Raw genomic sequence first — 72,089 nt, 5'->3', positions numbered from 1 at the left:
AAGTAATCTACTGTCCTGTGCAGTTTTGTGGGATTGGCAGGTTTCTGAGTTTACTGGCTTTGTGGGAAAGGAGAAGTGTGGGGACACTGGGGAACACACACAACACACACGCACGCACGCACGCACGCACACACACGTGTTTGTCTGCATTGTATGTGCGAGTGAGTGAGTACGTGTGAGTGAGCCTGCACATGTGGTTTCAACTGCATCTGTGTCCGCTTTTTGTCAAGTTCCAGCAACAGCTGCTTGTGTGCATATACAAATAAAAAACTACTTATGATTATATTTTCGGTCTCAGTCCAGTTTTTATCGGTTCAGCCTAGAATAGAAGAGACTAGAATCTCTGCTCGTTTCTGGGTACAGCGGTGAGACCAAGAGGTTGCATCATAGCGTTTGTAAGAGCTGCACATACTGAGCCGTATGTGTAATTATGGTTTCATTAAAACTGAAGCAGGAAAGAGGCTTACCTTTATTAGTCACTGAAAAGGCTCTGAAATAAATGAGGAACAAGGCACAGGGGATTACTGTAAATGGTGACGATTCGAGGCGATGACACTCCAATGGCAAATCCAGGAGCAGGGAAGTGTAAACAGGCATGTCTTCTTGTTATGCGTGCTCTTACAAATACACATGCACACACACGGATACACATACATACACACACACACACACACACACACACACACACACACACACACACACACATACATTGACATGTTCACATGGCTACACATATGAGCACCAGTACACACACTGTGTTGCACACACATTAATGATGTGAGACATGTTTGGAGTATTATTCATCTTTCATGAAGATCAAATCGGCTTATTTCACTGAGAAATGTCAATGATTAGAGGCACCTCCCCCCTCCAACAGCATCTCCACAGGCTTTATTTTAATGTCAAAACATATAAACCTCAGTCACGCAAACACAGACACACACACACACACACACACACACACACTCTCACGCACATGCATACACACATATGCACGTCTGATAACAAAACACATGGTACATGTTTGATGATCCAACAAAAATTATAATGCCATAATTGTGATGACCCCCAAGGCACTTTATATCGTGTGTCATCCATTCATTTCAAGCACATACCACATAAAGAGGGCAAATGGCTGGGCTCTGTGGCGAACACCACCTGATTGTTTTGCGTTATTTTTGCATTTCCTGTGTGTGAGAGCTTGTGTTAACAATGGGGGAGTAATGCATGGCTCCAACCACACTGCAGCTCGAGTGCAGATCTTACAGGAAGTGTCCCCAAGAGGTGGACTGTCATTTCCTGTGCCGAGCCTTGTGGAGTCAAGCTAACTGGGGAGTGTGAGAGAAGGGTGGGGTACGAGGGGATTTGACCTGAACCCCACCTAATCACACACACACATACACACACACACACACTCTCACACGGCGATTCCCTGAGATTGCGATGGGTTTGGGGGAATCTGGACCCCCCCCCGGAGGGGACATTCAACGATCATTTAAAACCCAGAGCGGCAGCGTCCACATGAGTGGCCGTGTGAAGACCGCGGAAGTGACAGCCGAGTGTCCCGGCGCTCTGATTTATTTATGCTCCTGGCCGCGGGCCCCTCACAGCTGTGCGTTGTCTTTATCGATTCCCGTGAAGGTCCGGTCTTTGACATGTCCGGCGGCGGGGTACCACCCAGGTTCTGCCCCCGTGGCCCGGGCCCCAGCTGCCCACAGCTGCTGCAACTCTGCATATGCCAGGCGCTCGTGGGCTGGGTCAAACCAGGAAGCTCTCCTCGCCTCTTTCGTGCCGCAGGCCTGCTGGGATGGCAGGACGCAGCTAGGAGACCGACTTACCTGCTGCGGGAATTTCAATTATATCACAAAAAAAAAAAAAAACACAGAAGTTTAATGCATACCGTTTAGAACAATTTAGAGACTCTTACGCACCTTTTTACTTCTTAGGCCCTTAAGCTTTTAATGCAATCTAAGTATTTTATTTTGCATTTTCATTTTCAATTTGACGCAAAAAAAGTGCTTCCATACCTCTTTCCATACCGAGGTGCCTTTCAAATGAGCTTCCTATAAGCATTTAATTTTCATATTTTACATTGTCTTTTGTATGAGGAGCCATTAAAGGTCGCAACAAGTGTAAACTGGTACTGTACAAACGAAGATGGCTGAGGTATAAAAAGTGGAAGTGATTATGTTGCTTTTAAATTTAGGGAGCCGGCAAGTGGGCATAGATTTAGATGGAGGTGTAGAAGCTAAGTGCTCCCCACTTTGCGTTGAATTACAGATAAAGGCTGGGGTTTGATCTTGCGGCTCCGATATCCAGTTCAATCAAGATTAAGGTCACGCGCGTGAAAAATTCATGTGGTTCTCCTCCAGGAGTGCATTTGTGAATTGACTTTATGAATTATTAGTTTTCTTACACAAGCAGATATCCCTTACTCAGGACAGGACTGCAACAGCTGTGCTGCTCAGAGGATGTGAACGTACAGCCTTTTGGTTCTCAGCTCTGCATTGAGGCCTTGGTTCAGTCCCTTCCCTGCAGTGCTTAACAGTCACTTAGAGGAATATTACTGCGGCTTCATTCGGCAGCGCTGTTCTGGGATGGGGGCGGAGCCTGGCTTTGGAACACCACGAGCTGGGACATGACCGGGCTCCTGCCTCGTTTCATCACAGTTCAGAACACGGGAATCGCAAGCCGCGCCGTTTCGTAATCCTGTCCGGACACAACTGAAACCGAATGTGGCACGTCAGGGAGAACATGGGCGAGGTCAACAAAGTGATGAAAGACCCCGTGTGTACTGGTGTGTGTGTGTGGGTGTTTCTGTGTGTGTATGTACACATGTGTGTGTATTTATGATTGTGTGATTGTGTGTGTGTGTGCCTCAGTATCTTAAACTTAAATTGACAAAAGTATTTTCGTGTTCTTAGAATAGCATTTGCAGCTCCCAAGCGGTGCCAAAAGTTAGAGTATTTGTTCGAACCCAAGTCTGAGTCTGAGTTGCGGCATTCACCTTCATTGACTGGGAGTCCGTAGTAGCCTACTTACGCTGGGGTACAATGGATTTTCATGGCCAGGGTTCACTTGTGTCAACACTGGTGCCCACTAGCGTCTCATGATGTGCTTGTAAGTCACTCAGATGACATCAGTGAAGGTGCGCAGATCAGTGTTTGGATCACTGTGGTGCATTGTGGGACATGTAGTGAGAAAAATGGCTGTAGGCCACATATAAGCACAATGGAGGATTGCGTTCACTCAATACATGAGCATGACAGTTTTGTGGGGAACCTCAGTATAGTATAATGGCAAAAGTAAAGGAATAAAAAGGGCAAAGTACTGTAATTGCTTTTGTATACTGTAGCGACGGGTCATACTCTTCCTCTTGGATTGACATGACCATGCAATAACCTGATTGGTCCTGCTTTACGGGCTCCAATCCTGTGTGACCCATTCTCCAATATCTCAGTCTCCACAGATATCCACAGGCAGGATGGAGATCCACCACTGAATGGGTGGAGGCCTGTTCCAGAATCTACGAATCCAGCCTTGGTCCGGTGTGGAGAGACATGTTCCAATGATTCCTTCTCACAGCCATAAGGAAAACGGCAGCATGAGCTGGTCCAGCATGCCCGGATATGTTCAGACTGCAGCTAAAAGTGGCCCAGTTCTGATTTTTTCCCTATTATCTGACCCGGTTTGGGATTGATAATTTCAGAATAGTATGAACAGGAAAAAACAAGTCGTATCGTTTCAGAATCGAATATGTAGAAATAAATTGGATATGCAGCCATGCTACCTGCATGTGACCTGTGTAAGCAGGCTTAAATTCAGAATTCGGCATGCTTAGTGGGCCCCAAGTGATTTTTATGTCACTCTACATGTGGCAGTTTACCCTTGTTGTTATAATTCTGACTAGACAGACATGGCATTTTTTGTTGTTTATATACACATGGGGGATATTTCAGGACGGAGGTCTGTTCATACCAATATCATATATGATCCACTTCCAAAAATGAACAAAAAAAATCAAATTTGAGCAACACTTCAGAACTGAGTGTTAAAGCCTGAAGTTCCAACATTACTAGATACTAGATCCAACAGCACTAGATAATCTCAATAAGGATTCATATGCTGCACATGACATCAAAAGAACAGTAAAAGTCTGAATATTTCAAATTCATTCACACAAACACACCTCATCATGCTCCTCCCCGCTGACATGCCTCCCTGTGTTGCACCAGACCATGAAGGCAGCAGTTAAGGGTGTGCCAAGCCTAGATTGCAGATTAAATATATCTGAACTGTGGTCAAATGTCAAAAACGCCTTTGAAAATGTAACCTCCTTTTTTTATTTTTCATCTTCTATAGAGCCACTACTGGCTCTTTAATCCATGTTTGCTTGTGTGTGTGTGTGTGTGTGTGTGTGCGCAGGCTTAGCGCAGTGTAGAACCAACACATGCTTCAGTCTCCTCGGCAGTGATGCATGCTGGCATGTGTCACACAGAGAGCTAATCTGTCATTAAATCAATAAATACCCAGGTGCTGTAACTCAGCTGTGGCCTCCGTTGTCCTCAAGACAGGTCCTGCATGGTTCAGAGTCACACCCTGTCAGTTAAAGCAACACATTTTGAGTGACCTGCATGTCACAGCCTTTATCAGTTGTCAGCATTCAGTGAAAGATCTGCCGTTTCTGTGTTTCGGAGAAAGAAGCTGTTTATCAGGTTTGAAGGGTCGGCCTCTGACTTTTCACCTGCCTGTTAGGTGCAGCAGAGTGCAAGGCATGCTGGGACTTCCTGTGGAGCTTGGCCAGCTTCCAGGTCAGGAGAGGGTAGGGAATGACGCAGTGGGATGGTTTGTTTTCAGAGAATTGTATAGCCACAGGTCCTCTGAAGAAGCATGATTAACCCATTCATGACTGCAGCACAAACCCTGAGAAGGATGCAAGCCCTGAGAAGATCTTCAAAAAGCCAATCTCTGCTTCGCATTTCAAGCACAGAGTACGCTTGACTTCAGCATTCTGTTCCCACATGACATAACAAAACAGAGAATCAAAGACACTGAAACGGTTCTCTTGGCTTTGACAGAGTGTTGTCTAATTTTACAGCTGATAACCGAATTAATTTTCTGGAAGAACTTGCATGATTCACACACACGCTCACGCACGCAATAAAACAAAATAAATAAAAAAGCTTGAGCCTTTTCATACAGCGGGCTGTCGAGCAGCAATTACGTGATATGCGGTAATTGCAGTCTTCCATACGGGCTCTTCAGACACACATCAAAGGGATCCAAACACATCCACTGTTGTAATTAGCATGATCAGTGGAGCTAAGAAAAGCTCACCGGCCCTTATTTCGCTGCCATTGTTCTCTCTCTCGTTCCCATCAAAGCTGGCAGCAGAGAGGGACAGCTGTGGGGCTCGATCCAGCCTGTGAGAGAGCGTGCCGATATCAATCAAACTCCGTGACACGGTCGGGCTGAGAGAATCCAAACATTTCACACTTCCTAATCACCCAAAGGGCCTGAAACAGACAGCCACAGGCTGGAGGCCGGATCACAGATTCACATCTTGGGCTACATGTTGTGATTTTTATCTTATACAGACAGTAGTGGATGCACATGTTTATATTGTTTATACTCATTATGATTAACTAGTTATGCTCATATCTGGAGGTGGACCTAACCAGGGTGTTTGACCTAGTTTTAGTTTTGCACATTATACATTTATACAGCTGGATATTTCCTGAAACAATTCAGGTTCCTGCCTTACATATGGGAACAAAAACAGTGCCCTGCTTAGGATTGTCTTGCCACATTCTGGTGACAAATTCCAGTTCCAAAACCAACATTCAATATCACAATGACATTTGAGGCCAAGGTAAGGGAGTTGCACTTATAGTCCAACATCCTTAACCTTTCAGAAATATAGACACAGACAGTATGCAGGGCTCTTAATCTGGTGTCTTTAATAAAAACGACTGTACAGATTACATTTAATACGTAATATATGAAATGAAAGTAAATTAAGTTACCCTGGAAACGTCAAGCAAACATCAGACCTCATTCAAGCAGATAGAATTAGAGTTGTTCATACTTTAGCATCATCTATAGCCAACGGAAACCAATAGGTTGTGATTTATTATGCACCTGATGGGAACAACTGCATGTAGGATTGAGATGAAACAGCCCTTCTTCTGTGAAATAACAGTGATCTGATAGGAAAGAAGATGACAGTGAGGACTACGCATATTGGTGGTGGTGGAGTGTGTGTGTGTGTGTGTGTGTGTGTGTGTAAGACGCAGTGTCAGTTGAGTGTCTGTGACTGCAGACACCCCGTGCACACGCAGCCTTCAGAGCGGAGTCACCACGGCAACTGGAGCAAAGCTGTCAGCGCAGGGAGAGGTTCAGGCCAAGACAGCGTAACACTCAAACAGTGCGCGCAAGGCTCGACACAGCACAGCACCTGCAGGGACTCGGCGCTGCAGCCCGACACTGTGGGCAGTGTGGCACAGCAGCACCGAGCGCCAAACGCATCAACGCACGTTCTAACACAGGGCAGGAACTCTGGCGTCGGCACAGCGGAGCACAGCGCACCACAACTCAGCACAGCATTAAACAGCTCTGCTGACACCTAGAGGTGGGAGTGTTCTCCACCCCAGCACTCCGGAGCAGTGCACTGCCCTCCCCATGGCCACATGCACAGTGAGGGTGCGGCCGGGCCTCCGCTGCCTTTCTGGAATAAACCGAAGAGCCAGACTGTACAATTGGAAGGCCAGTTGAATGTTTCCGGAGTCTCTGTCGAGGAATGCTAGGACTGTCCTCTCAATAACAGTCTTTTCTCCCCGGTCTCTGGAGCACTCAGACACCAGAGCCAGCGATGCAAATGGAGACTGGCAGATGTGAGGCAGATGTCCGTGTGTGTGTGCGTGTGTGTGTGTGTGCGTGTGTGTGTGTGTGCGTGTGTGTGTGTGTGTGTGTGTGTGTGTGTGTGTGCATGCACGGGTGGAACACACTTGTGCCAGTCTAAAAGAAGCTCCGTGTCCCAGATGACTGTGGCTGAATTCCACTGAAGGCTTAAATCATCACAGATGTATGGATGGAGACAGATTAACATATGTGAACAAACCAGCTGTGACAGCCAAGCCTTCTCCCGTGTGCAAATCTCGCCTTCATCCTTTCACATGGCAGAGATATTCATCCTCTCCCATCAGTTCTGCTCTGCTTATAATTACAAGTGCATCCTGACACTTCATGGGATCCTCATGCGTTTTGTGTGTGTGTGTGTGTGTGTGTGTGTGTGTGTGTGTGTGTGTTTAAGTATGCCTGTATGTATGTGTACACACAGTTTGCCTAAGACTGCCATCCCTGCTCTCACTGCGACAGAGATGTTCCAAATCTCACAGGGCTACAAAACAACAACAATCAAGCACAATGTCTATAAAAAGAAGAACGTCCCCTTGCTGTGAACACCAGGCGTGCAGGGTGTCTCTAGAAACCCCTAGTTAATGACCTAGTTAATATTGGAGGTGGTGGGTGGGGGTGCATTTTTACTTTGACACCTGCGCCAAAGGAACCCATGTGTTTTAGTCGGGATAAAAGCACCCAAAGAGAGGAGGGTGATCAAATGTTGGGGGTCCATGAGGAGCCCTCTCTTTGGGAGACTTCAGTTCACCAGGTGAGGTAAAAGGGACTGGGAGAGAGAGAGAGAGAGAGAGAGAGAGAGAGAGAGACTCTTATCATCCATCATCTGGATAAACAAGCACATTGTGCACCACTGGGTGTATCACTTTAATTGTATTTTTGGATCACATTTCTTGAATGCATTATTCTGGGTTCCAGTGCAATATTGGCAATGCGAATGTATGGGGATCGCTTTAAACAAAAATCAATTCAGAATCGACAAGTGTGAGTTAATTAAAGTCTGGAATGATGTGCTGTGATGCTTTTCAGAATATCGTCTGTCTGCGTGCGAATAGTGATAGCTGAAGTGTGCTTACCTGTGTGTCACTGACCTCCAGGCCATGAGGAAGTGTGTGTGTGCGTGTGTGTGCGTGTGTGTGTGTGTGTGTGTGTGTGTGTGAGAGAGAGAGATCTGTATCTATGTAGTAACATTTTCATCTAATGCTGTGCAAAATGCTTATATCAGCTTTATAGCTTCTAAAGGGAAAAAAAAACCTGCCTGAGATTACAAATGAGACTGTTTGTTTGTTTCTTATTCATATTCTTATTGTGAGTGGATTAATAGTAGTGAATGTATACAAAAATTCGTACATGTCAAATCCACGTACAAAATTGATAATATAGTGTAAAAAAATGAATGAGGCCATTAATAAGATGAATAACACAATTAGCGGTGTAACTCAAGCAAGCAGGTAGCTGAAGCTGTCTGGCAGTGGCTGCGGGCGTGTTTGAAGGGGTGGGGGAGGATGGCGGTAAAAGAGAGAGGTCAGCTCCTGACTGAAGGCTTTGACATCCGGGGATTGGAATTGTTCTAGTGTTTCCATAGGGACATTTTGAATTGTAATTAACTGGAGAGAACTGGTATGAATTCACATCACAGTGTGGTGGCAGTGAGTGCATGAAAAACCATTGAAAAAAACTGCTGAACCTAAGCAAGAGGTGCGGTTTCTCTCCCCTTTCAGTGTTGGAATGGGTTTGTGGATTGGTCTCTGAGGCTACTGAGCAGGTTCTTACTCTAGCAGGGTGGAAATCATCAGACACAGATCACACTGACAGGGAAAATGTCACCCACTGACAATGAGGTTGACGTACATCATACCACTGACAATAAAATAATTTTTCCTGCAATAATCCACCATTACGCACACGTTAACCCTAACTCTTTGCTCCTTAAACCTTGTGCCTATGTATGTCTCTCTCTCTCTGTCTTTCTTTCTCTTTCTCTGCATGTGTGTGTATGTGTTAAATACTAAAATTCACAACAGTATTTCTAGATACGTGCTTTAGTTGCATCATTCCTGTACAGACAAAAGGTAAAGCATGTTTTTATCACCCTAATCTGCTGATCCTATACCGCCTCATTTTGAGAAATTCAAATTTGAGCCAGAATTTGTAAACCAAATTAAAGGGCTTAATTTTGTGCTCTCATTGTTCGCTTGATTCAAGTTATATAATGGAAACCCACATGTCAAATAAAAGGTAGGAATTTAAATACAGTTACATCAACTCGCAAAGCATTCAGATCTGTGACGTGCTGATCAAGGTTACCATATTATTTCCTTAAACCCGGGTTAAGAGAGACTAGGACCATATAGATGTACTGTATTGTCGCATAATACACACCATAAAGCAAATTGTTATATATTTTATGTAACAATGTAATGTAAATTTAAACTTCTTTTCAGTGCAAATTGTATCTCTATGAGGGCACCTTCCAACAAAATCGATTATGATACATACAATACAGTATAATGAATTCAAAGAGGAAAAATCTCATATTATTTAAACTTGGATATCCTGTTGTCTAGACCAGATTACTCTCAGCTGTATATAAATGCTGTTGAGCTAGTAAAAACATATTAGGCAGTGCTTTTAAAGGGGTTTTTAATATCTCCTCCTAGAGTCATTTTAATGTACTGTACAAGAGTGATATAAAATGCTAAATATTGCCCAATACTGTCTGGTGAAACAATACCAAGTGGTCTGTGCAGGCAAACGTGTGTGTGCGTGTGTGTGTGTATGTGTGTGTGTGTAAGTCTGTGTACGCGTGCATGCACATACATGTGCATGGGTGCATGGGTGCATTTGTGTCTGTGTGAGAGAGTGCCTAAGTTATGGAATATGTATATGTACGTGTGTGTGTGTGTGTGTGTGTGTGTGTGTGTGTGTGTGTGTGTGTGTGTGTGTGTGTGTGTGTGTGTGTGTGTAAGACGCTCTTGCTGCAACATTCAAACGCCCCTCCAGGACTTCATTTCCTGTCACGCTGGAGCACTGTGACTTGGGTGTCACTCCGGCGTTTGCGGTGGACGAAGGTGACAAGCTGTAAAGCACATTCCAGACCAGCCGTGGAATTGCCAGCTGATCACACGGGCGGACAGAAGCCACAGTTCGAGTGCAGAGACAGGGTGCAGTTCATGATTCCTAAAGAGCGCATGATCCCTGTAGGGTGGGTGTTTTGTTTTTTTTTTTCGTAGTTGTTGTTGCTGAGCTGGTTTGCTTTCCAGTGACGGCTCCCAAGATCCTCTTTCCCAGTGCTCCTGGTGGCTCGGGGCTGGAGCCGGTGTGTCTGTGGTCTGCTGTCTGTGGTGAGTGCCCGGACTGCCAGGCACCTTGACAGAGGACTGGCAAACATTCAGTCTGCCCTGCTGCCAGGCTTATGAGGCTGCACCTCAGGGCTTAAAGTTGTGATGCTGGGACCGACGCTGTGGCTAGCACACAGGCATACACTCACATATACATGTTTGTGTGTGCGTGTGTGTGCGTGTGTGTGTTTGTGTATGTCCAGTGTGGAAACAGAACATGAGCCAAGGTCATGATCCTTCAGTGATTTGGGTCTGGTCTCATTACTGCAGTGGTTGACACATATTGTAAATGAATACGTACTGCAGAGTGGGAGAGCTGAATGACTCCACTGTGATTGTGTGTGAGAATGTGTGTACACATACATTCTCTCTCTCTCTCTCTCTCTCTCTCTCCCACACACATACACACACACAACATATACACACATATACACACTCTGCTCCGCATTCACCCCAAATGAGCCCTGTTCCGCTAGCCAGACACCCTCTCGTGACCTCTGCAGGCTGTGTCTAGCAGGGTGTGGGTGAGAGACAGCAGCGGTGTTAGTCTGTGGCTTTTTGCATCACAGTTAGCTCTGGAACTCTTCTGCGGGGACAAACGCTGGATTCCTGCGGCGCAGAAGGCTGCGGAAGCCCGAAAAACTGCATTCCTGAGGCAATCCGCTGAGGGTCCGTTTTGCTTGTTGGTTGGCCAGTGGAACAGGTGTGCCCGTGTTTGTCGAGATGGTGCAGGGCCTGCTATATGTCCGCCACATGCCCGCCTCAAGCTGGACACAGCCCTGGACTCCTATACCAGAGAGAGAAAGCCCCTCAGGGAGAGGACTTAAAGGCCTTGTCCAGCAGAATAAGCATACTTCCTCTGCCATGAAGCTGACAAGGACAGGCTAATATCTTCTCTGACCATACCACAGATGTGCTCAGGGGATGGACTCTGAAACTCTGGAAAGCGAACAGGGAAGTCCTCTTACATTTGCATTTGCATTTATTCATTTGGCAGACACTTTTATCCAAAGCGACTTACAAGTGAGGTTAAATACAACACAAGCGAAAAACCATACAGAGTCAACAATATTAGACGCACTGCATGATGAAGTTACAAAGGTTGGCCAGGCGAGGTACCAACTAGCAGGTAAAGCTAACGAGTGCGTTAAACCATTAGATTTTTTTGTTTGTTTGTTTTTTTAATTTATTTTATAGTTTAGTTTGAGAGTAGCCAACCATCGCCAGAACAACTGGAGCGCAACTATGAAGTTATTTTTCACTTCCTGTTTGACTTTGCATGGCTGTTCCTGTACAAAACACCAGATTGAACGACAATCCAATGAAAAAAGACACGCTTACAGACAGACGTTATCGCTCCTGTGCAAGGGTACTTTTGAGCAATGGATCACATTTCTCACTGCAGTATTTTTGGAATGTTAGTTATACATCATGTTCATCAAGTTTTTCAGCTTAGAAATATATATATATTCTCTACTGCTAGACTGCTAAACTTGGTTCTAATATTAACCTCATTAGAGGATGTCTCAGCTCAGAGAATAAGTTCTTAAGATGATGGAAAATGTGCTTAAAGGTTTTGATTGTGTGGTTGTTGCTTCACTTCTTGATCTGTACAGAGTATTTATATTCAAGAGTGAAGACAGAGCACAGTAATGGTCAAAGTACAGCACTCAGGGCCAGGGGAATATGACTTTGTTTGAGTTTCTCTTATTGCCATGAGCAAAATGCCTTGCTGTAATTGCTCCAGTGAAAATCCAGCTATGTGTCAGCGTGATGTATAAAAAGACAGTTGTCCTGGAAAAGGGAAAAATGTAGTGTGTGTGTGTGTGTGTGTGTGTGTGTGTGTGCGTGCATAATATATATAATTGTATACAAAATTTTAACCATAGTCTACAAAAATGAATAATGCTATTCACAAACTGAATAACATAACACACAAAGGGACAAGCTTCTGGGTCCAGTCTGACCCAGATCCAGCCACATTCCTGGGGACAAAGCCCATCTAAATGAACCTATCATAAAAAGACACTTTCGAAATACATGAAATAAGAAAACAACAATAAAAAGCGCTACAACTTGTAACCTTTTTTTATTGTCGCTGCCTCGGCCTTTTTTTACAACCACTGCGAAAACAAGGTATTAAAAAGCTGTTTTCTCAGTAGAGTTATTGCTGGCAGGGAGCAGAGTGAGGAGCTGGCCCAGGCTCCACCAGGCCGCCCTGCGCGCTGTTATTGCGTAAGGGGCATGTGTGTGTGTGCGTCGGCTCCTTGGCGGGCCTGGTTCCCTGTGAAGCCTGCTTCTGGAAAGGGATGGGCGTCAATTCCAGGCCGGGGCCGTGCGGCTGGGACGCGGGAGGGAGGGAGGCGGCGGGAGGGGGGGTTGGAGACGGCGGTGGGGGCTTTCCAGCGGAGGTTTGGCGGTCGGCCCGCGGTTTGGGCTGGGGTCACTCACAGCCCACTGACTCACCCCTCTGGCTCCCCTCCAGCCCCCTGGAGCACGCTGCAGCTGGGATGGGACTGAGGCTAGGAGAGGGCCAGGGGATTTTTTGGGAGGGGGGAAAAAAAGCGTGCCATTTTAAACCAGGGATCAGACAGAGGCACCTAAAAGTCACTGTGGCTTTGTGTTGTCTAATTTTACTGGAATAATGGGCGGTCCTGGAACTGTCAGGATATCCGGTGACGTTGCTATCACCAGGATTAAAGTGTTTTATGTGCTTTGTTTCCAGTCACACAAGTGAAATTTTAATTTCCACTGAAGTGACCCCATTAACACTAAAAAATTGTCATGACAATTTTACTTACATTTTATTTATCATTCCTTTACTCTGCGGGATGGATGTGTAATGTCCCTTGCTCAAGGGCAAAACATTTCGACTGTGGATTTCAGCCGAAAGCCTTCAGGTTTCAAGTCTCTGACCTTACAATACAATGACATTGAGACACATAGTTCAGAAGCTCAGTTCACGAAACACTACAGTATGCTGCCACCTTCCCAAAATATGTGTGAAATACAGAAAACACACAGTTCAGTTCTGTGTATATTGCTAAGTTTTAGATTTACTAAGAGTCTCTACTTAGAGATGGACTGATGGAAGAAGATTTGAGATACAAACATCTGGCTGTTGAATGTGTAAGCTGAGAAGCCTTTGCCAACCACTGAAGCTCCAGCTACCACAGTTGTTCTCGAGCAGCAGTGTTAGTTAGGCATGCATACAATGGTTAATGCCACCACTGCAATCAGCGGTGATTGAGCGCCACTCCAATGTAATAATTACACTGAATGAGGAGGCATTTCAATCTTTCAGCTCTGAATTCTCCAAAAATATTAGCCATCCACACGCACACCTCTTATAGAAACAGTTTCTTTCTCTCTCACTCACTCACTCACTCACTCACTCACTCACTCACTCACTCACTCACTCACTCACTCACTCACTCACTCACACACACACACACACACACACACACACACACACACACACACACATACACATGGAGACATACACAGACACATAAATAGAAACTCAAATGTACACACAGGCGTGCACTCACTCTTCTGAGTGGACTCAGATGCTGAATTCAGTGTACTACAGGTCACCTGCATGATGGGCAGCAATGTAGCATAGTGGTTAAGGCGCATGATCGTAATCTAAAGGTTGCCGGTTCAATTCCCCATTGGGGGCACTGCTGCTGTACCCTTGGTCAAGGTACTTGACCCACAATTGTCTCAGTAAATATCCAGCTATATAAATGGATAACATTGTAAAAACCTGTAACTGATGTAATTCGCTCTGGATAAGAGTGTCTGCTAAATGCCAGTAATGTAATGTAACATAATGATGGAGCCCAGTCACACTACATACATTCCATCATCTGCTCTCAGCACCTCTCTGCAGGCGGACCAAGAGTGAACCACTGACATGAGGCGTGTGTGTGCCACCCGATTGCACTTCATAGGAGTGTCTAACCTCCATGTCCACTTTCCAAAACAAGAGGTGTTTTCACATTATTATTATTATTTTTTTTTTTTTTACATATAATCAAAAATATATTTGCTTTTTAGTTGACTAAATCCAAAAGGAAATTGTCTTGCCTTCTTGTAACCCCTGTTATGTAACATGTTATAGCTGCTAAGCGCTTTTGAATTGTAGACATGTTCTATTAAAAGCGGAGAAAAAAAAAAAACAGAATGGCTAACACTGAGACACAGGCGACGCATGGCTGTGTTTGGCGGTTCCATTAACCCAGCTTTAATAGGACTGGCAGACTGTGTTTGTGCCCAGGGTTATGCAGGTCTGAGTAATTTTGGTAAACCATGCTCATTACTGTTCCTATTCATAGTACTCCACAAAGCGTGTCAGTGAAATTCCATCACGCGCATAGCCCCCATGTCAGACACCTCCAGTGTGTGAGAGAGAGGTGTGTGTGTGTGTGTGTGTGCGCGCATATGTGTGTGTGACGAAAAATGCATCCAAACCTCATGGGACAGCCTCACAGAATGGGTAAGTTGTGGGCAAATGCTGAAACAAAATCATAAACACCAAGACAAATTAATCAAACAAATTTTGGACATCATTTTGCACAATCCAAACAAACAAGGCGTGACGATTTTGAGTGACAATTCACACCAACTGTGATGTCCTTAAAGAAGCGAGTAAGAAAGATGTGCTAACACTGGAGCAAAGCACTGGCTCTGGTGCCTGCATGTTATTAAATTACACAAACTGTAAACAGCCACTTTGGATTACTGCTGCTGCTGTTAAATTTGGTGGAATGAGAGCTATTGTTAGCATTTAATACAATGGGTAACACTGAATACAGAAAAAGACAATGTCAGAAAGAGGGAGGGAGGGAGAGAGATTAGCAGCTACAGTGTTCAGATCCTTTACCCTCTCTTCTTCGTACACGTGCTCTCCCATTGTTGCTGTCCCTTTGAATTCAATTACCTCACATTAGAGGAGTAGGCCAGAACTGGTTATAATTCCTCTCTCTCTCTCTCCTCTCTCTCTCTTTATCCCTGTCTGTCTCTCTTTCTCTCTCACTTTGCATATAAGTCGTTCTCTCACTTTCTCCAGAGCTGTTAACCTAATCGAGAAAATATGGCCTGTGATATTCTGCAATTTCACTTGTGTGTGTGTGTGTGTGTGTGTGTGTGTATAGGATTTGGAGGATGTAATGACTTTAGGGGCTCTTGGTCAATATTTATTGATTAGAACAAAATATGTTCTAATCTCTTTCATCTTCCTTTTCCTTCATGCTGAAGAGAAGGTGAGGAGGTAAGAGGAAGTCCAGGGAAATTGGATCAGAGTGAATCCACACGACTGACATAACAGCCTTTTACGTGTGTGTGTGTGTGTGTCCTGACCCAAGGGCCGTGGGTGTGAGAGCGAGACTCACTATGGAGTGAGTCACTGTCTCCAGCTCCGTATCTGCTCTCTGTCCTCACCAACAGATCACTATTACATCAGCGCTACTAGTCCTGATTCTAGGGCATGACCGGATATTGTGATAGGGTTGCCAGAGGTGAATGGGTGACCAGGAGGGCCCTGTCTTGCTGAGATCCTACATTTAGAATTTACAACACTTGTCAGGCTGCCTGGGCCAACAGGAGATTGGAGGGATATTTAGGGTCCCAAGGCTATATATTGGCAGGAAGGGGTGTCATTCAAATGTCCTGACTTGGACTCAATTTGTGTTCATTTTGCAAAGACAAACATTTAGATCAATGGGAAGGAAAAGTTGGTGGACCTGACTGGGGAAAACCCTGTGTTATGAGGTAGAAAAATGTATTCAAAACAAAATCAAAAGTCCCATGCTTGCCAAGAGTTTGAAGAGCCTCTTGGATTTAGTGGTAATTGTAATTGCTTCTCTTTTTCCGCTATTCAGAAATGAAAAGAAGCAACCATGAGCTAATTTTATCCATCCCACAGTCCCTGTTAATTTTGCTCCTCTAACACAGACTCATTGGTAAGGTACATTAGGACTGTGAGGACAGATGCAATATATCCATCCTAAATGATACAAATATTGACCAAATGATACTCATAATTCCTAAAGAACTGATCTGTCAATTTCCCCCTAGTGACCTTAATGTAATTAAGCTCCAAGAGGGAATGCTGGAAGCTCTAGAAAGGCTGGATCGGAAGAGTATACAGGGAGATACATGGTACCCAGGGCCGGCGCTATGGGAGTGCTTACAGGTACATTGCACCCCCAAACGGACCTCAGCGCACCCTCAGCAGCCTCCTTAAATCCCTCTGTCTACATAGTATTTCTTGAATTTTTTTAAGATACGACGTTTTGTGCCCCTCTGTGGATTGCAGTTGCACCCCTCCGGATTTTCTCCCGGCTACAAGCCTGATGGTACCAGAGAATGAACACAATGAACACGTTCAATGAAGTCATGAACGCCCACCCCGAAAATGAGAGAATGCACTAGAGTGTGGCAGGAGTGTTCTAAAGGAAGTAAGGAACCAAAATATTGCTGGTTCAATTTCCCAGGCGGGCACGGCTGTTGTACCCTTGGGCAAGGTACTTAGACCGAATTGCCTCGGCTGTATAATTGGATGATGTGGAAAAAAAAAAAAAATTGGGAGTCCTGAGTGGCTCAGTTGGCAAGACATGCAAAATTGCCTTGTCTCATTTATGGACGCATTTCCTGTGCTCCCAGTGACAGAAGGAATCGGCTTCATACGAGGGTGGGGGTGGGTAAACCGGTGAGTTGTCAGGTGCCTCTCAGTTGCTAACATGACAGCAGTGGAGTGGCACCTATCCTCCAATCAGTGCTCACTCCACTGTAGTGGAGGCCACGTGACCTGCAGTGCAGACAACAGCCATTGGCTGAAAGCGAGCCTCAGCGCTCCCGCATGAGCACACAGGTTGTCGTGGGTTGAGTCAAGCCTTGTATATGGATGGCAGTGTAGCATAGTGGTAAGAAGCAGAGCTTGTAACTGAACGGTTGGCTGTTTGATTCCTTACTGGGGCAAGGTACTTAACACAGAACTGCCTCAGTAAATATCCAGCTGTATAAATTGATAACATATAAACTGAAACCTATGTGAGATGCTCTGGTTAACAGCATCTGTTGACAGTGATGTAATGTGTATATAGATCTGCCGATTCCAAAATGGGGCTGCGCGAAAGGGAAAAAGAATAACAAAAAAATTGTAAGGTACTTAAATCGTTCAGGATAACAGCATCTGCTATGCATCTGTAATGCAATGTACTCCACCGGAACCATGTGGGTCCCCCTGTGAAAATGAAATAGTGCAGCAAGGCCTTGACAGCGTTCGCTGGGAGAGGGTGAGTTAGTGTGTGCCGGCGGGATGACAGTGACCACACTGGGGTGTGCTGGGTCAGGGAGGGTCATGGTGAGAGCGCGCAGGGCTGAATAAAGGAAACTATACTGGAAACGGATTAATGTATCTGGAGACAGGAATTGTGTTGGGGGGGGGGGGAACCACAGTAAGAGGCAGGCAGAATGTACAGAGAGACGGGGGGGGGGACTGCGATGGGGGAGACTGATGGGAGCGGCGAGGAAAAGGACTACACACAGGACGTGATTATTTCATCTGGCAGGTTGGTCAGACTAACTGCTGCAGAGAGGCCACGGGCTCATTAAAGATACATTGCAGTCAAGGCATATAAAAATCAATAAGTAGGTTCACGTAAAGGTTCAAACTCAGACCTGCGGTGTCTGGCACGCTGGGGTCAGAAAGCACTCCGCAGACGCATCAGAGTGGAAATATACATTGTTTTAATTCGGAGGAAAAGTGGAAAATGGAGGAAGGGGAACTCGTATCAGTCTTTTATGGGATAATAAAGCTTTTAGCAGCTCTGCAGGGTCAGGCTCCTGAGTGGCAGAACTTGGCACATGTGTAGCGCACAGTGACGGAAGTGTAAAAGTGCAGGATATCCTGTTGCAGTGAAATGCTGTGCAACAAAGGGTGATGTATTGGAGCATCTGGGTGGGATGTTCACCGAGGACACGTTCCTCTGTCACACATCAGCAGAGGGGAAGAAGATGAAAGGGTGGAGGTTGGCGGTATGACACGGAGGTCAGTAAATATTCAGCCATATGAATGGCTAATGTCTATGACAGGCAAGTTGCCCGTGGCAGGCACACACACGAGAGAGAGTGAGAAAGACAGAGAGAGAGGCAGAGAGAGACCATATAAGGCACATTACTGTATAGATAGACAGTACAAGGGTACTGTGCTTTATAGAGAGGGGCCGTATAGGGACCTGTGCTCTATAGAGAGGGGCCGTATAGGGACCTGTGCTCTATAGAGAGGGGCCGTATAGGGACCTGTGTTCTATAGAGAGGGGCCGTATAGGGACCTGTGTTCTATAGAGAGGGGCCGTATAGGGACCTGTGTTCTATAGAGAGGGGCCGTATAGGGACCTGTGCTCTACAAAGGGGAATAGTATAGGGAGTACAGAGAGGATGATGGTATAGGGAGCGGTGGTCTGTATTCTGGTAAATGGGGCAGTGTGTTGATATCAGGAGTTTTGAGTGTCTGCTGGGCATGTGAGATTGAGGGGCAATGAGTGGGGTCTCTGTGTTGAGGTATTCCCAGTTCACCTGAGATTGGAGCTCTTGGATTTCAGTCAAACCTTCTTGAGAGAGACAGAGAGAGAGAGAGAGACTGACTTTGTTTGGCTGAAACACACAGGATTTGTGCTTCTAGCCTCCGCGTTAACAGCCGGGTCAATATTTGCAGAGGTGTCTTGGCCCGTCGCGAGTCGGGCGCTCTCTGAATTTTGGGAAGAGGTGAAGATAGGCACCTGGTGCAGCGTCTGCGGAGCACCCAGGTGTGAAAAAGGGCGTGGCGGGGTTGAAGAGGGGTCGCTGACGCCAGTGTGGAACGCGTGCTCTGGTGCCACTGCCGCCGCTGACAGTGACTGATTGCCCCCTCAGTCTGCGGGTCCACGCCCGGCAGAAACCTAGTTCTCACCCTTGCACCAACACGCCCACTTGCACCGAGAATCAACATGATGGCCGTGTCCATCGCCCTTCCCCTGAGAGCGGAAAATAACAAATTGTGCAGAACAGGCTGAGGGTTTGGACTTTCACATGCCGGGTCAAAGTGCAGGATCACACTGGACCTTTCATCAAGGCAGTCAATTAGGGGGGCTTAATGGTGATATGACGCACGCAGGCTTTTATTAAGGAAAAAGAAAAGAAAAGATAAGATGAAGGATGTTGTTTTTGTCTTTCCCTCTTTATGTCACAGATCCTATTTAAGGAATGCAGGGGAGCAAACACTCATGGGCTGTGATTAATAAGAGTCGCTGGTTTTTGGATTTCGCAGAACGGTGACGCACCTCGGGCTTGCCCGCAACGCCCACCCCTCACCTGCTGTCGTACCTGTGACTCAGGCCGGCTGGGCTAAGTACCACAGCAAGGGATTCTACAGGAAGCGCAAGCCGCCAGGATCAGATTTCCCCGTCCTCTTTTTCTGCAGCAGAAAATCACAGCGGATGACTGAGGCTGGCTGATGCGGTGCTTTCAGGGGCTGCGCTGATATCAGTGTAGTCCAGAGTTAGAGTTAGAGCAGTCCTCTCAGTTCTTACGCAGATATCTGATTGATAATGAACCCAAAGCAGTGGCCCTCTCTTCCTCTCGCTGGATGACCTTATGTGTTACAAACCTCATCTGTGTGTATCCCTGCTTCTCATAAAAAAGTCAGCCCCCCCCCCCCTTCTCCTCTCAGCAACACTCTGCTTAAAGAGAATTCAAAGACGGTTTCCCTGTAAGTGGTATGAAACGCAATCACATCAGTACACTGTGCGCTGGTAGAGATCACCACCACGCAACCTCAAGGTTAAAGATTTTGTATTCAGATTTGTCATTATTCATGCCCTTTCTCCTCTGTCTTCCCATCGTTGGGGCCCGCTTCCTTTCATGTGGCACGGGGTGTGCTTTCCACCTGTTAGAAGAGGAGGATGCTGGGAAAGAGAGGGGCCGCACCGTCGAGCCGCAGATCCTCCGGCTTTGATGCCGCGACGCTGTGTCTCCTGGGAGGATGAAGGCGATCGTCGTGTCTCATCTCAGCCCCGGATCGAGAGGCGCAGCGCGGGGGAACGCCGAGGCCCCCCCGTTACCGTGGCGTTCCGCCTGCTGAAAGGAGAACACAGAGAGAACAAGGGAAAGAGGAGAACAATCGGGACTTGCTACAGCGGGTGTTTTGCTTTCGACCTGCGCGTAACCTGACACTCGGTTTAAACAGGCTTTGTGAAACGCGGCACGGCCGCGTATGGGAAGCGCGGTATCTGCCATCCCAGATACGCGCACGAGTTCCAGGCAGTGTCACTTGAGAGAAGTGTATTGGGAAAAAAAACCTGCATACTGAACATGCGGTGTAATTACATCAGACATGCCACGTGATCATAAATACACAATACATTAAGTATGCAGCAATCTGTCTTAATGCATTTACAGTTGGGAATGCATACGATCTACACAGAAAGGAGAGCTCCTCAAAATGACTGAAAGGTGTCAAAAGCTATACTACATACACATATGTATCTCTGTCTGAGGCTGATTTTGGAGGCAAAGCCGCAGGCAGACGGCATGATCGTTGTGGGTAGAGGGCCACATCTTGTAAATTCGTGTGTTTGAGTCTGAGGTGTGAGAGGGAGAGGGTGTGAGAGGGGATGGACCCCTCAATTTGGGCTCCCTCCCCCAGCCCTCCTCTCTCCCCTGGCTGGCCCTGCCGTTTGTGTCCGCCGTGCCCCTCAGGCGGTAACCTGAGCCGCCCTGTTGCCCCATCGTCGCCGGGATGTTTTGCAGGCTGCTGGCGCCCCGCCCGTGCGTGTGGTCAGAGCCTGTTTACGTCTGTCTGGGCCGGGAGCTCTCTGGAAACACAGCGAAGACGAAAATCACCACTCAGGCCAGACGGGCACGACGGGCTGAGACCTCCTTCTATAAACTGTCTGAGGTGGAACGTCAGTCGGCTTCTCCCTCGTGCCCTTGCTAAAGATGTTTATCCTGATCTTGGTGTTTTTTGGGGGTTTCTTTTTTCATCCATCAGCCCCAGGTTGTGACCCTGTATGGAGGCTGTTGACTTTCTGATGACTTGATAAACGTCTCAAATGTTTGCACTCTCCGATACATGCTCAATCTGTAATACATAAAGAGTGAAAATCTGAGACGTGCCAAATGATCCGATGTGTCTTTTGTTTTAAAGACTCATTAATATGCATGGTTCCGGAGAGAGGCAGGGAGAGAGGGGGACCTATCTCTAAGGAACATGTAGAACAATGGAATTACATTTCTGACACAAATTTAAAGCTAGTTTTGGATTAAAAGAAAAGAGGAAGAGGGGAAAAAAAGGAAAGCCAAGTGATAAAGCACAGATCTCAATTCCCTCTCTGTCTTATCTTGGGAGCAGCCGGGGCCTTGGGGGAAGGGGGAGGGGGTGGATCGTCAATCCCATATATTCAATTTCTCTTGCTGTATGTGAATCATCAAGAGGATAAGAGCGGATCAAAAGAGTGAGTGAGGAAATAGAAGAAAAGAGAGATAAATGCTGCAGAACAAAGCAGCATAGCTCTTCATAGCTCTCTCTCTCTCTCTCTCTCTCTCTCTCTCTCTCTCTCTCTCCCTCTCCCTCTCCCTCTCCCTCTCCCTCTCCCTCTCCCTCTCCTTCTCCCTCTCCCTCTCTCTCTCTCTCTCTCTCTCTCTCTCTCTCTCTCTCTCTCTCTCTCTCTCTCTCTCTCTCTCTCTCTCTCTCTCCCTCCCTCTCCCTCTCTCTCTCTCCCTCTCTCCCTCTCCCTTGCTGTGCTGCTCGCTTCCTCTCTCCATCTCTCTGCGAGAGCAGCTGGGAATGAAGTATCTTTTCCGGGTCACTGTGCCGAGGCCACTGGGGCCCGGGCGATTCGGGCCCGATGTGTCAGCACCTTTCACGCACACGTCGGACCGGCTCCAGGCCAGGGGAAGTCGGCTCTCAGCGAGCGAGCGGGCCCGAGGGGGGGGTGGGGGGGTATTGGGGGGGAGGGACCTCCTGGCCTGATGTGTCACAGCTGATACCCTCTCTCAGGCAGGGACACTGGAAAGGACATGACGGGAGACACAAACCATTACAGCAAGATCACTGTAAGCCTCCGACGCCGGCCTGCCCAGCAGGGGAGAAGTACATTAGTTCACCACGGCCGTCTGTGTGTTTCTGTGACCGAGTTTGCACTGGGGAGGGTGATGGCTGTCGAAGAGCTGCTTAGGGGTGGGAAAATCGCCTCTTTTCAGTGGTTCCTGTTGAGGGTAACAATTGGTCAGGGTATGAGGTCATTGGGAATGTTACATTACATTACATTATTGGCATTTAGCAGATGTGAGTCGCTCTTATCCAGAACGACTCACATCCATTACAGGTTTTTACAATGTTATCCATTTATATGATTGGATATTCACTGAGGCAGTTGTGGGTTAAGTACCTTGCCCAAGGGAACAGCAGCAGTGCCCCCATGGGGAGCCGAACTGGCAACCTTTAGGTTATGAGTCCTGCTCCTTAACCACTATGATACACTGCTGCGGAATGTTAACCAGTTGTATGGCTGGGGGATGATATTGGTGTTGGTGGTGGTGGGTTGGTGGGGTTTGGCTTTTGGGAGAGTGTGGGAGCTAAAATGTGATCACACCATAGGAATTCCAGACCCTCAGTGGGTTTTACCCCAGAAGAGGGAGCCCTGTGGCGGAAGATCAGCGAGGCTTCCCAGGGCTCCTGGGAATCACACCCTCATGGTGGCCCAACACACACACACACACACACACACACACACAGCGAGAGCACTAGGGTCGGGGCATGTTTGTCACAGTGACGACGGTCACTGGAGGAGCCCGGGACATTTCCTTGACAAACGTCTCAATCTGTCTTGTACGAACTCGTCCTGCTCTAATCTGCCTCGGGAGCGGGCAATCCGGTTTTCCGCCTGGCAAAGCACCAAGAGCAGTCACAACGCATTACTTTTAGCAGAAGGGAGGGAAGGGAAAAAAAAGCGTACAGGCCAAACGCATTTAATCAGTAGCGCCTCATGCAAACAGTTCACGTTCGCTGCATTTAATTAAGGATTAAAGGATATCAAATGAATAGGAGAGAAAAACGAGGAGAAAATGAAATGTTGCCTCTGTTGCTTTATCTCCCGCTATAAGCCTCGCTGTCTGACTACAGCCAGGAACCAGTTGTTTCAGTTTCTTTGCAGAGATCAAAAAAACAGACATTTAATTTACACTGCATCTGTTTATTTCTTTAATCAAAGCGAGGCCTCACTACTGCTAATACTCCAGAAAAGAAAACATAATCCTTACATAAAGCGCCTTTTGATTTTTTTTTTTTGAATTTTGTTTGTAAGTTAGTAAACTCGTCAGTCAGTCAGTCAGTCCTAGGGTACTCGAGGTCTTCAGGAGGCATTCTCTTCCTCCTCTTTCCCTCTGAGGAGAATTAACGTCCTATAGGAACCTTAGCAAGTGTGTCTGGCCTTCCTGCAATGTAATTACACCATTCCAGCTTCCCCCTCTGTCCAACATCTGGCAAAGATTTGTAAGTTTTTTCGCTCATATGATTCATACATCCGCTGCCAGCTGCACAAGATGTGTTGATAGTCTACTAAGGCATAACATAGTAAGGGGGGAAAAGCGCCTCTACCTCATGGTCACAAAGCACTGGCACTTAAATATCTGTGGCAATAATAACAGACTGGGTGGTTTATCTTGACTTGTGAAATAGCAATTGACCAATGATCTGAGTCCACTCAGCACATGTGCTTACATGAATTTGTTTATTTGGACAGCACACTCATATTTCCCTGGGTCAATAATGTCTTGTTTTCCCATTATATCAGTCCAGCATGTAGATTCCTGGAAATATCTGATAACTGTGTATTATTGTTAGCACAGAGTCAGTCTGTTATGGAGCAAAATTTGGTTGAAAAAAAAGAAAACCTGAACAAAGTTGAACCCATGTTGCCTCAACTTCACAGCAGGAAGCGTATCCACAGCTTGCTGTTTAGGGCAGAAAAGGATTGCTGTGTTTCTGTGGTGATGAAACCTAGGGTAAACGTTGATCTGTTGTGAATGTTTGTGTGTGTGTGTGTGTGTGTGTGTGTGTCTGTCTGTCTCTGTGTGTAGACATACAAAATATTCCACTATTAATGTCATTTTTATTGCAGTTTAATTTCATACATAGAAGGCTGCCCTGACACTTCAAAATACCACATCCTGTAACGCCGCTACTAATACTTCATTAACGCTCTATTACCTTGTAATTAACCAGGGATAAACCATTTGCAGTAATTACCTTTCTTCACCCTTAAAACAGAAACAATGATGAATGAAGTCGTATGGAATGGATTTACAGAGGGCAGTAAATATCATAGCCAATTCTATTCAGTATCGCTTGAAGCACCTGCAATCCCACGCAGACTAATTTGACGGTATCGCCTGCTATCTAGCCTTTCCTACCCTTGAAAATGCTGGGCCGCCTTTTGGTTTCAAACCCTTTTCGAAATGTCATCAATCTGCCCAGCAAAAGGTTGTGAGCCTTTAAGGATTTGTAAACTGGGATTGTGATAAAGGATTCTCCCCAGAAAGGACACAGGGCTCTGGAGACACAGCCGGCCTCACATTTCTCTCACTGATGACTGATTCCTGCGTGGCCTGTCAGCCCTGCCTGAGTGTGCTGCCTTCACTGCAAGTCGCACAAGCCACAGTCCCTCGTTCCGCGTAATGAGACCGAATGGCAAATGCTAACCGTATACAGAGTGACAGTTCGGGTGGCATGAGTATGTCTGAGCACCACTGACAGGGGCTTAACTGAAGTCCAGCTGTTTTTTTTTTTTTTTTTTTGGTTGTTGATATTATGGTGGAGGTAGAATTATTGATGGAAATTACAGACGAATGTCGTCCTGAGGTAACTGGGGGATGCAGTCACTGCAGTACCCAACACACTGTGGGTTTGCACCTCAACACTGGGAAAGGTTGTCTGCCAAATAATAAAGAAAAATAACAACACAACAATATCACTAATGACTGACAGCAGTTTTTTGGAGTCAGCGTTAGACACTTTGCCTGGGCACACTGCCTTGCATGCCCGGTGCATGGATGTCCCGCCTCTCTCTGAGTTTGGCCACGACATTCTCTGTATTTTTGTTCTTGCCTGCACATTGGCACAGTAGTATTACAGCACACAAGGTAGGAGCTCTGTGTGTGTATGTTTATGTCCATTGCTACAACATATATGGGTCTCGTATTACACACGAACAACATTTTTTTTTTTTTTGGTTACATCAAGTAGAAAATTGACACTGATAAATCTATGAGCTCAATAGAAACTTAGATTAAATTTGACTGATATATAAATTTGTGTACATGTCGTCTGCTTTATGTAATTTTTATGCAAATCGGACGTTTCGCGATATTAAATCGATGCAGAATCCTGCCTACCCTTGGTATAAGTGGCAACAGAAAGGCAATCCAGTCGAATGAGTCACAAGCTTGAGAAATATTCTTACCTTGCCCGCTGCATATCAATGAAACGCTTACATAAGACGCAATAAAGTGCCATTAAAAATTTAGGCTCCGTTTGAGATAAATACTGAAAGGAAGGATTTGAGCATCTGAATCTGTGGTGATAAAATGAAGGTGGCAAATGTGCAGTGGCATCTGTTATATGGTATTTCAAGAGCCTGGGCGTTCTTAAATGTGAACAAACATGATATTTTATCTCTCACCTATTTTGTATTTTTTTTTTTTTTTGTGACCTCTGTTCCCTGTGCTTTTTTAACTCCTCACCTTTTCCACTTAGCCTGCCACTACTCTAAAACAGAACAAAGCACATTCCACAAATGCATATACATAACATCCCAACATTAGTCGGTTACCCTTGGCAACCACGGCTCTATACAGCAGGGGCCACATGGTCTGCTAGTTTTGTGTGTGTGTGTGTGTGTGTGTGTGTGTGTGTGTGTGTTGTAGCTCATCTTTTAATTGTTCGGTTGAAGTCACGGTTTATTAAAGAAGCCCCATCTCTTGATTTACCTGGCCTGAGTTCAATAGGTAATCACTGTGCAAAGCTTTGCAACAACATTGATGGAAGGTGGGTTATATATCTACTGTAATTGATGGTTGTGGGCTACTTTTACATTAGCTCTAGACTCCAACTCCAATCAGCACCTGTGTGGAAGTGCTAACTGAAAGGTAACTAAACCTAGAGACTTACAACCCTCCGAGCACTGGAATTACACAATATTAACAGAGAGCATGCAGGTAAATCATTGTTTGAAAGTTTGGTTTGTATTGACTTTGCCCTGGCTCATAGGACTTGAGAAATGTTTATGAGGTCAAGTATCCTGTAGGATACAACTAAGTACTCTACAGCCATAGACGCTCACGCATTAACATTTTCACAGCCCTGTCTCTAGTTAGGAGAAGGTTTTCAGCAGTTTGTAAGTAGCTGAGACCAGCTCTATGCCTTAAGGGACCTGTTATGACATACAGTGACACATGCATCAAGTGTCTAGAACAATTAAACAGAGCACCCAACAAAATTCTACTTCAGCCTTAACTTGCAGTACAGAATTGACACAGGCATTAATGTTTTTCAAAAATAAATTGTCACGAGTCACTGAAATTCATGAAAAATATTGTGTAATAATAATGACAATAATTATCACACTTGAGCAAAAGCTGTGTCCTTTGCAGTCAGAAAAAAATGGTCTTCTCACTCTCAGACCACGGGGAGGGGGGCAGTTCCTACCTTCTGTAGGTTATGCGACCAAACATCACAAACGTCTGTTGGGTATAAGCGATACAGTTCATATACCCAGTTTGAAAGCGACTGATTTTAGGGGAGAAAATAGGACGTTTAAAGAGGAAAGTTTGTCCATTTTCTTGGTTCAGATACAGAGTTCAGTGTGTTTGCACGGCTAAACACAGCATGGGCATCATCCAAAACACTGCAGAGATTCAACCAGAAGTAACAAGTGAGTCGTGAAAACATTTCCCTCCGCCTGGGAAAAAGGACGCTTTTGAAAATGTGAGGATATTAAAAAGACGTCGGGAATCAAGCCTAGCTGGAGGGCAAGCGCCGCATGGGGAAACGGAGAAAAGAGCCAGCTGCGAAACGGAATTAGCGTACGCGCCGAGCGAGAGAGCGCGCAAGCGAGCTGCCGTCATTAATCACTCACGCTAATCCGATAATGGGATTACACCACACTCGTTATTGCACCTCGCCGACTACGACGGGGCAAAAATGCGTAAAACCTTGCCAATCCACATTCAGATTCACAGCTTTTTTTTTCCAGATGTTAGCTACTTATTATCCGAGTTATTATTGAGCCCGGTTGTTAACGTGTCTTTTCGCTGGCTACAATGTGGGGCGGGGTGCGGGTGGAGGGTCGAAAGGATGGGTGGATGGATAGATTAATAATTATAAAAGTTTTCCATGTAAATAGTGTTCCAATTAAAAAATGTGTGTAACATATGAAAGCAAGGAGAGGGACATGGATTTGGATGGTGTAAAACCATTCAGTTGGTGCTTTTTTTGAAGGAGAGGAATTTATGGGTATCAGTGATAAGGGTGCATGTCATTTCAGGTCTCTCCTCCTATTTCTACATCTCAGTCGCTGTGACTGTCAAAAAAAAAAAAACCTCATAAATTTGACTAACTACATCAATAAAATCCTCATCTGTTTCTATGGAAACTCAGAGCCTTGAGTAGGTTACAATTTGCCACTGAGCCCAGAAACACACAGGCATGCACATGTGCGCGCACGCACACACACACACACACACACACACACACCCTCACTCAAGTTTAATTCTAGAAAATGATCAACTTGTTTAAGCTTATTTTTAAAAATACATAATAATTGGTGGATTGACTTAATTACCACAACTACTGTTGTGACCACTGCTCATGACCATGACAACAATTGTTAAAAGTAACTATGACGTAGGATACTTAGGATAATAAACTAATTGTTCTGCTGCTGACAATAGAACTAGTATCAGATGGATATTGTGTTTAGAAGGATTCTCTGAGGAAAGAGCCGGGAAAAGCATCTGCCCAAACTGTACACTGAACCAGAGAAACGAAACCGCCGCCGATCTCGTGTGCGACCATGACCCGGAGGCGCAATCCCACTCTGAACCGTAACCTCTGGCTTCCTGATAAACGCTGTCAGCAACCCTACGGCATTGCAGCAAGGGGTGTGACAGCCGTGTGCTCGACGGGTGTCCCGTCAGCCGTGGGGAGGGGAAAAAAAAGAAGAAAAACGCACAGAAGCTGAGACAGAGAGGGAGAGCGGCGAGAGGCGCATTCCTCGCGCCCCTCTCAGGGAGCACAGCCGGTTTTTCCTGAGCGGTCGCTCCAGATTCCCCTGCCTGTGCCATCATGTCTGTCCCGGTCTCCCTCACCCCACAACAGGTTCAGCACCGCCACTGCTTAAGCTGTGGGAATGGTGTGTGTGTGTGTGTGTGTGTGTGTGTGTGTGTGTGTGATGAAACTGACCTTTTCCAATACAAACACACCTGTTCTCCTTCCTTATGGTGAACATGAAACCTTTTGAACCATGTTTGTCAAGAGCCATACAATAAACTTGCATTTAAATTTTAGTCGAAGTTAAGGTAAAAATGTGGATTGAATTCAGGCCTCAGTGCTATGTCCTTGGGCAGGTAACAAACTGGAAAAAACACTATAGATATAAGAGCTATGAGATGGCTGTAGCTGGAGTTTGAGACTTACCTCCTGCGTGTCTTACCGTGGCCGCCTGTAAATCAAATTACTGTCCTATTGTATTAAACAGGTTTCAGTAATTATGCATTATAAATCACAGTAACTCTGAAGCATTGCTATTGGCCAGCAGCTTGCTTGGGCTCAGTGGGGGAACAGCACTAACTGCCACTAACAATGACAAATTAGAACCTCACCAGACAAGTGCATGTTACACTGATGAGGTGATGGATGAAGCATTGACTATTCATTTCTGTTTTAACAAGCTGGATGATTTATTAATTGACTGCAAAAGGATTTGTTTGTTCTGAGTTAATAAAGAAGAGGTAACATCTGTGTAATTTTCAGTCCTTGACCATATTTAACAGATAAATCAGAGGCACAGAGGTCTCTACAGTGACTATCTGTCCCTGAGCTCTCCTTACCCGATTGTACATGTCAGTGTGTCACATCCTAGAATCTCATGACCTGTGACATTTACATACCATCAGCAGTCATGATCCCAACCCCCCAACATACAGACACACACACACACACACACACACACACACACACACACACACACACACACACAAGGTCATGCTTATTTGTTAAAGGAGCAGTCCTGGTTGTCATAACTCACAATACGCCTCGTTAAACCCGATAGGGGGGTCGGACAGGTTGGCAGGCAGTAGAGGTCTTAACCCTGCACACATGGGTCTCTCAATTTAAAACCAGGAACATGCTAAAACATGATAATCCTTCAAACAAACAGTACAGATAATCTTTACTCGTTCGTCCAATAAACATTACACAGCATGTGGTGTTGTTTTGATCTTAAATTAAAAAAAAATGTAAATAACAACCCATTTTATACTGACATTTGGATTTTGTGTTGTGAATTTATCGCAAAAACTCTTTTAAAAAAGGATGAGATTGAGTGCTGGGTTTGACAGTTATGTCTACCCTGCATTTTCTGCGTCCACATGGCTGCAGGCTGACGGATGGATAATGAGAGAGTGCAAGAGAAAAATGTCCTACAAACTCATGCGGCTGCCGTTTGCAGCGGGAGAGTGGAAAACGGAGGGGCGAGATTAGACCTTCTCACTTGCATGAAGTGTGTTAGACTGAGAGGAAAGACAGACTTCTGGATTTAAAAAAAAAAAACATACTTTAATGGTCGCTCGCTTGAAAGACAGAAAACTTGAGCAGAACAGCTTGAGCAATGTCCTGTCAATCTGTTTCCCGACCTCGCATAAACAGTTGATGCTGTTGACCACAAGAGGGCGCTCTGGTTGAATCCTGTGCAGGTGTGCGAGAACTTGGTGCACAGAGGCAGCCCGTTACATGCGGCTGTAATTAGCATCATCATGTTTCATCACAAGGCGAGAGGCAGCTGCCCTCAGGTCTTTATGGTAACTACCTCACACATGTGCTCCCAAGAGGGGCAGCTCCAGGTCCTGGGCAGCCCTGACATATCTGAAAACACAGCAGCTGAAGAGAATCATAAGACAAATGTGTTGCAAGTGTGTGTGTTTGTTTGTTTGAGTGCTGTTTTGGTAAAAAAAAAAATTACTTTGTCCTTTTTTTTGTTGTTGTATTTTTAGTTCACATCTTATCCACTAACAGGCACATGTCCTTAGTGTGGGTTCTTAGCAGAAGAGACAGAGGAGAATTCAGTCCAACGGGTTCCGGCTGACTTGGCGACGTCTCCATGGCAACAGTTAGTTCTGACCTTCAATCATCTTCAGAATGCTCCATCTGGCTGACATTCCGCTATTTGTTAATCACGTCCTATATGGGCCTCTCGTAGCGCCACACTCCTGTAATGACAGGAAAATTGAACAAAGGCAAATGGCTAATAATAATAAAACAAACAGAGAGCGAAAAGGCCTTTCGTTTCATTTGGTTTTTATCCTCCCTCGTTTCTGTCCCTCTCCAGTTGTCTGGATTGCAGGCTTCGGATGCGGATGTTTATGCAGAGAAGGGCACTTGAGTGGGGGTGTGCCACTCCGGCGTGAATTTACTAAGCACGGCAATTGACTGCACTAATCATGCGTGGAATTTTGTGTCCCTTTCTCTCGCGCTTTCAGGATGTCGATGAAACAGTAGTTGGATAACTCAAGAACGCACACTTCACAGGCTGAAGTATGCGTTTCCCTCCAGTTTTTACCCCTGAAAACAGACTTCCAGTACACAAGTGTCCAAGTATTTAGTGGAGGTGTCCGTCAGAGTACATACACCTGACAGTAACACAGCGAGTGTAGTTAATCACTGCCTCACTTCTTGTGGTTGTCTTTAAATAGTGCTTCCCCCATTTCCACAGTGACAAATCACATTTCCTTTAGCTGTTAGTTATTTTGTTATTTTTGCATGTCCTGTGTAAAATTCTGAGGAGAATCGCATGCCAATATGTTTCCAAACAGAACTCAAGCACCTCAGGATTATACTGTTTCCTATGCTCATAATTAATGGATTGGAAAATAATTGATCTCACCTTGATGTTCAGCGCGAGCGAATCGTTGGCAGTTTGCCAAGCCGTGCTCTGGCCCTTCACAGCAGTCTAGAGTATATCATCTGGGGGGGGGGGGGGGGGGGGGGGTGTGTGGTTGGGGGGGACAGCCATGCTGACTGAGTGTGACAGGTTTCCCCGAGGTGATCTCTGAGATGCTGTTGAGAGGCATTGTTTGTGTGAGTGGCAGTCACAGCGCACTTGGTGTCTCTGGGGAAATCTGAGCCCCGGGTACCAACTGAGTGATGGCGCTGCTGGGGTGGAGGTCTCAGAGGGGCACGGGGAGGCTCTGCCATGTCAACTGGCCTGCCCCCGTAGCCAGCCCGTCTACGGAAGAAGCCACAGGGCTACGGTTTTGGGATTCCCCCTCTGGACAGAGTGAGATTGTGACCACCCAGTTTTGACGGAACTGCCATCCACAGACCCACCCTCTCCTCTGCTCACTCACGCACTCCGTCCCACTCCCACAGACTCTGTGTGGTCTCCTCCTGTCTCCAGGCACACAAACTCCAGCCCTGCCACTGTGCCACATCCCTTGGCAAGCCCCCAGAGGGTAGCCTGTTGATGAGCAGGGAGTTGGAAACACAAAATGTGGTTTAGCCTTATCTCTCGAGGTTACAGTGGGAAATAAAAATGTGTTCCAAAGCCAACAGGATAGCCTTTTCCCTGTTGTGTTTGTTGTTCTGTTTCAATGAGTAAGTCATTTCCATTAGCGAGGCAATGGGTATCTCATAGTAAATGTTTTTGGACTGATTCAATAGACGTCTGGTGTCAGTGGGAACAGTATAACCATAAATCTATTGCACTAGTATCTTAAGGCAGGGGTGAGAGGGCAAAAAAATGATGGCATAAGTGGAACTCCCCTGCTGGTATAACAATAGGGTGTGATGCTCACAGGGCTGGGTAATTCATGTCTCTGTCTGTTTTTCTCTCTTCCTTCTCTAACATATGACTCTCACACACTGTCTCTCTCGTACATGCACACACACTCACAAACACACACGCTTACAATAAAAATGTATACTGCAAGTAATTAAGAAATCCGTTTTTTCCGTTCGGCTAGCACACGTGCTGTTCCTGCCCCTGACTGAGCCCCAGCTCTAAAGTTTTATTGTCTCCTTGTGTGTGTGTGTGTGTTTGGTTGGGCTTGTTATGTCAACGGCTGGCTTCAGTTTATTTAAGAGTCGTTCACTTCTATGCCCCTTCTCTTTAATCTCACCCACCCATCTTGTTTCGTTTCCCCCACCAGCTTCCTGTTCTCTCATCTCTTCTCCGGGAGCCCCGTGCAGAGCTCCAGAGGGGACCCCCATCCAGCTGTCCCTGGGGTTCGGTGGTTTTGGGGGAGCCAGGCCAGGGCATCGTCCCTCTCTGATGAGGTTCAGCCCTGGTGTGTGGCGCTTCCTGCGCCCACGCCTCTCGTCCTTGATGTGGCTAAACCGTTTTGTCAGTGATTCATTGACCCCCCCCCCACTCCTTCCAAGACCGCCACTCCTCACCCCCCACCCCCCCCCCCCCCCACCCCCCCCGACACCACGGCCACGGCCCATGCCCCCCCACCCATCCCCCCGTGGGTCCCCAGTGTTCCGGGGTCTGGCTGCTCCTAAACGGCTGCGTTCCCACTGTTTGCCTTTGAAGGAAAATGTTTTGTTTCTCTCTCTCTCTCTCTCCCGTTTCATTCCTCCGCTCTTCCGCATCTCCCTCTCTGTCTCCGCCGCTGCCGAGGGGGGCCGCGGCTGCTGTCAGCTTGTGGCTTTGCGGTCGATCAAAGCCCCTCTGATCTGGGGGGGGGGCGGCGGGGGGCATGCGGCACCATCAAAGGGGCTCATTTACCGCCACCTCCATTTGTTTATCTGCCGCTCATCAAAATAATCAGCGCATCTGTAACGGCCCTGGGGGACAAGGATCACAATATGAGACCATACGCCCAAAACAGGACAAGTGGCGCATAGGAATACGACACGAGGGAAAAAATCTTTAGGAAAGAAAATCTGTGTGTTTTAATAGGCTGTCAAAGCAGGGAGGGATAGGTTTAAACGCTGTTTGGACAGGGGGGTGTAGGGAGAGTATCTGAATGTTCTGCTGTGCAATCTCCTCTCTGTCATGCCTCACCTTTCCAATCATAGTGTTGAAAACAACAGGGGTCTCGGGAAACCATGTTTTAACTGCAGATCCTCCAAGCCAAGGTATAGACGAGTAAAGTTACAACATCTGAGAGATGTTCTAAAGAGAAGAGGCCTGTAAATGAACAGATGACAGAACAACTAAACGACCAGAGAAGAGATCCACCTGTGAGAGGCCCTGATACCGAGCAGAGAGAAACTAGGTGACAACAGGTGACAGGTCATTTCTTTTGTGCATGAAATTCATTCTCACTGGCTGGTGACACAGCTGGTGTATGCTGCTAAACAGATTCATGGTAAAAATAAATGGAACCCATATCCCAAACATTTTCAACACTAGCAAGTGTCCTGATGTTTTTCACGCTTGTTTAGAAAGAAAAAAGTGAACCCCTAAAAGAACTGAAGCATGCAAGTAATAAATAATAATATACAAATGAATTAACCACAGGGGTCCTTGTGTTTCTCAGAAAAAGCAAACACTAAGTCTTGGGTTCTGGAGAGGACACTAATGGTAACTGAGTGGAGGGGACCCTGGTTATACAGACAGTTTGCTGTGACACAGGTCTCCCTCCAATCTGTGAGGATTCCCTCAATAACAGCTGTTTCAGACCCCCTGAAAGGTATCAACTCTCCCAAATTAGGTAATTAATTATGCCAATTAAGTGATTTAGAGGACAGATGGATAGAAATCCAGGAAGCTCCTGGACCCTAGAGGCAAGCTGTTGATCAAGACTAATTTAGTCCTGAGAGCCCACAAGGCTCAACGGTGTGATAGTGCTTCCCCCCAGTGTCCAATAGAGGAATTGCGTTTGAGCACCACCACTGAAGAAGCATCTTTTTCATTTTCAAACTAACATTCATATTCATATTCATATTCAAGAACAACAACCTCCCACTTTAGCCATGTAGGATGAGAAATCAGTTTTAACAAACACAGATAAAATAGCAGAAAAAGTAACATAGAACAGTATGACAGAATTTTATTTTTCAAAATTAACAGAAGAAAACAACAGCAATCAAAATTTATTTTCAAAAAGATTCAAAATTCAATCAAAACTGTATATATGCACTTAATTAACACAACTTGATTTTATTCTACATTTTATTTTGGTTAAGCAAAGCAAGCTTACAATATCTAGGACTATGGTTTTAAAAAAAATATATGAATGATGAAAAATTCATGTACATGCACAGATACAGTACTCCGTCACATCATTTCCCATCATTCTAATGAAACACTGGCCTTTCCACACAACATCAAAAGAGGTTAGATCCTTTTATCTGCCAGGCTGAGCCAAGAGATTTCAAAACTGCTCAGCAATGCTGCACAAAACATCCTTATTCCATGTAAATGGAGATAAGTAGTCAAGTGTACAGGTTGCACAACATTATTGTCCAATTTCACAACAGTCACAGTCAATCAGGACATATACAGAGGAAAAGATCAGAGTGAAAGAAATCTCACTCATACAGGCGTTGTCATTACCTACTCGTCTGAGTTTCAACATCAACCTTCTCCCACTGATTCTGGAAAACACCTCTTGTTCCAGGTTGTGATGTTGGCAAATACATTTCATGACACAGAGGAGCAATACCCTCCCACAGAAAGGGGACAAGGATAGGGATATTGTGACATTTTTGTTTTGTTACTACCTGTACTCTAGTTCTCCTACCCAGTTGAAATGGAGCCTGACCAGTGGCGTCGTTAGGTCCGATCATTCAGGGTTATAGCCCAGAATATTTTAAGCCTAGCCCTGAATATTTTCGCCCTGAAAAAGGAGGTGTTTATAGCAAAACAACAGACTGTGGAACAGAGCAGAACTTGACTTGCAGCGTCCGAAGGCATGATAATATTTATTTATTATAAAGGTAGATATAACCTCCCCAACCTACCGATGCCGATCTACCGATCTCCCTTCAAAAAAAAAGACAAGCCCCAGGCAAACGTGACTTAGCCCTGGATCTATTCAATAGCTAGAAACTTCCCTGAGCCTGACCATGCATTTATTCACTGTGTGATTGTAATACTGTGAAATATTTATTTATTCAGGTATACATGACTGCATGTGTAGCTACATTCCTCACCATATTTGCCTTGCCTGTCAAGTCTGTGCCATTATGTCTTTAATAAAAGTTCTAGGAAAAATAAAATTGTATTCTGTTCTGTTCTATTGTGAGTCTGCCTGTCTGAGGACGTGAAGTCGTGAGTTCAGCCATTGGTATGTCATATATACATACAAACACATACACACATATGCACACAAACACATAAACACACACACACACACACACACATATATATGGGGGGATCATGTGACCAGTGGCCCTCACTCATCAGACTCAACTGCAAAGAGGTGTCCAGGGCTGCTGACTTTAAAAATTATGTATGTGTTACGTATGTGTGCCTCTCGGGCTTGCTCGGCCCGAAAACCACTGGAAATTCACTCCTCTCATTTCACGAGATATGAGTAATCTCTAATGGCTTTGCAAAGTGGTCCTGTAATTCCACACCCCTCGCCGTTTATGTAAGCCTGATCGAAATCACACACTTCAGTGTGTCTGAAGAGATTCTGTTATGTAATCGCATTAATTGCACCTGTGCTTCTGCATCACCCAGAGCTGTGGATCTCATTACCAGCCCCTGCTCCGCGTTCACCCAATCGCTGGGCAGCACACTTAATTTTAGCCTGTGCTTTAATAGCGCCGACCGCAGAAATATGAGCACATAATTGAGGTAATTATCCACAGCAGAGAAATGATGAACAATAGTGCCATTATTCTTGATAGTTTTCATAGTTTTTTTTTTTCTTTTAATAACAGTATTTTTATAAAGTTGCCATTGACGGTCAGAGGGCTATGGGGCCCGTTTTACCCGGGTGGGTTATTGCAGGGCAAATGATAATGGCATGCGGTTGCACTAATAAACAATGAAAGTGTATTTACAATTCACCTGTGCTATTTTTGAAACGGACAACGCCGGGAACAGGATGGGTACAGCCGCTGGCATCTCTCAGCCCTTTTAATACAGGACACCTGGGTGTATTTGAAGCGGCTGCCCATGTTGACCCAGCAGTAGAATAGCCCACCATCCTCTTGGCTCAGACGGAGAGAGGCGACGTCCACTCAGGCAGGCTGACGGTCTCCGGCCAGCCACTGCGCTGTGGGCTTTGTGACGCACAGGATGTTCATTTGCACTAACGCCGTTAGTACTCTGGATCATTCCACCGCCTTGACCCCAAACGCAAGTAACATAGCGTTCCAGAGTCACAGGGTCTCTGACACCTCGTGCATAGGGTCAATGTACAGCCGCCCCCCCCCTCGTCCCCCGTCTTGTGTGCTTGTTACTGGAACTCAATTGTGCTATCTGAGGTCTCTACTTCTGTCCCCTCAAAATGGATATCCTTCTCATCTCTTGCCCCCTTATCACTGCTGTTCCACCAGGATTAGGACTATCAGGCAGTGGCAATGACAGAGCCCTTATGACCTTGTGACCTGGGGCTGCAAGATCAAACCCTGGAAGGAACACAGCGTTGCACTTCAAGTAGTCAATACCTTTGAAGATTTTTGAACGTAAAAACTAATGTGCTTTGTAAGCAGTTTTCATCATTAATACTATCCCTTCTGGGGAAATGTTATCTGGAATGGGGATTGCCCACTGGTAAACCCATGACTAGAACTGAAACTATCAGAGCATTGATTTCCAACATCACACACTTCTCATTTCTAGGTGCTGACGATGCCTCACTTCAGTCTTCAGAACTTGCTTCCCCCCTTCCCATTTCCCACTGTGAGAACAAGTCAGCCTGAACCGGTAAAAAACCTACATTGTGTGGATTACATAGGTTATAACAGTGCACAAGCCACAAGGGCTTATTCTTGTTTGAAAAAAAAGACACTGACACTGCGCACCCCTTGTGGCACACATCACAGGCTACCCTGGGGCCACTCGCCCCAGACTTCACCACCTTTCATCTAGCATCTGTCTGTATTACACTAGCACAGGTGTACCACCGGTGTCAACCAGCAGTGTTACTATGACAACAGTAACAGCTACAGGTGTAGAATCTAACTCGGGAGAGGCAACAGCAGAAGTGGTGTTGGTAACCCACACAAGCAGTATATAACAGTCACAAACACAGCAGCCCTAACTGTAGTGTAGTAATACTATAGGATAGATGGTATGGCTGGAGTGGTAAAGAGCAGAACTAGTAGCCAAAAGGTTGTTGGTTTGATTCCCAGGTTGTACACCACAGTGGACAGTGTAACAAATCTGAACTGCCTCTGGGTGGTGGGACACAGTGTGGTGTAGCAGTAAGAGTTTGTTACCGAAAGGTTGCAGGTCAGTTCCACACTGGGAAACTGCTGCTGTATCCTTGGGCAAGGTTCCTGACCCAGAAATGCCTCAGTAAATACCCAGGTGTATAACATGTGAAAACTGTAACCTATGTTAGGTTGCTCTAGATAAGACCATCTGCTAAATGCTGATAATGTACTGTAATGTAAACATGCAGCAGTACAAATGGGTAACATAAAATTGGAGACCAGTGTAAGACTGTCTGATTAACAAATATAATGTAGTTTCTATATTTTTAGATTCTTTTCATAGCAGTCATGAAGAATAATTTATCCATGGTTGAAAAGCTGGTGGAGTAAGGTCATAGTGGCTTTTTGCTTGGTGATGTCTGCTTAAGGTGACCCTGGCAAAAAAAAAAAAAACAGCCTGGGTTTTGGGCACAAAGAATGTCAAAGTCTTCAATGCCTTTGCCCCTGATTGTGATTGCTTCTGTGATTGTGTGTGCAATTAGCTGAAGGGGCAAAATGAGGAGCACGTTTCTGTTACTCAAACATGATATTTTTTTTATTTAACAATGTGTTTTCATTGAAAATTAATTAATAAAAATAAGGAAAACGGAGCACATTTGAAGCAAAGCAATACTGACTCATTTGTCGTTTGTGTAATACATCATTTGTGTATGTATTAATTATATAGATATATAGACATATATTTAGATAGATAGATAGATAGATAGATGGCAAATATAAAGTCATTCATTTGCTAAAGAAATGTCATTATTCAGGACAGCTTGAACTTATGCATGTTTTAGAACATCCAACACTTTCATCAGAGCAACTTTACATTTTTGAAGCTCCTTGCCTTAAAGTATATTAAATTATGAAGCTTTCTACATCCTGAATGGTATCTTCAGTTTTACTGACAGACATGGAAACATGTTTTGGTTCCCTTCATGTAATTTTATATCATAGAATGTTGTCTTAAATTGTATGCAATAAAGAATCAATGCAATAAAGAGCCAATCTTTAGTGAGAACTGGTAGGACAACCAAAATGTTTCATGTGGTGTTTGTGGAATACTTTGCAGAGATGGAAGAAAATCCATATTGATCATTGTATGTCTACACAAATTGGAATGTATGTTGCTTTAGGTTGTTCGCTGTACTGAAGATATCCTAGAAGCTAAATCATTTACATCCTTAAGATTCGATTCCAACACAACAATATGTATGACAACTGTAGTCCGGTTCCCCTTTAAATCTGCTGATCTCAAAAAAAAACTGTGCCTCATGAGGGACGCTTTCATCTGAACTTCAGCACAGCTACACATGTGACCCTTTTAAGTTTCTGTACTCATCAACACGAACCGTTTAGATTAAACGAAACCGAGGCAAAGTAAACTGCACTGGAGGAAGCAAACTGGTATGTTTCTTCCTTTATGTTCTTTGCCACAGTCAAGACACCCTGCAAGCTAACCAATTCCGTCTCAAATATTCGATCCTGGCACGGTAAAATGTGCGAGTTCCCTTTTAAATCTGCTGATCTCAATAGTTGTGAGCGTGGGCCAATTTCAGTTAAAGGAGCAGGAAAATCAGTATCAGAACAGATGCCCGAGAAGTCAAGGACAGCATTAACAGTCATCCTCTTTGTCCACTGGGTATTTGTTCTCGACTGCCATCTCTCTGTTCTGCATCTCCAGGCTGGATTCAGGGGTTATGATGCAGGTGGAGGCATCCGTCTCATCAGTCCTGATGATGAAGAAGAAGAAAATGCTTGCATCATTCACTCACCTGATGTGTGGTATCAGATTTATAAAAAAAAAAACAATGACACGTATAAAATGCTTAATGTCTCCAGAACAAACGTCAAAGAGCACCGATGAATAATTAATGCGGCTGAACACAGAATGCCATGCTATACAACCAAGTGATTGGGATGTTTGGGGTGATTGATATCAATGCCTTCCTTATGACTAAGGAGTGTGTCTGGCCTACAAAGTTGGTCATGGTTTCTCCCACGGGTGAGAATTATTCAAACACTCAATGTTATCAAGTCAGGTAATACTTACAATTTGAACTGGCTTCTTCTGCATTGCTTTCCTTCAGAGGGAAAAAAAGCAAAGCACTTTTTGAAGCACTTTCAGACCAGACATTATTATGATTCTTTAAAATTTTTCAATTATTTTTATGATGTCACATCAGATCAAAAGCTTTACTCCTTTAATGTATCATATCAGCCTTAACTGTTTATATTTAAGCCTTTCTTTATGAGGGTGGACACGAATGAGGTTCTCTACACATATATTATTTAGTCTGATCTTCTTTACACTTATTTACAGGTACTGAGAGATTGCACTTTTGTAAGTGGCTTTGGATAAAAGCGTCTGCTAAATAAATAAATGTAAATGTAAGGTCAAGGAATGGACTTACGCATGAAATGGACAGACACAAGCAGAAGAACCACCACCAGCAGGACTGAAGCTAGAGCTATCCCAGACTGGAGAAGACCGTCCTGAACAGTATAGTCATGGTCACTGTATGGTCAATTTGCGTGCATTGTCACACAGCTCAAAGGATGTCTGCCTTTAAATAGCTTGTTCCTATCAACAGCATTCAACTACAGTCAGAATGTCGTCATGTAAGGCAGCTTTCGCAAAAAAAAAGCTTGGTTCCATCAACCACATTCGACTATGGTTAGACCGTGGTCATGTAAGGCAGTTTCTGCATACAGCCAGTTGTAGGTGAATCAGGAACGAAAGTGACTCCTTCCAGGTGCTGTTGTGTACCTGTTACTCTATGTGTGGTTACACTACACTGGGCACAAATGAACCCAATGTTTATGTAACCGATTAAGGAAGGAAGTAAGAAGAAGGAAGCAGTCTAGAACAATGACACGTAATACTGCAACCTCCTGTAAACAGAAACTACCAGACCGCGATATTGTTTACAGTGTGGGAGACGGAGCAAGAACTTTCTTTGAATTTTATTCACACTGGGGTACTTTCTGCTTGCCTGTGTACTTGTTAACCACAAGCAAAAGAGAGTAGTATCACGTGTATAGTCTACACAGCACATGAGGATGTTAAAATCTGTGAAGCTCAGCCATTTTTTTTCCGTCTAACTAGCTATCTAGCCAATGGTACATGACAAGATTTTTTAGCAAATCAGTTACACTGATTGTTACTTGTTCACCAAGAGAGGTGTAGCAGAATTGGGATAGGCTTCTGAGGTTGTTCCTGAACTACATCTCAAGATACCTGGTGAAAAACACAGTTGGTGGTTTTTTTTTTGTTTTTTTTGTTTTGACTGCTGGGACCATCCCCCCATAGGTGAACATGGCTGGTGAAAACAAGCCAATAACTGTCCTGCATAATGCATGCACACACTTCTACCTTATCAGTCATTCTCATGAAGTCATCAAAATCATCTATCTCAGTTTCACTCGTGGAGTTGGGGCTTTGAGGTATAGATGTGGGACATGCTGGCCAGCAATCCAAGCTGTCTACACAGAGAATAAAAGAAACATAATAAATGTTTTTTTTCAATGTAGTAAATGAAAAAAACCTGTGCATTAAGCATTACTCTACCAAACTGTCACGCATGCAGTTGTTGTGGATTGAGTGAATGTACCTGAAAGGGGAGAGGAGTCTGTACCTTGATTTTCTGTGGTAGCTTCCATGTCAGTAGACCAGGATGATGACCCAAGTGTCTCTGTTTTGGCACAGGTATTGGAGACAAATTTACATCAGGCAGGTAACAAACACTGTAAAACATAAAAATATTTTTGTACATTTTTGTGACTTTTTTTTTCGCATGTCAGAAGAAATTTTTGTTCTTCTTTTTGTGTTATTTACTTTTGCTTCTCAAAACAGAACTTCATCCAAACAAATGTTCCACAGTAGAAGGGCATGTCAGTTTGGATTTAAATGAAACAGTTGTCATTATGTATTTCCCACATCAAAAACAGACTTTTTCCATGTTCAGCGATGTAAAATGAAACATGAAATATCTTAGCTGTACAAAAACAAAATTTGAGAAATATTTACCATTATAAGAAAAAACTAGCAAACATGTTTACCACGGTGTCTTCTAAGCCACATGACATTTTTCTCTTTACTGGCCATGTGGCCAACATACAGCCATATACTGTAGCTAACATTTGAGCTAGTCAACTTAATTCTTTAATTATAATCTAACATGCTTTAGAACACAAACGTCAGGATACTATTTATATTTAAATATGAAATGAGAACTGATCTTCTCCCATACTGTGTCCTGCTGTATGTGCAATCTGTGTAATGAGGCACTTTGTAGCCCCACGTGTTGGATGGTTGAATTGCTGGGGCAGAACTGCTTATTGTAATATAGACTACAGAGATTATTTCACCTTGCGTGCTGGTGTCTGTTCTCGAGATCCATGTGGTCTCTGGATCCATTGGCATGGGAGTTGATTTCAGTGACTCTGCTGTTCCAATAGGCACTGGAAAGAGATTGCCATCAGAAAAACGTGACAAAATATGGGCTGTAAAATGAGAAGCAAATTCCAGTTATATTTACATGCATATTTTCAGGTTTTTGGCAAAATATGAATTTGTATTCCATATTTAATCAAAAAGCTGTATGTTCCAAGTCAGGTCAAATATTAAATACTTTGAGAAAAAGATTGATATTCAAAACAAAATAAATATTCAAGTCAAATGTTTGGGGTCAGAAATATTCAAACATTTTTGTAGACATCATTTTTGTTGAATGACTTTTTGTTCGAACATTTAATAAGGCATCCAATCAGCATTAACTGCTCACAGATTTAAACAGTTGTATTTGGAAAATATTTCTTACCCTTATTGCTTCACATGAACAGCCAGATCATACATTTAGTGAACATCTACTGGTTCAGGTGTTTAATCAAATAATCTATGCATTCATGAAATGTTCCCTACATTTACAAGTTCTGCAAGAAAAATAATGTTCAAGGAAAGTATTTGGATGGACATTCCAAACATTTCTGAATTCATTTTTCTATAGGCAAATGCCTTGGTGCATGTGTATTTGTTTGTTTCAATGAAGCATTTTCATCACATTGCTCATTTTCAAATGACTGATGCAGAGATATTCAAACTTTTTTTAGTTTGACCATCTCCTTAAAATCGCAATTAGTTCCCGGATCAGGCAAATCCTGCCCTTGTTTGGGAGCAGTACTTTTCAACAGCGGGAATTAATCAGTTTTTATGGAATGATACCCTAGATCAGGGGTGTCCAAACCTCTCCTGGAGTACCACTTGTCCTGCATGTTTTAGATCTCTCCCTGCTCCAACACAGCTGATTCAAATGATCAGTTTGTTATTCAGTAGCTTCAGGAGTTCGTTACGAATTGATCATTTGAATCAGCTGTGTTGGAGCAGGGAGAGATCTAAAACATGCAGGCATGAAGGCATGTTTGTGGCCTCTTGATCACTGATGATGCAGGCATCATCTTCATTCCCCTAATGCATGCAAAGTCTTGTGGCTCTAATTTTGAGTATGCATATTTGTCTCACAGTTTTTATTGCCAAATTGCTGGCAAATCATTGGACCCACATTGGGCCCACCTTAACTGAAACTGCAATTGTCTGTCAGTGAGAACATCTGACTTTAATTTCAAACACCTGATGCCAATGAGTTATCCACGTCTTAAAAGCGGGTGTGTGGGAAGATGATTCACCTTGCTTTTTGTTTGTTGAAGGAGTTGTGATGCATGCTTCTGATGCAGTGCTTAGTTTGCTTTCTGTGTGTGAGGAAATGCATAGTAGTCTTGTGAGGCCTTTCTATAAAATCTTTTTTATTTATATTTTTGGTATAAACAAAATTTGCCTGGTATTCTAGATCTTTCTTTAAAACCTTTACTAACCTGGGGGAGCTACTTTTAGTGATATTGGCTACTTTAGTCAGTTGAGACAAGTACCTCTATTGCAGCAGGTGCTAAAGAGAATTTCATATGAAAGACATGAAAAAATGAAATGCATTCATGTCTCTAAAAAGAGCAGCTAATCTTGGCTTGGATAGCTATGGATGTGAAAGCATTTTATAGCTGTACTTGAATTGGAAGAATCTTCCAATGTGGACCTCAAGGCATGCAGCATTAGCTTTCATGTAGACTGAACCATTGCTTGTGGATTACAGAGGATGTTGTACCTTCTGTGTGACTGTCTGTGAACAGTTTCCACATGTCCTCTGGATCTGTTGGTTGGGGGAACGGCACAGGTTGCTCTGTGATTAAAGGTTCTGGACAGAGATGGAGTGCAAAATGTGATATTGAAGCTCTATATTTACATTTTCAGATACTTTGTTTAAAAAAACGCTGTATTCCACATTTAAAATTTTAAGATTGATGGCAAAATAATATTTGAGAGAATAAGATTTTGGAACATTTAGTAGACGTAATTCTTGTAAAATTAATTTTTGCACATCTGAAAGTGCAAGAGTTTCATATATTTAGTTCAATTTCATTTAACAGCTCATACATTCAATAAAGCTTCCTACGTTAACAATGTGAGGAATCCTATAATAAAATTTACCAAACTTATAAATGTCGTAGATCCAAATGTTTTGATCTGTCTGTTACATTCCAAGTAAACACACCCAGAGGTTTGTCATTAGATGCTTAATAAGGCCGAAGTTGAAGTTCCAGTTAGAGAAACGATATTAAGTGGAAAGATCACACCTACCTTGTGTAGTAATGTCTGCAGTCACAGTTGTCTCATCAGCAAATGCATAGGTTGTTTCAGGCAGTTCTGCAGAGAATTTTCCATGACAGGCATTTTTTTAAAAAAATATCTGAACACCTCATGCATGTTTTGAATATTATGTTTGACTGAGATCAGATAAGTTCAAGTTTCACTTACAAATTTGGTCACACTTTACATTAATATGCACATATGCCCATGTAGTTCCACTGTAACTAACTGCAAGCCATGTCAGGGCTACCAGAGACTCTTGCCCCCGAGTGATCATTCATCTGGCTTAGCATAGTCAACGGGTCGAGTAGCAAGATGCTGTGTTACAACTTTGTCCAAAGTCATCATCGTAGATTCGGACCAATACTGTCCATGTTGCGGTTTGTGGACTTGTCAACGATCTGTGAAAACATCTCTTTTGACAGCTTGTGCGATAAACACTGTCTGATGTGACAAGCAATGTCATGAGTGGATAGGTAGCTGGCCTGTGTAGGCTATTTGACACGCTAAGCTGGGAGATTGCAGTTCTGTGCTGTGATGTTTTGCGCAGGTCAACCTGAAAGACAGGTCATGTTCCGCTATAAATGCGGACTTTATGATTGCACAAGCGAACTTGCATGGATGAAGCGGCAGCAGTTACAGTGGCCACAGCTCCCGGCAACGTTGACGTATAACGAAGAGCCCGAACAGCTCCTTTGTGTGAGGGATCTGTATCATGCCGAGACAATACCTTTTGCCGCTTGTTCCATAGTGTATTTTTTTCGAACACACGGTGCAAAGCAGTTCCCGGGCTCGTTTAATTTGTGACAACATACACCGAACGTTTGTCTGTCATTACCGTTTTCATCTAACCAAGCCTACCGCCATTTATTTTTCACCCTCCGTCATTGTGCTTGTGCCTGCGCCAAATTTCACAAGTTTCGCTCCCATGCTCCATCTATTTGAATGCATGCTACCGTATTGTGCAGTAATCCTCCTGGCACCGCCTCACAGAAAGTTGAAACGAGTTGCCGATTGGTTAAGAATAGTGCTCTCGTGCCAGTGCTGCTCTCGAGAAACAATATTAAGTGGAAAGATCACACCTACCTTGTGTAGTAATGTGTGTGGTCACAGTTGTCTCATCAGCAAATGCATTGGTTGCATAGGTTGTTTCAGGCAGTTCTGCAGAGAATTTTCCATGACAGACATTTTAAAAAAATATCTGAACACCTCATGCATGTTTTAATATCATGTTTGACTGAGTTCAAATAAGTTCAAGTTTCAATTAGAAATTTGGTCACACTTTACATTAATATGCACATATGCCAGTGTAGTTCCACTGTAACTAGAGCCAGAGTTATTCGCCACCCCCAGGTGCTCGATCCAGCAGTTGGGTAGTCGGGGTGGTTGTCCCTGTAGGATTAGCAGCCCAAGGGGCATGGGCAGGCCTCTGAAGCAGCATCGATTGGACCATCCCATTACATGTGGCCATTACACAGCATGGCCGTTACACATGAATGACACTGCAATTGCTACCTACAGGGTTACACAAGTTAGTTACCTTCTGTAACTAATAACGTGACAAGGCTGTAACCAAATGCCATTACATGGGAACATTTGTTTGTTTGTAAATATTCTTGTAAGGGGCAAGTCAATGTAAAGTGTACCCAGAAATACAATATGAGGTGGAGACGCTTCTTTGAGCTCTACCGAATGCGAGACTGGTTGTGGTCTCTTGCTCGGGGAAGTCGGGTGTTTCTGTCGTTGTAACAGGTGCTGGAAAAATGTTGAGACAATGATGACATCAGGAAGCCTTTGTGCCATTTGAAGAATAAAAACAACAGCACTCGGCTTGAAATAGTCTTTGTAAATTACTTTAAAGAGTTTTTAAACATCCCAGTTTTTTTTGGAGGGGGGGTTATGTAAATGTGACATTAACTCTGTAATATTTGTAATGTCCCCATATTCTTTGAAGATGCACTTATTACCCCCAAAATATAAACACCTCAATCAAATGAGTATTGTATATTGAGTATTGAGTAATGTGTCTATGTAACATGCATTGAACCTGCTTAAAATTGCTTTCATCTGCCCATCTGATTGCTGAATTGGCTAGTTTTCTAACTGACTGGCTAGCCAGCTAACAGGTCAACACATTGAAAACTTCTTCTAAGTACCTTAAGTAACATGAAAAATATACTAGCTGGCTTCCACATATAATGGAGACCCTATCTAAGCTAAACCAAAACGAATCAGCAATTGGCACAGAAATAGAGTAATGGCAGAGAGCTGATGTGATGTTGCCCAAAACTTCCACTCACCCTCCTCCAGGAAGAGGTTGACTATAATCTTCTGGTCATTAAACCATCCCGGTATATGCACTCGACATCCATATATCCCATAATCTCCTTTCTGAGCGTTGAGGATGGTCAGAGAGACATCTCCTGTCCTCAGATTACCCAGCAGCTGATACTTGCTTGACTTTCTGTAGGTCACTCTAATGCCATCGGTTGAAAGGAACTCATTGTTACAGCCACTGGAAGGAATGTATCCTCTCCCCCAGCACATGTGCAGAGGGCCGTAGTAACGTGCATTGTATCTGCATGGCAGAGTAACACTCTGCCCGATATAGCCATGCACTGTCACTGGGGAGGACTCACTGACTGCGAGCGAGAGAGAGAGAGAGAGGACAATGAAACATAGTGAAAACAAGCCATTACTCATTATACTGTTCAATCCAGTAATATTGCCCTCCTGTTACTTAAATATCACCAGCTGCACTGATATTACACCAAAGTATAGTCTCACACTCACAACACCTACAATCTTGTATGTTGGATGCAGTATTGTAGACTATTTTTCGACTGCCATACAGAAATGATTGCACGCAATTGTTCTGGAATGTCTATGCCCAATTCATGCCATTTAAATCCAGGGTGATCTTACCTGGGAGCAGGTATAAGAGGAGCCAGCTCAAAGAGATGTAGCTGTTATGCGTGTGCATTGTGAAGAGATCACACAGCAATAAGACGCACACATATACTTTCACCAGACTTTTGAACTCGTGGGTCAGATGAATTCCATTTCCTCATTCGCACTTAAAAAAAAAAAAAAAGTGGCATCATCATTTGTGGCAAGAATGGCCAAGTATGGCACGCAGGATCAAGACTGAGCCGTTTCCTTTTTTTCTGAATGGTTTTGGTTTTATGAAAGTGATGAGCATAACTTCAGTGACATCAGGAAAAAGAAAGCATCTGAATTAACTTCTCTTTCACAGGAACGCAGCCACTCACAGTGTGAAGGGATTGACTTGGTTCTGGACAGGAAGTTAAGAGTTAATCCTTCAGTCTCGCCATCTGAAATTGAGATTGATGCTGGGCATTTGACCCTAACCATTCAATCATGTGGCGTTTTTTTTTTTTTTAATACAACAGCAAAGGACAGTACCAAAATCACACAAGTAATCTGTCATATTAATGATATTTAATTATGAGCAATACATTTTGTGCATCCATTAATCTCCTAAATGTCTCCAGTCAAACTTTTCCTTTTCCTTCATGGAAAGCATATTGTTTCCCTGATCTTGCCTTATTTACTCTCTCCTCATCTGCATCATGTTATGGCAGATCAATACACTACAGTTCAACATAACAGTGTTTACAGTTCAGGAAGAGCCACCACGAGGTGGTTCTGTAGTGTTCTCAAAATGGAGTGATTGCACACCTTGAACACATTCACACCACAGAAAATGAAAATGTTTTAAGACCTCATTTCTGTGTTATGATGTTAAAAGTGGGTGCTCAAAGCACATTTTTTTTTTCATCTGAAAATTCAGCATGAAAAATCAGTTTTGGTGTATATAGCCCGACAGAAGTTGAAGCTGCCAATGGAAATTCCCACGACAGGGCCACCGAGTGGCTCAGACATCAAAAGTGCCTTACAACAAAAGTTCAAAACCAGTCATGTCACCTGCTGATGATGTGCTCGAGCTAACGGCGGCAGAAACACACTGGCTTTGTTCTGCTGGGGGCAGGAGTGGGTCGGTTGGGCAGGGTTTTGCATCACACTGCTGCAACACCTTGTGATTCGCTTGGGTACCTGTATCCCCAGTCCGCAAGCGAGCGAGGGACGGAGTCCAGACTTCAAGTGACATCATGACATTCTTGAGGAGGGAGGGTAAGGGTGTTATTTGATGTCCTCTGTCGTCGTTACATGGTGATTCATAACAGAACAAAAGCAAAAAAAAAAAAGCTCACTTTGGAAATGTGTAATGCTAACAATTTTGAAAACACTAAACGCAGAACTGAGAGTGGGTTTTACGCAGTAACCTTTCTGGTGAGCTCTGTTTAGAAATTAAGGAACTGCACGAAGGTAACATTAAAATAATCTGTAGAAAGTAACATTTGATTAGAAAAACAGCACAATACTTTGCTTTAATGTGAGACTCCCACTTCCATTAAGTCTTAGAAATGTGATATTTTAAATGTTACATTGCTTATGATTGAAGTCTGTTTTTTAATGAAAACATGTAGGAATCACTTGGCCTAGTATAACCACTGTTCTATGAGTGTTCATTCATAAAGAAAAAAGAGAAAAGTATATAGAGAGCATAAAGAGAAAAGTTCATTTATACAGTCAAACTCAACACCATCTGTGGTAAATTTGCGTAAAGATGAGTTTTTTGACACCGCCGTGACCGAATGGAATGGTCAAAAAAATGTATAACTATCACATAAACATGCACCCTGCAACATCAGACAAAAAGACTCCTGGGATATCAGGCGAAAGGGAAGGGTACATGCATGTATGTTCAGTCAAAGGGAGTAAACGAGGTCAAGCAAAAGTTCCTTTTCCGGATTGGGACATCCTTGACCTTGTGACTTGGTTCTATTTTGAGGGGAAGCACTTTGGACATGCGAGCAAAAATGTGAAAAAAATGACGTGCAAAATGTGATCTGGGACACAGCCTCAGATATTACCGGGGGGAGGGTGGTGAACCCATACTCTGTTCAGTGTTTGTCTCCTAGCCTACTGTGGGACCTACAGTGTGAGACGTAGCTGCATTAGCTTGCATATGTGTCAGAGGATTGCATGCTCCTTGCCCTAGAAAAGGTTATAAAGGGGGGAAAAAAGAGGAAGGTCCCATGACTAACATATGCATATGTCCATTCCATAACTATTTGCTGTATGCTTTGTCATCTTTTGCACATCAGTGCTGCTAGCCATGTATTGGCGTTTTTGATTAAAAAAAAAATCAGGTCTATCTAAAAGCAGAAAATAGCATCTTAATATACTGCTGCCTTCACAACACTCAAATAATAACAGCGTACTTTAATTAAACAAAGAAACAAAAGTATGCAATCCTAATGAGATTCCCTAAAGATGGCCTTCTCTCCGTTGGCTGCATGCATGTCACTATCACACCTTTGTAAACCAAACCTACCTCAGCATGAGCGTTTCTTTCTAGATTGAGCTCAGTATGTGCAGGCCTGGGTGACCATGCCTCCAACAAGCCCACCTACTGCTCCAGCAACTTTATCCACTGCGGTCACTGGAGAAAGTGACTAAGGGTGAGTGAAGGCGAAAGAGAAAGAGAGTTGATCGTGGGATGTGGGGGCCAGTTTATTCACTTTTTTTCATTGTTCTAAAAATACGCCACAGGAAAAGGAAATGTTTGCATTTCTTTGAAAAGTTGTCCTCCTTTTACAACTAAAACATAGTGTTTCCTGAGCTTTTAATCAAAGACAGACATTACTCTTAAAATAAAATTTAAATAGATCACTCCCATCCCTTCTTCATTCAAAAGTTTGGCAAATTGTCAAAGTTAGCAGCCGATCCATTGAAAAGAAATGTATACAGTAAATACATATGATCATTTTCATTTTGTCATGACAATGTATTTCGTGGAACTGATTGCAGTCCCACACTAAAAGGGGAACAGAAAGAACCTGGACTTGCAGTCTTGCCTTTCATATCCCTGTCACAGTCACCCTTGTTTTGCAATATAATTGACATCTCCTTTATGTTAAAAAGCCATAATTTCTATAGCTTTCCAATGCAATGCACATACTTACTTACTTACTGAGCCAATATTCTGACCGATACTGATTTCAGTTTTGCATGTTGTATTTCTGTACATATTTGCTCTCATGTGGCTCAACAGATAGCTACAGTCCATTGATTAAGTATTTAAATCACATCTCAGAATCTTCAACAAATGTCTTGCACCTTCACTCAGCCCTTGCACGTTGCCGTCCCTAGCACTGACAGTTTCCGTCTTTGACGCCGAGGATGGTAAAAGAGACGTTGCCCTCCCTCACTCTGCCCAGCAGCTGGTGTACCAATCAATTTCCCTGAAGCTCACTTTACTCCCATCCATATAGATGAGAGGCTCTTCACAGCACCACCTGTCCACCCTCCCAGCCGGCACGGAGCACATGCATGGCAGAATGACCATGCTTCCTCTGACTGAAGGGTGTAGCAGAGAGAGAGAGTCATACGTTAAGGTGTCAGCATTGCTACTTTACTTGCAAGCGAAATGCTTTCAATGCTGATCACTTTTTTTCAGTTTAGTGTCTGTTTTACACAGCTCATTGTTTTGTGGTGCCTCATTAAAATATGTCCTGCTATAATTTTCAACTTCCATTCTTTTACACTTTATTTGCTCGTCAGGTGTCATCATCCTCAGCAACCTGCATACTATCCATGTACACAGTTGGACTGTTTTTTTTTCACATAAGCAATTTGCAGAACGGCAGAACTGCAGAATAGCAACATCCCATTGAGGAATTCAGCCTGCCGCCTCCTTGTTGCCAGTCCAATTGCCAAACAGTTACTCAGCAATCCTTTACTTTAGCTAAAATAACCTGGCTAACATGCACAGCTATAGATGGCCGAGTGAGAGCGTTCCTTCCAGCAGGCAAAGGAGCAGGGGGCCTGAGGGAAGCAGGTGTCTGTTCACTGTGTGGCTTACAGCTACACACGGCTGTACAGTTCAGCATCAGTTCATCACGGTTTTCACACGTGGCTAAGGGATGTCGTTCTGCGGTTTTGCCCTTCTGCACATTGACTTCCCTCTCTGTTTCCCTTAACCGTAATGTATGCATGGCACACATTGACGGTACTTCAGGGCCAGCGTCTTTGCAGATTATTGGCGGACGCAATTACACTTGTGCAAATGTGCAGATGCAATTGTAATTGCACAAGGGAGGAAGAAAAAGTGAAAGGTCCTACGTTGTAAATTTGGATAAAATATTCACTAGCTTATTGAGGTATTATCTCAGGTACATGGCCAGCAGCCGCATCACTTTGCAGCCATATTCTGTGTTATCACAGGCACGCTGTAACTGGAACAGGCAGGACCTGTTTTCAACAACAAGGGCCAGCTGCTGGAAGTTATGTTATCAGGCCAGTAGGGGGCACTCCTCTGTCATGGTTGTGCAAACCCAAACCCCTTTGCAATGTTTTTACTGGGTAACTCCACTGTAAATTTAATCATAATCATCAGAGAAATTCTTGAAATGTTTTAACTGACAGCATAAATTAACATGAAATTCTGTGCTGTTTTGAAACATCAGGCAGTCAAGCCTTCATACAGAGTCCTTATCTCATGGATTGTTAATGCGTGAGATAAGAACTCTTCATAATGGTGGTGTAGATTAGCACTAGATAATATGTACAGTAGCCTACCAGTGAGTGTGTGTCTTGTCCCTGACTATATTATTTGCAAATAAGGATCATGGCTAATCATACTAGTTTAGACATAATTCACAGAAAAGTAATGTTTATGGTAGCAATTGTTTTGTGGTTGTAAATGAAGCAATTTAAGTCTTAAGTTTTGGCAAAGTATGGTTTTATTTTATGATTTTCAGGAGAAGAACTGACAGAAATTATGAGACTAAAAAAATCAAAGAAGCCATCACAGCACCTGCCTGAGGCCTGTAACAGTGTCAGCTCCACCCCCCGCCTCATTCATTAGTGAAAGGCCAGAATTAAATAAATATATGTCATTGAATGTCATTGAGTAGCATGAAGGTGAGAGTTCCAGGGCACAAGACTAGCGGTTCTAAAATGGGCCCTTTAACAACAGTTATTTTATTGGTCATCAGCATGATGCCTATCCCATAAACTGTCCCACGCTCATATAAACCTGCAAACAAGGAACAAGTTTTTTTTTTTTTTATCTGTACACCATCTTTTGGCAAGGGATCAGAAACGCCCTAGCATGTATAAATACCATGTTCTTTAAAACCGCACAGTAGATAATGGATAGCTGTTAATTAGAAAATGTCAGTCACAAATAGACTAAAATATTGTGTGTGTGTGTGTGTGTGTGTGTGTATGTGTATGTGTGTGTGTGTGTGTGTGTGTGTGTGAACCATCACGGGCACGCTTCGTAGGTATTGTTTTCCTCCAGCTGGTAGATGTTATCCACTGCTGTCTCTCTGGGCTGAGGCTGAGCGTTGGAGTTTGTGCTGAAGACTGAGGGGGCACCACCCCTCTGTGTCCTATGGAGGACAGGTCACGTGTGAGTGATAAAAACTGCCGAGAACGAGAGCGGGGCTTTTACACCATAACTGGACCACAGTTATCATATCCTGCCGATCTACCCCCATCACAAGGCAAAGTAAGCTGTGATAGTCGTTCTTTTTACAGGCTATGGTTGATAAAGACACCATTGCAAAGACCCAGTTTGGCTTCTTGTTAGGGTTACACCAAAGCAAAACTGCTTTTCCTCCATCTTCAGGTTCCACACAATGGTAATGCCATAAGTGTGTGTGACCACTTGTTAAACACATTAGTGACCATCAGCTGGGCACTAGATACTGTATCTCAATATTTCTGAGACTGTAGTAATACACAAAGGACTGTATGAGCAGCGCTTTGTCTAATGTACATGCGGATATCAATCACACATACAGAGTGTTATTGTTATTTAATACAGGCAAAATGGTTAGTCAAGCAATTTCTGAAACTGTTTTCCTACATTCTTTACTGTGAAAACACTGTTTGTATTAGTCTTCATTGATGGCTGCACTTTTCCTGGAGTTGGTCTTAAGAAGCATTTATAATGTCTTAATCATCACTGGCTGCAAGATATAACCTTTTGCAAAAGTACACATTAAGTATAACCAGCACATGACTTAAGGCTATGAAGTATACAAGAACAAGCATTATGTCATTAGTGACAAACAGATTTTGTGACGTATCCTATGAAGCAGCTGCTATATGCCGGACATAATATTTAGGTATTCCTATGATTATGGTCATGATGCATTAAACAGTGCTTAATAATTTGTTATAAATATCTATGCTACAGAAGACCATCTTCAAGTGTTATCATGCTTTCCCACTATTACAGTACTTACTTCTCTTTCATCAGGTTATTTTGCTGAAATTTTCCTAAACAAAATGAGAGGATAATGTTAATGTGAAGAAAAATATTGCTATACATGTTCTTAGTATACTCCTGCCTGATGCTCCACACAATAAAGCCATTGACTACAACAACACTACTACCTACTACCTACAGCTGAGTGATACATGGAAGCATGCTTACTCTGTCCAAAGCCATGTGTCTATGACCCTGTGTGCATGCATGTGTCTATGACCCTGTGCGCATGCATGTGTCTATGACCAATGAAACCAAGGAAATAGATGTGCATACTCACGCATCATGACGAGAAAGACAGTCACCCCAATGACCACCAGCAGAAGAGATGTCAGAATTACCACAGGGCCTGGGCTGCTCTGACCCTGTGCAATGAGAGAGAAGCTGAGCCGTCTTTTCACAGGGGGAGGCGCACTGTACTTAAACTCAGGCTGATGGGAGTGAAGGGTTTACCTGTTTAGCACTCAGTCCTGTTCCGTTTTCTGTAACAAGCTGCTGTAGATGTCCAGTGGAACTGACTACACTTTCTGTCTGTGGTGACGACGTCACAGACCAAGCTGAAAGTGTACTGCTATTGCCTATATAAAGGAAATGTTGGGAAATCGACACACTGTCTTGTTATAGAGAAATGCTATAGATCTGAGTACCCATGTTGCACTCAAATAACTTTGAAATATGACTAGCAGACCACTGACATAAGACAGCATTAGCAAAATTTCTCAGTAGTACTCACCTTAATCTTAAAATCTCTCTTGAAACGTAGCGATAAAGCAGGAAGTTGAGCTCATGAGAGCAACCTTCTTTTTTCTTTTAATTTTGTGTTTGCTGATATATTCATAAAACAGATCTGTTCTGCCTTATATAGTTAGGATTGAGTTATGTCATTTGTACCGTGTTACACCATTTTCAGTTGATGAATTGAATCATTATAGGAAGTATTTCACATGTGTATGGTTACTGAAGACACAGACACACGCAGAGTACTGTACCTGGTGTTGGACTGTTGGTGGTCATCACTGTTATTGCAGACTGATTTATCCTTCGGTTCACTATAACATTTAAATCCAACAAAACAAGGATTTGAGTATAAAAATGATAGGAAACATCAGTGAAAACATTCCAGAATAATATTTGTTAAATACGCAGACACAGAAACATATGTATATCATCCTAGCCAGCTTTAGATCTGTAATGTGGATGTGTGCTGTATGTAGTGTTGTGTAAACTTTGTATTATTGTATGATTAGGGATAATCCTACAATCATACCAATACAATAATGTGAATAATCCTTCAATCATTAGCTTTGCCATTAACCAGCTCTGATGTCTACTGCTATGCAGTGGACATGAAGTGGATGTATGTCACGAGAGAGTACTGTATGTGACTCCTAATTGTCTTTATAATGTTATGAGGGACATTAGATATTCTCAGATTTGCCTACCTTTTGAATTTTTTGAAATTTTCAAGCAAATGTTTATTTTCAGGTCATTAAACAATCCTCGTATCTCCACCCTGCATCCATAGATCCCAGAGTCACTCTCTGTTGCATTGATGATTGTCAAGGAAACATCACCATCTGCTACTCCACTCTGTAAATAGTATCTTTCTGATGCTCTGAAGTTCACTCGATTTCCATCAGCGGAAATGATTGTATTATCACACTTAGAAGCAGGCACATTAGCTCTCCCCCAACATGTTTCTAAAAGTCCATATTCCTTTTGGTTATATGTACAAGGCAATGTGACATTCGCTCCAACAGCTCCATAGACTGTACTGAAAGAGCCTTCACTGGCTGTGAAAAGATAGAGACACTGACATGAGTTTTGAGGCTCCATTTTTTCACAATCCTTACAATATTGCAGTGTAAATCTACATGTATGTGTGAATCAGTCTGTAGTCATTGGAATGAACTACAGACAAAAAACAGTATTACAGATTTTGCAATCACAACACATTTTTAATTGTAGGATCAGTATCAGAAAGAGATTCTCCAATATTACAGATTTACAGACATGACCTTTTTGTCAAAAATGTCAAGTTCAGGTAAACTTATCATAAAGCTATTCGTAACTTTTTATTTTTTACTGTGTTTGAAACGTGTAGCAGGTATTTCAAAACTAGAGACACGTTAAATGTAATGCCTAGTCTATGCTTTCCTTTGTAGTGCCACTGTGCCAGCACTTCCTGATCATTATAGCTGGCCTGAGATCCTGAGCACAGCTCACAGAAACATGGTGCTGCTCAGGGATCAGGCTGTCTTTGTTCCAGGAGAGTAGAGTGTGCTTACCTGGGAGCAGATAGCAGAGGATCCAGTATGAGGTGATATAGCTGTAGAGCGTGTCCATGGAGCAGTCATCACATACTAACACCCACACTTACAGAGAAACAGGCTCAGCTCTGAGTATTAATCCTGTGGTCTGCTGCAGACCATCTGAGTCACATGACTTCCTTTGTCGTGATCTGCTCTAAGGTTCTCAGAACAGGCCTCTTAGCTGTTAGTTCTACTTTCTTTGTTTTAGTTAGGCCTCAGCATCAATTTTGAATGATGGAGCAAGACTGAGGGCCTGCCTGTCACCAGGATAGTATGTACAAAACCAGGAAACAGAATTAATAGTGATCAGTTTTAATCTGGCTACTAATCAGAATTACTTGACACCGAAGCAAGGTGAGAATTCAAAATCAACACTGAGAACAGGGAAGGTCACAACATGAAAACCCTTCACAGAACAGATCACTAACAAGGTCCTTGCAATCACATATGAACACATGTGCATACTCATGTCAGGATAGTGCACACTTGTCCTCAGACACATTTGTATGTACAGTACTGCTAAGTTCTGAATGAGCCAGGCACACAGCTGGTAAGCAAGGTTACATTATTGTGTAATGTTATTTTGGTTAATAAGCTGCCAGTTGTAAGGTAACTCCTCCTCACTTTGAAAGCGCTTCATACAGGTGAGTAACAGTAACTTGCAGCACAGAGCTTTAGTCCAGCACATTGAGCTCTTTTGGCAGTGCAATTACACATGGCACTGAGCTACGGTGCAGACTGCAATACAGAGAGATTCCTTTATGAACTGCATGTGTGCGTTACCATATCCCTTGAGATCTCTCTTCCTGGGTGTATCTTGTGAGTGAACGCAGCCTACTGCTGGCTGCTGCACTGCAAAAAATCCAAATCTCACCAAGCATATTTGTCTCTTTTCAAGTCAAAACATCTCTTTACACTTAATATAAGACACAGTCACCAAACAAGCAAAATTTCCTTGAGCTACAAGGACTTGTTTTTAGACGGTGCATCTTGAATATCTTGTTTGGTGAAACTGTCTTGAAAACATCTTGCTTTGAGTGGTATATCAAATTAAGCAAGCCTTTTTGACAAGTCAGAAGGTTTTTAAACTGCATGACACAAAAACACTTCCTAATACCAGTTAAAAATGGATCAAAATTAGTTTTTTCCACCTAATTTTAAGATCCCTTTCAAGAAATCTTAACAAGTGTATTTCCACTAGTTCCATTGGCAGATTTTTTCACTTAATACTAGCAAAAAACACCTTGTATTAATTATTTTATTTCTTATTTTTGAAGGGCTATTTTTTGCAGTGTGTCTGTTGGATTTTATCGCTCTCGCCCTGACATTCACTCTCAACACTTTAACAACCAGCTTTACACATTTACCAATATGTGTCAGGGTTTCAGAGACTGCTTCCCGCAGTAACCAGCTGGTGTTCTCGTAACAGCCCGTCTGATCCTGTTGCCTGCTACTTCCTCAAACTTCCTCCAGAGGGCCCATCTTCCTGTGTGTGCCTGGCCTAATCTAGTTAATTGTTTTCACCTTTGTGTAGTTAGTCTGTTCATCTGTTTGGTGCCCCATATAAACCCTGCCTGTTACTTGGTTCCTTGCTCAGTCTTGAGCTGTCCTGTCTTGTTTATATTCCTGTGCACAAAGCTTGGTGTTTTTGAGTCTTCAGTAAAAATACTTTGTTTCTTTACAACCCATCCGTGCTACCGTATGGTCTCTGTAATTGGATTCCTCCTGCTCACCTGTTACAATATGAGACATACTCCCTGACTGCATTTGCTGCAACATTTTCCCTACTACAATCTGACAAGAACAACAAAATTCTGAAAAATTCAGGGGGCATCTCAATTTGACACAATGATTTCATCCATAGCAGTGTGACAATGGGACTGGTAACAATGTCCACCAGCAAGTCAGATTCAATGTGTTATTTTAATACTGGAGAAAAAAGACAGCATGAAAATCAATATGTTTATTGAGTCATGTTTTATTATCTTAAGGTCATGAAAATTCGCAAACGTCAAGATGACCCTGCTGATACTGATGGGTGGGGCAGGCTGAAACATGCATTACACGCCCACACAATCAGCACTGCTGCAGGCAGAACAATCACAAACACCAGGCGGATGCTGTTGGCCAAGCTAGAGAACAGGTCAGCGCTGTCACTGGAAATACAGATTGAGAGAGTTAGATGAACTGTAAAGGCAGAAGATTTTTTGAAATGAGATTATTGACTGATTCAGGTGTAGCAATGTGTGGGGAAGTGAGCCACCAGAACAGAGAGGGCTGCCCCTGTACCTCACCTGCTGTCTGCACCCCTGAAGACCCCGGAGAGCTACGAGACCCTGGGCGGGGCTGCCTCACCCACACGCAGAGCATAGCTGTGTTCGCTGAATATGTGACCCTGTTGCCCTTTGCTTTGCCTCCTTTATGCAGAGCACCCTACCGTTCTGTCTATGTGCATTGCACAAGACAGAGTCATGTCGTTCCCGTCACAGTGTGGTTACCCTCTAGGTTTTCATTGATTTTAAACGTCTGTCTGTCTGTCAAGTTGGGTCTGTTTTTCCTGTTACAGTGTTACAGTTAGCTGTGGGGGGTGTTAAATAAGCATGTGTACAACTTCCTCTTTCTTTAGTGCATTTCTTGTCCAATCACCACTTGGTGCAGTGGACCCTCTTGCCTTTAATTCATTGAAACGGCTCCTCCTTTGCAATAATTGTTAACATTAACAGTAGTGTTTCTGAAGATTTCAGCAATGAAAAAAATCTCTAATTTCTCTTTTATACCCTTACTGTAGGGGATTACCGTCACCCTCTGCTCTCAGGTGGATGACTGCCTGATAGTTCAGCTGTCTTACCTGTTACTGAGATACGTCACAGATGGTGTAGTGGTCACCAATGCTGGTGTGGTGATCCCTGTATCTGTGTAGGGTAATTAAGGGTATTAAAGGGATGGAAAAAGGAAAGACAAGGCAAAAGTGTGCATACAAGACTGTACTGTATCAGTATCAGATATCTCAACACGAGCTAAAAGATGTGATGACTGAGCATTGAGGCTCATATTTGTATTGCATTAGAACATTTCTTATTCACATTATATTTATATTAGTAAAAATAGCTTGCATATGCAATAAATACAGCTTTGCAAGGGAGAATTTTTTTTTTTAATTCTTTGAATTTTTCAGACAGTAGCTTTTGACTTAACTCTCACTACAATGATGTTTAAGAGCATAAGGCAGCTAATTAAATATGGCCTCCATAGGCTTCAGGAAGTCACATTCACGCAATGAGTACTGAGAGCACTGTAAGTACCTGGAGTTGGAGTGTCAGTGGCTGGCTCTGTGATTGAGGATTGAGTTGTCTTTTGTTGTGCTGTAACATGATGGAAACGATACAAGGAGATTGGTACTGTGTGCTGTATGTAGTGTTAACATATGGAAATGTCATGCAGTGTTCTAACAGACTGTTTTCATGTTCTAACATATCCAATTAGTATCCAGCATATTCAAACTATATGGAAAAATGGCTCACATAAGATCAGGAAAAGGCTACAATGACATCCAATGGTATTATTGTTGCTCAATAATTTTTCATCATTAATTGGTTCTGATGTTTATAGCTATGCAGTGAGCACATGCCACAAAAGAGAGCTCACTGGACATAGGTAACTCCTAATTGTCTTTATTATGCTATGAAAACATCAGATATTCTCGGGTTTGCCTACCTTTTGAAATTTTCAGATGAAAGTTTTGTTTCAGGTCATTAAATGCTCCTGGCAGTCGTACCCTGCATCCATAGATCCCGGAGTCCCTCTCCATTACATTGATAATTGTCAATGAAACATCACCGTCTGCTGCTCCACTCTGTAAACGGTATCTCTCTGATGCTCTGAAGTTCACTTGACATCCATCAGTGGAAATGATCGTATTGTCACACTTAGAAATAGGCACTTTAGTTCTTCCCCAACATATTTCTAAACATCTAGACGTCTTTTGGTTATATGTACAAGGCAATGTAACATTTCCTCCAACAGTTCCACGGACTGTTCCGAAAGAGCCTTCACTGGCTGTGAAAAGAGAGATATTGATATGAGCTTTGAGGCTTTTTTGCACAAAGCTCTATTCCATACAGTATCATGGTATAAATCTGTATGTGTTTGTGAATAAGTCTGTAGCCCTTGGCGTTAACTACAGACAAAACAGCACTTTGGAGAATTTGTAATCACAACACATTTTTAATTGTAAGATTATGGTCATAAACAGATTCTCCTTCATTACAGTCATGAGCCACTTGTCAGAAATGTCAAGTTCAGGTAAATTTATCATAAAGATGTTCATAATTTTTTTTTTTTTTTTTTACTGTGTTTGAAACGTGTAGCTGGTATTTCAAAACTAGAGACAAGTTAAATGTAATGCTCAGTCTAAATTTTACTCTGTGGCAGTACTGTGCCTGCCCTTCCTGATTCATTACAGCTGGGCTGAGATCCTGAGCACAGCTCACAGAAACATGGTGCTGCTCAGAGATCAGGCTGTCTTTGTTCCAGGAGAGTAGAGTGTGCTTACCTGGGAGCAGGTAGCAGAGGATCCAGTATAAGGTGATATAGCTGTAGAGCGTGTCCATGGAGCAGATATCATATACTAACACTTACAGAGGCACAGGTTCAGCTCTGAGTATTCATTCTTTTGTCTGCTGCAGACCATCTGAGTCACGTGACTTCCTTTGTCGTGACCTGCTCTCTAGGTTTCTAAGCAGAGGGTCTCATAGCCTTTGTTCATTTAGTTTTCTGTGTTTTTTGCCTCACCATCTTCTATTTTTGGAACATCTTGTTTTGGCACAAAACTGAGGCCCTGTCAGTCACAACAGTATAGCCTGGACAAAACCATGAAACACAATTCGTAGTTCACAGCTCACAGAAATAGGATGCTGCTGCTCGGAGATTAGTGCTGTGGTCTGCTACCTCGGGTGGCCTCTGTGTCCCAAAATACAAGGGCAGCATCTATCGGACCTGCCTCTTCTCAGTACTTGCTCCACGCTGGTGAAGTGAGCTTCCTGCTGAAATTCGTACAACATACTCCATGGGCACCTTCAACAGAAAGCTGAAAATCCATCTTTTCAAGCTTCATCTACTACCTTCCTCTCTATTTATTCTATTTATCCCTATTTTCTATAAAAAACACTCTACACTAGTTTAGTACATAACTCAGTATCTTTCTGACATCTTGTAATACTTCTCAATAACACCCAGAGCAACTTCCAAATAAGTGCATCACTATGCTAAGAGTAAACAGCGTCTGCTAAATGAAGTAATGTAATGTACTCACGCTGGAGCATGGTGAATGTAATCCTTCGATACACACGCACACTACCCATGGCAATTTTTTTACACTACAAATCCCACAGTGCACCAAGAGCAAATGGAGGCAAGGGGAATCTCCCTGATGTCATCTCAATGACTCATAGGTGCCAGATCAAGTCACGGCACAGAGTGAAAAGTGGTCCAGTCTCAACTCACTCTCAACACTTTAACAACCAGCTTTACACTTTTACCGATATGTGTCAGGGTTTCAGAGACTGCTTCCCGCAGCAGCCAGCAGGCATTCTCGTCACAGCCTGTCTTGTCCTGTTGACTGCTGTTTCCCCAAATTTCCACCAAAGGGCTTGTCTTACTGTTTGTGCCTTGCCTAATCTAGTTAATCATTTTTACCTGTGTGTAGTTAGTCTCCATTTATTTGGTGCCCCATATAAACCCTGCCTGTTACTTGGTTCCTTGCTCAGTCTTGAGCTGTCCTGCCTTGTGTATATTCCTGTGCACAAAGCTTGGTGTTTTTGAGCCTTCAGTAAAAATACTTTGTTTCTTTACAACCCATCTGTGCTACCGTATGGTCTCTGTAATTGGATTCCTCCTGCTCACCTGTTACAATATGAGACATACTCCCTGACTGCATTTGGTGCATCATTTTCCCTACTGCAATCTGAAAAGAATGACAACAAAATTCTGAAAAATTTAAGGGGCATCTTAATTTGGCACAATGATTTCATCCATAGTAGCGTGACAATGAGACTGGTAACAATGTCCACCAGCAAGTCAGAGTCTATGTTATCATCTCAATGGTGGAGAAAAAAGACAGCATGAAAATCAATATGTTTATTGTCATGTTTTATTAGTTTAAGGTCATGAAAATTCATAAACGTGACGATGACCCTGCTGATACTGATGGGTGGGGCAGGCTGAAACATGCATTACACGCCCACACAATCAGTGCTGTTGCAGGCAGGACAATCACAAACACCAGGCGGATGCTGTTGGCCAAGCTAGAGAACAGGTCAGCGCTGTCACTGGAAATACAGATCGAGAGAGTTTGATGAACTGTAAAGGCAGAAGATTATTTGTCATGAGATTAGTGATTGATTTAGTTTAGCAATGTGTGGGGAAGTGAGACACCGGAACAGAGAGGGCCTGTGGACAAATTCCTGTTTTCATTGGTGCGTTTCTTGTCCAATCACCACCCAGCATAGTGGCCATACTTGGCACCACACCTCACAAGCTTTAATTAATTCATTGAAAAGGCTGCTCCTTTGCAGTGATTAATACCATTGACAGCAGTGTTTCTGAAGATTTAAAACACGAAATAAACTCTGATTTCTCTTGTATATTCTTACTGTGTGGGTTTACTGTCACCCTCTGCTCCCAGGTGGATATTTCAGCTGCCTTACCTGTTACTGAGATATGTCACAGATGGTGTAGTTGTCACCAATGCTGGTGTGGTGATCCCTGTATCTGTGTGTGGGATCATTAAGGGTACTAGAGGGAAGGAAAAAGGAAAGACAATAGACGTGTGTGTGTGTGTGTGTGTGTGTGTGTGTACAAGACTGTATTGTGAAAGTATCAGAACTCTCAACTCTCAATATTATAATATATATACAAATATATATTTATATTGCATCTGCACATTTCTTATTTATTAATCTGCACATTTCTTATTTATTATGTTTATATTAGTAAAAACAGCTTGAATATGCAACAAACACAGCTTTGCAAGGGGAAAACTTTTTTTAAACTCTGTTACAAATACTTCAAATTCAGACAACAGTATTTGATTTAAAACATTGTTATAGTGAGAGCTGAAACGGGTAAGAGCATAGAACGGCAAATGAAAATTGGCTTGCGTAAGCTTCAAGAGGTGACATTCATACAATGAGTACTGAGACCACTGTAGGTACCTGGAGTTGGAGTGTCAGTGGCCGGCTCTGTGATTGCGGATTGAGTTGTCCTCAGTTGAGCTGTTACATGAGTGAAACGATACAAGGAAACAAGTATTAATTCCAAATAGTAAGTCTTAAGGCTATTTTTACACTCGTGCTTATGTTGTTATTAATTGAAATTTGAAAGCGCTGTTGGTTACATTCCTAACTGACATTTATTAAGCATAAAGAGATGGAAAGAGATGTATACCAGCCTAGCCAGCCATAGATCTGTAGTGTGACTGTGTGCTGTTAACATATGGAAATGTCATGCAGTGTTCTAACAGACTGTTTTCATGTTCTAACATATCCAATTAATATCTGACATATCCAAACTATATGGAAAAATGGCACACATAAGCTCAGGAAAAGGCTACAGTGATATCTAGTGGTATTATTGTTGCCCAATAATTCATCAATCATCAGCTCAGCTATTTTCGTCATTAATTGGTTCTGATGTTTATAGCTATGCAGTGAGCACATGCAGTCACAAAAGAGAGATACAACTCCCGATTGTCTTTGTATTGATATGAGAACATTAGATATTATTGGGTTTGCCTACCTTTAGGAATTTTCTAGTAAAAGTTTATTTTCAGGTCATTAAACAATCCTGGTATCTCCACCCTGCATCCATAGATCCTTCAATCATTAGCTTTCCCATTAACCAGCTCTGATGTCTACTGCTATGCAGTGGACATGCAGTGGATGTATGTCACGAGAGAGTTACATCATTTGTACCATGTTACACCATTTTCAGTTGATGAATTGAATCATTATAGGAAGTATTTCACATGTGTATGGTTACTGAAGACACAGTCTCACACACACGCAGAGTACTGTACCTGGTGTTGGACTGTTGGTGGTCATCACTGTTATTGCAGACTGATTTATCCTTTGGTCCACTATAACATTTAAATCCAACAAAACAAGGATTTGAGTATAAAAGTGATAGAAACTTCTGTGAAAACATTCCAGAATAATATTTAAGTACGAAGACACAGAAACATATGTATATCAGCCTAGCTAGCTGTAGACCTGTAGTGTGGATGTGTGCTGTATGTAGTGTTGTGTAAACTTTGTATTATTGTATGATTAGGGATAATCCTACAATCATACCAATACAATAATGTGAATAATCCTTCAATCATTAGCTTTGCCATTAACCAGCTCTGATGTCTATTGCTATGCAGTGGACATGCAGTGGATGTATGTCACGAGAGAGTACTGTACGTGACTCCTAATTGTCTTTATAATGCTATGAGGGACATTAGATATTCTCAGATTTGCCTACCTTTTGAATTTTTTGAAATTTTCAAGTAAATGTTTATTTTCAGGTCATTAAACAATCCTGGTATCTCCACCCTGCATCCATACATCCCAGAGTCACTCTCTGTTGCATTGATGATTGTCAATGAAACATCACCATCTGCTACTCCACTCTGTAAATGGTATCTCTCTGATGCTCTGAAGTTCACTCGATTTCCATCAGTGGAAATGATTTTTTTATCACACTTAAAAGAAGGCACTTCAGCTCTCCCCCAACATGTTTCTAAAAGTCCATATTCCTTTTGGTTATATGTACAAGGCAATGTAACATTCGCTCCAACAGCTCCATGCACTGTACTGATAAAGCCTTCGCTGGCTGTGAAAAGAGGAAGAGATTTTGATATGAGCTTTGAGGCTTTTTCACAATCCTTACAGTATCATATTGTAAATCTACATGTATTTGTCAATCAATCTGTAGTCATTGGTGTTAACTACAGACAAAAAACAGTCTGCAAATTTGTAATCACAACACATTTTTAATTGTAAGATCAGGATCAGAGATTCTCCTTCATTACAGTAATGAGCCTCTTGTCAGAAATGTAAAGTTCAGGTAAATTTAAGATACAGCTATTCTTAACTTTGATTTTTTTTTTTTTTTACTGTGCTGTACTTTGATTTTTTACTTTTTCAAAACTAGAAATTGGTTAAATGTAGTGCTCAGTCTAAATTTTCCTAATTTCAGGCAACTTTGATTGTGTGAATGTGTTTAACAATTTGTAGTTGGTATTTCAAAACTAGAGACACGTTAAATGTAATGCTCAGTCTAAATTTTACTCTGTGGCAGTACTGTGCCTGCCCTTCCTGATTCATTACAGCTGGACTGAGATCCTGAGCACAGCTCACAGAAACATGGTGCTGCTCAGAGATCAGGCTGTCTTTGTTCCAGGAGAGTAGAGTGTGCTTACCTGGGAGCAGGTAGCAGAGGATCCAGTATGATGTGATATAGCTGCAGAGTGTATCCATGGTGAAGTTATCACGTACCAATACACATACCTGCAGAGGCACAGGCTCAGCTCTGAGCATTAATATTGTGGTGTGCCCCCTAAATCACGTGACTTCCTTTGTCCTGATCTGCTCTGTAGGTTTCTAAGCAGAAGTCTCATAGCCTTCCTTATTTTAGCTTTTTGTGTTCTTGCCTCAGCATCTTCTCTGATCAGTTTGTTTTTGGGGCAAAACTGAGATCCACAGGCTCAGACACAAGCTCAGCTCTTAGTTTTAATTCTGTGGTCTGCTGCAGGCCATCTGAGTCACATGACTTCCTTTGTTCTGATCTGCTGTAAGGTTCTGAAAAAAAAGAGGCCACTTAGCGTGTTAGTTTTGCTTTCTTGGTTTATGTTTTGCCTCAGCATCCATCTGGAATAAGTGCGCAAAACTGAGGGCCTGTCTGTCACCAGCAGGATAGAGTGGACAAAACCAATTAATCACAGAAACATCATGACGCTTCTCAGAGACTAGGCTGCTTTTGTTCCAGGAGAGTAGAGTGGGCTTACCTGGGAGCAGACAAATACATCCTCGCAGTGTATGCAGAGGCACACACCCAGTTCTAACGCTTTTTAAAATGTGTGTCATACTTCTTGTACAGAAATTTTAAGAGCAGCCAACATCACAAGCGGTAACACTGCAGAACAAATACAAATTGCTAGCAGTCTTAACGTGAATACATAGCCTACATAAATACATTTTGAAAATGCAATGTATTTAGTGAAAATAAATAAAAATACAGGAAGCAGGCTTCTTGAACAACGGTAAGGGTTTCAATGTTTTGTTTTGTTTTTGTTTTTTTTTTCTTCCGTTTTTTCACCTGACTTTGGACTTTGTTGTTTTTGACTCATCTCACCTCTTAGGCTTCATTTCCTCTTTACTCATGCTGGGACATGGCGAATGCAATCCTTCAATATACACACACACACAAAGTCACGCGCGCACACACACACACACACACACACACACACACACACACACACACACACACACACACACACACACACACACACACACACACACACACTACCCATGGCCATTTTTTTTACACAACAAATCCCACAGTGCACCAGTAACAAATGGAAAATAGGGGAATCTCCCTGACATAATTTGAATGACTCATAAGTGCCTGAAAAAGTCACGGCAGGGTGCCAAGAGTGGTCTAGTGAGGTAATGTTGGCCAATGAAACCCATCCTACCCAGACAGATCAAAGCCAATAGTGTTCTGCCCCCAATGATTTTCAAGGAATGACAAAGGTCAGGCTCAAACCCAGGTCGGAACTCTAGGACACAGCCTATGCATGCATGGAGTGTCTTAGTCAGCTGAGCTACTCATGAGCTCAACAGTGCAGATTGTCCTATCAGTTTAATCAGTGATAGGGACTGGTTAGATCATGCTTCTCAAACACTTTAGCTAGAGATTTGGTGTTTAGTTGTGGCCATGTGTTATTTTTCCTTTATCTTCTTTAAAAAGATTATCTTGTTACCTCTCTGAATGTCAGGTCAGTATATGCTTTCATTAATGGGGCCTCTTAAGGTTAGGACCCTTTGCACTTGTATGCATTATGCCCTTTTAACATACCTACAGTACCAGTCAATAGTTTGGACACTTTTACTCTTTACCACATTTTAGAATAACAGTTAAAGACATCAAACACAAAGGGAATTATGCAGTGACCAAAGAGTGTTGAACAAAGCAAAACTATTTTATATTTTTAGATTCTTCAAAGTAGCCAAAAATATTTTTAAAAAATATATTTTTGGACTGAAATTCATACATAGTTATCCGCTTTACTATTTATATTAGAAATTTCAAGCATTTCGGAATATGTTAGAATAAACATGTCTTTGAATGGCATGTTTCCGTTTACCTTAATCAGATTTGTCCAAACTTTTGACTGGTACTATACATCAGCCAACATATACACTTTAATTGACTGCAAACATGCTCTTTCCTCACACCTTTACCTTTTAGAATCTGTGTTAGTTATTGTATATCGAAGCGTAAAATGGCACAAGTGCCCACAGAAACACACAGATACACCAAGTGTTCCTTTCAGAGACCCACACATTCACCTCTTGTACTGTGTACACAGCAGTTTAGACAATATTAGATCAGAAACTCTCTGATTGTGATTTTCAAATGCTGTTACTTTTTAAATATATACCTCTAACACGGTTTCTTTTGTACGCAATCAATTCAACTGTACGCAACTTAAGGTATATAATGTTACCACTAATACACTGGTAATGCTAATGCGTGTGTGACATTGTCATTTGCTGTACTTACAGTAAAATTATAGTAGTGTTTTCAAAATAATGATAGCTCGATACAATCATTGTAACACCAGAGAGTACACCCATGTAGTGCGTAGTAACTTTATTTGACCAAATATACAGCTTCAAAGTGTATCATACACATTCATAGTATTTACATAATATGCAATGTTATTTTAGGAGCAGCAGAGCTCCGTCACACGTGAATGTATTCCTGGGGTTGAGGCTGAGTCACTGTCACTGTCTGCTGCAACAGAGACCTGTGAGGAAGTGTGTCATACAATAACAAACACCCCAACCTGTTTGTGTCCGTCTGCCACATCGGCTTGGAGGGTTTGACTCTTTTTCTTGTTGACTGCAGCCAGCCAGACAGCCGCGGAACTCGGAATCATCGGCAGAGTGTTCCAGAGCCCTCTGAGGTTTAAAGAGTTCTGTACAGTGTTTTAGTGTAAAAGAAGTGTTCAACTTTCTGCTCTGCTGGCACAGACATGGGCAATTTCACTGACGTTAGGGCCTCAGGGTCTGCTGACTTTAATTCTACATTGGTCTTAATTGTTCATGTGAACACATTATACAGACAGACGGTAATTTTCTGAGGTTGCCCAGGTGTAATGCAGATGCAGTTTGAAAGCGAAAAATAAAATCAGCAGCACTCCAGCCCTCAAAACTAAAGCTGGCCATTCCTTTAACAGGCTGATAGCAGGGCATTTTGGATAAGTTTTAAACTGTTTAACAAGGCTTTATGGCAGTATCCATGTTTGAATGTATAATACATTTTTAGTGTACAATCTCTTCCTGCACCACAATGTTCTTCTGGACAATATCTCATGATGATGAGGTGGTATTCCCAGTTGGTATGCGTCTGAGTGGAGCACCAAGCAAGTGGAGCAAGTGACAGCACCGAGGTACTGGGTTTGAGGGATATGTCCTAATTCTTCAGTATTTTTGGGTTGGTCCCATTCACATCCTCAAGTGTAGCCAAGGGGTTTTTTCCAAACCCACCAGCCGGTCAGTTCCTGCTTTTAGACAGCGGAGGTGCTGGGATCCCAGCCCACACTTCTGCATTTGCCCTGCCTTGAACATTTCAGACCTGTTTGCACAAAGAGGAGGGGAATTTATAGAACCAACTTCTGCACCATTAGCACTGAGACGGTGAATCACACACTGCTTTCAGTTCCGCATTCCAAAATGTATCGGAAACATTCCATTTCTGTCCCAACCCTGAGACTGAATTCCAAACTGGGAGGAAAATGTAACTGAAGTTTTGTACTGAAATCCTGAATCAAAATCATTAACACGGGGTTAATATTATTGGCAGAAAGGTTTAATAATAGTGGCTCTATAAAGGATGCAGTCTTAATATAACATGTGATGGTTACTCAGCACCTACCAAGAATCACTGTGAGGACTAGCAGAGGTGTGAAGATTACAGCTCCCATTCTTATAGCGTTTCCTTTGAAATTCATCTCCTGAAATCAGAGAGGACACAAGGAGATGAAATCAGCACATGCCAAAATGTGGGATTAAGTGTCACTGTGAGATTAAGCAATGCAAGGGACGTCTGAAAAGCAAGACATGCAACACATTTGTGTCACATCATCAGCCAGTGCTTGTATTGTTCTTCCTCACTTACAGTCTGGCACAGAAAGCTCTTGCTGATTGTATTGGAACCTTACCTGAGCTGCGACAACAGCCACCACTGGGGAATCCCAGCCCCCTGTAGCTGCGGTTGGATTCATCTGCTCCTCTAGTGAACATAAGCAAATGACCAAAATAATAAGTAACAAGGTACTGTAACCATTTGCTGTACCTTCTGTATATGACTTGGCAAAAGTATACTTTAAGAAAGGTATGTTCTTCATATTTTAGCTGTAACATCACATTAGACAATGTAAATGTTTCAGATGTAGCTCCAAATCAGGCTGGCAACATCCAGGTTTCATTGACCATGATTACTGATTAGCTACTGATAGTCCATGACAGAGGCTGTGACCTGTGGCAATAGCACTGTACTACTATATAATGATAATGAGGTATACAGGTTTGGTATGTGGACTCCTATTCAGAAGGACGCGGGATCAGTGACCAGATGGGGCAATGCAGTTGTGATGCTGAGCAAGATACTGAACTTTTTGTAATTGCTTTAGTAAATATCTGTAAAACGTAAGCCATGTAGTTCACCCTGGATGAGACGCCTACCTTGTTCTGTAGTGGGAGAATGCACAGGTGTAGTAGTGGTGGTAGTAGTAGTGGTGGTGCGCACAGGTAAGTCATTGATGGATACAGGTGCTGCAGGAATAAAAATGGGAAAAAAAACTGGATTACAAACAATGTTCAGAATACAACCCCCCACTTTTTTGTCTTTTAATATGTGCAAACCTTGCAGCCAGATCAGTATTCAGAATCAGTACTTGCAAGTTCCATTAAACCATACTAATTAGAAAGCCGGTACAAACGAAGACCAGCATACATAAAGAGCTCCAACGACTACGCTTATGTACGCATTCAGCAGATTATAATAGATTCCCCTTTACTCCCCCCAGACTGAGCTCTACGTGTTATCTGGCATCTCATAACAATGCATAAAGAGGTAAGCAGTCAGAGCCAGAACAGCCCTAAGCTTGAAAAGCAATCAAAGTTTGAATGCATCTGGGAATACTGCAACATTGTGCTGCTCTGCCATGTAGATGTATTGACGACCTTTCTGCAGGCATAGGGCTGAAAGTGGACAGCACCGGTATACACAGTACCACAGCAGAGAGGCAGCAGTATCTGCCAGTTAAGGCTACAGCTGCCATTCTTTAAAAATATATTGTTATCCACTGTGTACATAGTGCACATAATGTAAAATACTAACACATTTTCAAATCCATAGGAGAGAATCACAGATCTCGTCTGGAGGCCTCTTACATAAGAACATAAGAACATATGATGACGAGAACAGGCCATTCGGCCCAACTAAGCTCGCAATTTCTTAAATAAAGAGTATCCAAAACTGCATCAAGTCTAGACTTGAACACAGCAAGGGTCTCTGCCTCAACTACATGACCTGGCAACCTATTCCATGTATTGATACCTTACCTTTTGTTATAATCAGGTGAAAGTTTTCTTTCAGGTCATTAAACGGTCCCGGGATCTCCACCCTGCATCCGTAGATCCCGGAGTCTTTCTCCGTCACGTTGATGATTGTCAGGGAGACGTCCCCCGTCGCCACGCCACTCTCCAAACGGTACCTGCCCAATGCTCTGAAGTTCACTTCGCCTCCATCCGTGGAGACGATGGTCGTTTTGCATTTAAACACGGGCACTTCGGCTCTCCCCCAGCACACGCTCGAGGGGCCGTAGGTTTCCACACTGTAGCGGCAGGGCAGAGTGACTCTTTCTCCGATAGCTTTAATAAACGTCTGCACTGACCCATCACACACTGAGGACAACGAGAAGAGAGAAAACAAGCATAAGCACACTGTCTCGGCATTGGACACTGATCCTGACTGCTTTTTCTCTGGTTTGTCTGTAAGGCATACTTGTCTCCCATGTTTAGGCCTATGCCAGCAACAGCTAACATTGCACGTGCAGGAGCATGTAATTTTGGACTTACCTGACACGCCATAGAAAATAATGCATAAAATAATCATTCTCTTTGCTGCTTGATTACAAAAGAGGTTAAAGGGATGTTCTCCACTCTCAGTTGCTGGCTTCCACAAAGAGCAGTGACAAAGGATTGGTCAGCTTATATAGATGTTTTTTGTCGTTTCCTCTTTTTGACGTGTACAGAGACGGGCTGCACGGAAGAGAGTATGACCACACAAATCACTGCAAAGTTAACAGATTAGCAGTTTAAACAAAACAAAGATAAATTACCACTGATCGACTGACTAGGACAATGACCTAGCCTTTGGCGCATTGTTAGGGATTTTCCTAAAATTCCACATTTTTAGGATAAACAAAATGTTTTGTTTAGTGGAAAACAATTAATTGAGGAGAGTCAATTAA

At 43.1% G+C, this 72,089-nt stretch overlaps 2 protein-coding genes across 4 annotated transcripts; both read right to left on the bottom strand.

The window, feature by feature from the left end:
- Positions 1 to 39,893: 39,893 nt before the first annotated feature.
- On the bottom strand, positions 39,894 to 47,588 carry LOC118791660 (hepatitis A virus cellular receptor 1 homolog). Of its 3 annotated transcripts, none has more exons than XM_036549118.1 (11): positions 47,525 to 47,588; positions 46,900 to 47,241; positions 46,289 to 46,354; positions 45,686 to 45,760; positions 44,591 to 44,656; positions 44,058 to 44,147; positions 42,274 to 42,366; positions 41,517 to 41,597; positions 41,279 to 41,388; positions 40,317 to 40,398; positions 39,894 to 39,986 (listed from the first exon to the last, which is right to left on the bottom strand). In XM_036549118.1, exons 1-11 carry the CDS (start codon positions 47,580 to 47,582, stop codon positions 39,952 to 39,954), a joined length of 1,098 nt encoding a protein of 365 aa, XP_036405011.1. In that variant the 5' UTR covers positions 47,583 to 47,588; the 3' UTR covers positions 39,894 to 39,951. The 3 variants fall into 3 exon arrangements, with proteins under 3 accessions (XP_036405011.1, XP_036405012.1, XP_036405013.1); XM_036549119.1 differs by having other exon boundaries at positions 41,541 to 41,597; XM_036549120.1 differs by having other exon boundaries at positions 44,058 to 44,102.
- Positions 47,589 to 69,107: 21,519 nt separating this feature from the next.
- Positions 69,108 to 71,782, bottom strand: LOC118791677 (T-cell immunoglobulin and mucin domain-containing protein 4-like). Its single transcript, XM_036549140.1, has 6 exons — positions 71,695 to 71,782; positions 71,179 to 71,520; positions 70,297 to 70,386; positions 69,774 to 69,844; positions 69,488 to 69,566; positions 69,108 to 69,187 (listed from the first exon to the last, which is right to left on the bottom strand). The coding sequence occupies exons 1-6, from the start codon at positions 71,729 to 71,731 to the stop codon at positions 69,120 to 69,122; spliced, it is 687 nt and encodes a 228-aa protein (XP_036405033.1). The 5' UTR covers positions 71,732 to 71,782; the 3' UTR covers positions 69,108 to 69,119.
- Between the last annotated feature and the right edge of the window lie 307 nt (positions 71,783 to 72,089).

Source organism: Megalops cyprinoides, chromosome 16 (assembly GCF_013368585.1).
Source record: "Megalops cyprinoides isolate fMegCyp1 chromosome 16, fMegCyp1.pri, whole genome shotgun sequence".
Classification (NCBI taxonomy): Eukaryota; Metazoa; Chordata; class Actinopteri; order Elopiformes; family Megalopidae; genus Megalops; species Megalops cyprinoides.
Note: the sequence above shows the minus strand (reverse complement) of the source record. Positions and strands in the feature narration are given on the sequence as shown.

Bases quoted from the DNA above. Each gene is read 5' to 3' on its own strand.
- LOC118791660 (XM_036549118.1), bottom strand. From the start codon at position 47,582: ATGCACACGCATAACAGCTACATCTCTTTGAGCTGGCTCCTCTTATAC. The intron at 46,355-46,899 runs GTGAGTGGAAGT...ACATTTTTCCAG, and splicing joins CAACCTCTTCCTGGAGGAGG to CACCTGTTACAACGACAGAA. The intron at 41,598-42,273 runs GTGAAATAATCT...GTGCCAAAACAG, and splicing joins AACAGACACCAGCACGCAAG to AGACACTTGGGTCATCATCC.
- LOC118791677 (XM_036549140.1), bottom strand. From the start codon at position 71,731: ATGATTATTTTATGCATTATTTTCTATGGCGTGTCAG. The intron at 70,387-71,178 runs GTAAGGTATCAA...TTATTCCTGCAG, and splicing joins TCACCTGATTATAACAAAAG to CACCTGTATCCATCAATGAC. The intron at 69,567-69,773 runs GTAAGGTTCCAA...CTCTGATTTCAG, and splicing joins TGGCTGTTGTCGCAGCTCAG to GAGATGAATTTCAAAGGAAA.